Source organism: Canis lupus, chromosome 20, assembly GCF_048164855.1.
Source record: "Canis lupus baileyi chromosome 20, mCanLup2.hap1, whole genome shotgun sequence".
NCBI classification, from domain to species: Eukaryota; Metazoa; Chordata; class Mammalia; order Carnivora; family Canidae; genus Canis; species Canis lupus.
The window spans coordinates 20,599,530-20,671,618 of record NC_132857.1 but is presented as its reverse complement, the minus strand read 5'-3'; the positions used below and the strand labels follow the sequence as shown (position 1 = coordinate 20,671,618).

The 72,089-nt window shown below is 37.7% G+C and overlaps 1 protein-coding gene and 1 long non-coding RNA gene across 4 annotated transcripts in view; both read right to left on the bottom strand.

The window, feature by feature from the left end:
* LOC140611737 (uncharacterized) overlaps positions 1-4,217 on the bottom strand; it is a 20,414-nt gene extending 16,197 nt beyond the window's left edge. For both annotated transcript variants that reach the window (XR_012012877.1, XR_012012878.1), the window contains exon 1: positions 3,930-4,217. This is a non-coding gene — a long non-coding RNA (uncharacterized lncRNA). The remainder of the gene's footprint in view (positions 1-3,929) is intronic.
* A 12,000-nt stretch (positions 4,218-16,217) lies between these two features.
* QRFPR (pyroglutamylated RFamide peptide receptor) lies at positions 16,218-68,815 on the bottom strand. Of its 2 annotated transcripts, XM_072788551.1 has the most exons (7): positions 68,216-68,815; positions 47,065-47,178; positions 28,550-28,708; positions 25,536-25,597; positions 21,363-21,598; positions 20,076-20,173; positions 16,218-19,312 (listed from the first exon to the last, which is right to left on the bottom strand). In XM_072788551.1, the coding sequence occupies exons 1-7, from the start codon at positions 68,553-68,555 to the stop codon at positions 18,972-18,974; spliced, it is 1,350 nt and encodes a 449-aa protein (XP_072644652.1). In that variant the 5' UTR covers positions 68,556-68,815; the 3' UTR covers positions 16,218-18,971. The 2 variants fall into 2 exon arrangements, with proteins under 2 accessions (XP_072644652.1, XP_072644653.1); XM_072788552.1 differs by lacking the exon at positions 47,065-47,178.
* Positions 68,816-72,089: the final 3,274 nt, after the last annotated feature.

Here is a 72,089-nt window from a genome sequence, read left to right as displayed (position 1 = left end):
CAGAGACAGCACAAGCAGCAGAAGTGGGGCTTTTCCTAAGTTCCAATTATGATCTTAAATAATTATGAGTCACAATTACAAAGGTAGATACATAAGTGTAATAGGTGTGCCTCCTAGAACCCAGGCTGATGGTAGATCACAGGAAGCCTGGCCTCTAAAGGCATCTAAGAAATGTAGTCCTTATCTTCCAGACTGCAGCGTGCAGTAAGGTCCACTTCATGCAGGTGGGAATGGAGCCAGTGAGCCAGTCTTCAGTACCAGCCTCACAGGATTTGGCCTAAAATATTTTTTGTTGTTGTTGTTGTTTTGTGATTCAGCAAATTTTTCTTTGAGAAATTATAAGCTTGCTATAACCATTATATTTTTTGTAGGGCATATTAATATAAATATATGACATTTAAGTTTCAAAATATTCAACAGAATGTCACCAAAAATTCTTGTGTGCCACTGCTGAGTACCCTAGTACCTGAAAAAGTGCTCGCTTTAGATTTAGGTCTAATCCTGCTCTACCTGTATTAGGCTCAGAAAGCTTTAGCATCCACTTTCCCAGGAAGATTCAGTCATAATGCTTATAAACAATTGCCAGATCAATTACCCAGTAGCCCTAAAAATAATAAACTATTAGATAATTTCTAATTTTTCAAAGTTTCTAATATAGTAACTGATCTCTCTGGAAATCTTATATGTTTAAATATATGTCATTTGACAATTATTCAATGAGGTAAGCTGGGATTTCACTCAGTAAAAAAAACATGGAGCATAGTTTATAATAAAGCCAACATTGGTATCAATAGAAAAAAATGCCAAAATTGCTTTCATTTTTTTAGTTCTATGCTTATGATTTATGTACTTCTCTTTCTCTCTTTCTCTCTCTCTCTCTATATATATATATGTCTTATATATATATATATATATATATATATATATATACACACACATATATATGTGTGTATATTATACTCCAATAAAACATTTATAATAGAGATAAGTATCAAGAGATTTCATTCAAATCAACTTGGACATAGGTGGATGAAGATAAACAAGATAATTTCTATGGAAAAAATGTGCAATGAATGCAGATTAGCTATTCTGGCAGAATGAAAAGACAGCAAGAAAAAGATGCATACAACTGTGTTCTGGGAATCTCAATACAGAGTATTGTTTTTCATATCCAAGAGTCTCCTATTTTGCACATAATACAAATGGATTTGAGTCAAAAGAGAAAAATTATTGAAAATTACTCTTCATTCAGTGTTCTCACTTGGGTATTTTTCCCACTGATTTGAGTGAAGAGTGTATATATATATATATATTTTTTTTTTTTTTAATTATTCCATCCCCTCATGTCATATAATTTGTTTCTTCTCCTTATGGCTTCAAGTAAATGTTTGTTGCTGTAGCATTATAGTTTCAGACATTTTAAGTGTAGGTGTCCTTTCAAATACTTGGAAAATATAAGTACTTTTTATCTCAAAAATATGTCATGATGTTGTAGAGAGGAAATTGAAGTAAAACTTTAACTGAGAACGCAAAAATGCCAATACTAGAAGCTATGCAAACATGAGTTATGTGAAGGAGAGTACAATAGAAAGTTTCTAAAAAATATATAAAAGCTGAAAGGAGCAAATAGCATGTTAAAAAAGATACCACTGGAGACAGATATTGTATCTAAAGAGAAAATTACTCTTAAAATTTGTTTACATTTCTAACTGACTAAAGTTATAAATAAAGTATAACAAAAGCATTAGGAAATCTGTCTATGTCCCCACAGTATCACCTTGAAAATTGATAAAACCAGTGTGGGCAAAACTCTGGATCCTGCTGGTAAAGATAGTCACAGAAACATTTGGTTTTTCTGTGACAGCTAATACAGTGGTATCAGGGCTGAGTTCCTCATTTTCCAGTGTGAAACAGCAGGTCATAAGTTGTCCATTCTCATGGAATGGATAGTGGCAGAAATTGTGTGGTGTTGGAGCCAGCAACAAGCACTGGCTTCCCAGTTCCCCACCTGTCAATGTTGGGTAATTAAGAAAAAAAAGGGGGGGGGGGCTTGATTTATTTATATATGTGAGGCTAAAGTCTGTATATTCTGCTGTCAGTAATTGAATCCTAATAGATGTAGGATGACAGAACAATAAAAGATTAATCATAGAAAATATGAATGATTTTAAAGTTTTGAGGAAGAATTGTGGCCCGTTTTCAGAAAATTTAGGATAAAATCAACAACCATGTGTTTTCTCATTTTAGTGGGGTCTAATTCTGGGAAACTGAAGAAAATATTAATGTATTTAGCTCTATATGTCTATGTAGTAGAATGGAAGGTGGGATATTACTATGAATTTACAGAACTAGAAAGGATCGTAAGAGAATACTATAAAAATTATACACCAAAAAATTCAATAACTTAGATGAAACTTAAAAAATTCTAAGACTTGGAGCACTTGGATGGCTCAGTCAGTTAAGTGTCCAACTCTTGATTTCATCTCAGATATGATCTCAGTGTTGTGGGATTGAGCCCCACATTGGGCTCTGCACTGAGCTTGGAGCCTACTTAAAATTCCCTCTTTCCTTCTCCCTATGCCCCTCCTCCCCACTTGTGCTCTCTTTCTCTCAAAAAAAATTTTTTTTTGAAGAAAGACAAAAACTACTGAAACTGATCCAAGAAGAAATTTAATATCTGAATAAGCCAATAATAAATGAAGAGATTCGATTAGTAATTTTTTAAAAATCTCACAAAAAATAGCCCAGGCCCAGATGGCTTTTGTGGACGAGTCCTACTAAATGTTTAAAGAGAAATTAACATATTCACAAACTCTTCCAAAAACAAAACAAAACACAGAAAAATGGGAACAAGTCCCCAATGTATTATACAAGGCCAGTATGATCCTGACACCAAAACCAGATAAAATAATCACAAGAAAATAAAATCATACACCAATATCCATTATGAATATAGATGCAAAAACCTTCAACAAAATGCTAACAAACCAAATTTAGTGACATATAAGAATTATACCAAGTGGGATTTATCCCAGGTATGGAGTGTTCATTCAACATATGAAAATTAATAAATGCAGTCATGTTAATGGAATAAAGGACAAAAGCCACATGAACATCTTGATAGATATTACATGAATAGAAAGGAAATTATTCAATCTAATAAAGGACATTTATGAAAAACCCAAAACTAATATCATACTTTCTGGAGAAATACTAATAACTATCCCCCAAGTCAGGAATAATGCAGGATATCCATTCTCACTATTTCTATTCAACATTATTCTAGAGGTTCTGGTCAGGGCATGAGGAAAGAAAAAGAAATAAAAGGCGTTCACATTGGAAAGGAAAAAGTAAAACTACTTCTATTCACAGAAGACATTAGTTTTTATATAGAAAAGCTTAGGAATCCACAATAAAAACAATCAGAGCTAATAAATAAGTTAAACAAGATTGCTGGGTACGTGTTCAATATACAAAAATCTGTTGTATTTCCACACAGTAGCAATAAGCATCCAGGAAAGCATATTTTTAAAATTTTGTTTATAATTATGTCAAAAAGAATAAAACATTTAGGACTAAATTTAGTAAAAGTACAAGACTTGTACACCAAGATTATAAAACATTGTTGAAATAAATTAAGGAAGACAAATAAATAGAAAGACATAAATAGATGAAGACATCTATGTTCATGGACTGAAAGATTTAATATTGTTGAAGTTGCAATACTCCCCACATTGATGTACAGATTCAGTGCAATCTCCATCAAAATTTGAACTTTTTTTTTTTTTTTTTTGCAGAAATTTAAAAAAATCCTAAAATTCCTATGGAAATGCAGGGGAACCAGAATACCCAAAACAGTCTTGAAAAGAGAGCAAAGTAGGACTACTCATGCTTCCAGATATTAAATTTTACTATAAAGTTTCAGTTACCTGTGATCAACAGTGGTTTGGAAGCAGATGGTCCTCCTTCTGAAGGTCAATAGGAGTCTAACACTACATCATAATGTCTCTGCCATTCACCTCACCTTGTTTTATCACAGGGGCATTTCATCATCTCACATCATCACAAGAAGAAAGCTGAGAGTACAGTAAGTTATTTTGAGAGAGATACCAGATTCACATAACTTTTATCCCAGTATATTGTTATAATTGTTCTATTTTGTAATTTAAATGTACTTGCATTCTTACACCAAATATGAATGGCTTTATCTTTTTTTTTTTTTTATGATAGTCACAGAGAGAGAAAGAGAGAGAGGCAGAGACACAGGCAGAGGGAGAAGCAGGCTCCATGCCCCGGGAGCCCGACGTGGGACTCGATCCCGGGTCTCCAGGATCGCGCCCTGGGCCAAAGGCAGGCGCCAAACCGCTGCGCCACCCAGGGATCCCTGAATGGCTTTATCTACTTGCTATACTTTCCATTGTATTTTTTCCAAATGTGAGGCAATAAAGATATATAACATCAGAAAAATAGTACTTCAATTTTAGTGGGCAAAATAAGAATATCTCCTTTTGTTTTAGGTCTTGAGTTTTACATTCTCAATGATCTGTGAAAGTAAGGCAATCATTAGATAAAAAACCCAAAATAAGGATCCCTGGGTGGCGCAGCGGTTTGGCGCCTGCCTTTGGCCCAGGGCGCGATCCTGGAGACCCGGGATCGAATCCCACGTCGGGCTCCCCGTGCATGGAGCCTGCTTCTCCCTCTGCCTGTGTCTCTGCCTCTCTCTCTCTCTCTCTCTTTCTCTCTGTGACTATCATAAATAATAAATAAAAAAAATTAAAAAAAAAAAAACAAAATAGCCACTGGAGATAGAAATTTGCTTCAGTTATTCCAATGTAAGTTATTCATTTACCTAAATTCTTTTATTTTTATTATGAAGCCCAACTCTATTCTTTTTTAGCAAAAGAAAGCTTATAGTATACCTCTTCTATTTTCATTTAATTATGTGTGTATTTTGTTGTTGTTATTTGTTTGTTTTAGAAATCATGTTCCTGGAAAAACTCACCTCCAATTGACTAGGCACTTAAATCTATACAATAAGGTACACAGTTCTGTAAAATAAAATATAAATAAATTTAATATTTGCAGATGGAGTAACCAGTGACGCAATGTTTAAAGTAGCATCCTGTCAACCTGGTGAGATAGAGATTATGTACTTAGAGTTAATTTTATTAATGTTAACTTCATTTTATCTAAAGCAAATACATTAATATGATATTCTTTACATTTCTGAGTTTTAGGCTTTAAACTTTCAACTACCACAATCTCATTGAATCTTTATACCCTTATTCTATAATAAGAAAGGTAAGATTCGAAGACATCAGTGAGTTATCTAAGCCAATTCAGCAAACAAGTGGTAGAGGTGGGATTTGAACCCCAGGATATGACTTTAGCCCATGTTCTATCCACTATTCCACAGATGACTAAGTGGACAAGAGATGGAAATGGAGTACAGGGAAGGTATTCCAGGTTGTCATGAATGTCCCGCCTCCCAGATTAAAAGGCTCTTTGGTCTGTGGCACCTGAGTGGCTCAATGATTGAGCATCTGTCTTTGGCTCAGGATGTGATCCCAGGGTCCTGGGATCGAGTCCCATGTCAGGCTCCCTGCGGGGGAGCTCCTCCCTCTGCCTATGTCTCTGCCTCTCTCTCTGTGTCTCTCATGAATAAATAAATAGAATCTTTATTAAAAAAAAAAAAAGTTCTTTGGTCTTCTTAGAATGAGCAGAAATGTCCAGATGATTATCACCCCTTGATAAAGTCCGAGTGATAACTAGTGAATTAACCAGGACTCCTCCATCTTTCAGTTGTTCCCACACACCATCCTGAATGATAGTGTTTATACTCTGACTCAGACTTTTTGTTCATCCCTAATCCAGTTTCCTAAGCTAGCTAGAACATAAGTTTCATTAATGGAAGATCTGAGACCTCCCATCAAAATTTTAAGAGTTTCATGATCAAGAGACATAAAATGGTAAATTAAGAGAACTTATTATAAATTTCTGAGAAGCAACTATTCAATGTCACAGTCTCTGTACTCCCACACAACTTTCTTATCTTCAATAAGGCTTTAATAAGTATTACATGCACGCTAAAACTGCTGGGTTTCTGCTGTGCTGTGACTCAAGTTGTTTATAAATACAAAATAAGAATAAACTCATATGACCCTTGAGGATAAAATAAGGATACATGTCAATTCAAATCAACAATTAAATATTTTACCGCTGCGAAGTGCAAAGCTCTATGCTTTGTACACCATATGTATATGTATAAACTATGTGTACATGTATATGCCACAAAGGAGCCTACAAATTAATTGGCAAGATAAGACATGAATGCAACCCACACAATATTAAGAAATAATTAAATAGCAATTTATGTAAATGATACCGCCCCCTACCCTTACATTATGTGGGAACCTGAGATCCTTCCCTCTCCTCCCACTCCCCATAACCAATGCACTAGAGAATCCTGTCTATTCAACCTGCTAAGTATCTCTTCAATCTCTTTGGTTCTTCCCATCTTGATACTAATGTGTGTCTCTTAATAATGTCTAGCCTTCCCAGTAGGCATTACTACTCTCTGCTATCACAAACAGTATCTCGTTTGTTTTACCACTTTATTCTCAGAATCTAACAAAATTTCTGATATGGAATATGTCTCAATGAATGTGTTGAATAAAGGAATGAATAAACACTCAGAAAATATTAGGGTATTAGTAAACCAGGATCCTTTTACATTTTGAACTCCAAGTAGTCAGTAACACAATCATTCAATAGCTTTTGTAAATGAATTCCACACAAAACCCTGCACACGGATGTTTAAAGAAGCTTTATTCATTCAATGCCTTACATCTTTTCACGTACAAGTGACAAAAAAAAAGTTCCAAATGGCTTAATGAAAATTGAGTTTATTAACCTGTATTTCAGCATCTCAAAAGCGGATTTCCTTTAGTGAAGCTTGATCCAGGACCTGGTTTCTTTTTCCGTTTTGTGCCTCACCTCTCAGGGGAGGTCTTGTTCTTAAGTCACTGTTTGGCATTATTCACAAGATGGTTGCAACTGCACTTGTCCTGAATCCAGCAAGAAAGTGAAAGTGTTTCTACTTCAAAACTGACAAAAATGCCCTGGGCCTGACTCTCATTGGCCAGAATTGGATCATGTGCCCATCCTTAAACCAATCACTGTAGCCTACACTAATCATGGAACATTTCCAGAGTTGAGAGTGGAGACAATTCTGGTCAAACACAGTCTAATTTGAGAGAAGGGAATTCCCCAAAAGAAATTTTTCCCATAAAAAGGATGAATGTTTTCAGTATGGCAAAAACAACAAACAACAGATGCCCACTTCAGGCTTTTACATCCACAAAATTATTGTGGATTATTTGATTTTTGTTTATTTTGATTTTTTGCTTTTGATTATTGTTGCTACCAGGGCAGAAAAATACTGTTATATGTAGGAAGCTTGTAAGAGAGGAAGAAAGAACTATAGCAAACACCACATTCCCCCAATGGTGCAGATGAAAGGTTTATTTTAATATACGACTCAATACTTAGAACAAATAAGATCAAACAATGCCTCAAATCTACAAATATAAGCCCCAAAACAAGATTAGGAAGCCTTGGAAGATGAGACTGAGGCCAGAACAACCTGGTGTAGCACAGAATGTGTTTCTTTATCCACCCTGTATAGGGTTACTATTGTCTGACTGAGAATTTGATGATTTTCTGAAAAATGCTTCCACATATATTCATATATTTACAATTTTTCAGATTCTGGTAACCAGAGTGGGTAAAATCAGGTGAGCAGCCCACTCATCCCTCACTTTTATAGAAATCTGTGTGTATATTTTCATGTTACATAAGGACACAAAAGCAAACAAGATCTCAGACAACAATAAAAGGCTTGGAAGATAAATTGAATTAGGCCAAGCTCTTCAGGGAACCCTACAAAAATGTTTTGTCCTTCCTATAGGAAGATGATGCAGGAAACAAAAATATGTGGTTAGTTGCTTCTCCCCACCCCCCAGTAAGTAATAACTTCTTGGATGTGATTCAACCATGTATTCTTATCCTATCCCTCTTGTGATATAAGTGTGCACTGATGAAAGTCGAGCTAAGGATGAGGATGTCACCTATAGTCATGGAAACACAAAGCTTTGATCAGTTCTTGGGCATTTTTTTTTAAGATTTTATTTATTTATTCATGAGGGACACACAGAGAGAGGCAGAGACACAGGCAGAGGGAGAAGCAGGCTCCATGCAGGGAGCCTGATGTGGGACTCGATCCTGGAACTCCGGGATCACACCCTGAGCCAAATGCAGACGCTCAACTGCTGAGCCACCCGGGCTGCCCATTCTTGGGCAATCTTAAGAGCTAACATTCTTCCTACAGAACGTTGAGAACCTCAGTGAGATTCCAGTCTCAAGGAACCTTGTTTTGATCAGTGAGATCAGAGCCTCAAAAGAGAAAAACACCCTCTTCCTTTTCCAAGGAGATGATGAGGAAGAGATGGTGCCCAAAGGCTCAGCCACATCAAATTTCCAATGAGAAAAATGATATCAGACAACCCAAAATCTCATCTAGTCACGGAAATCTGCCCTCTCAAAGTTTTCTGGGCCACATTGCACACTTTCTACCCTCCTAACAATAGAGGAGGGTAGAAAGCCCTCCTACAAAGCCACCCCTATTATCTGGGTCTGATGACAGAATGAAAACCTTTCATGTCTACTCAAAGAAAATCAATTCTTTTCCCCTTTACTACCTATTTTCTTCTGCTTTCTCATCATTTTTTTTTCCTGTTATTAAAAAACAGAACAGCTGTTATATTTTCAAGAAAATACCTCATACTTTAGTGTTCCCCTTTTCTGCTGATCTGAATTTCCCAGACAACCTCATTTACTCTTTGGCATTATTAGAAAAATTTATAAGATCATGATATTTTGGGATCCCAGGGTGGCTCAGTGGTTTAGGGCCTGCCTTTGGCCCAGGGCATGATCCTGGAGACCTGGGATCGAGGCCCACGTCCGGCTCCCTGCGAGGAGCCTGCTTCTCCCTCTGCCTGTGTCTCTACCTCTCTCTCTCTCTCTCTCTGTCTCTCATGAATAATTAAAAAAAAAGACAATGATGTTTAATTTCAATTTGGCCCACCTGCTCACCCAGAAACTCTTTCCATCATCTCTTGTTGACACATTCCCCATAGTTGACTATTCTAGATCATTTCCATACAATTTAACCCTCTAAGCACTATGCCCTATTCATAGTAGATGTCTTTGTTTTATAACAAATCTTATTAGATTTTTTTAAAAGATTTTATTTATTTATTCATAAGAGACACACAGGGAGAGGCAGAGACACAGGCAGAGGGAGAAGCAGGCCCCATGCAGGGAGCCCGATGTGGGACTCGATCCCGAGTCTCCAGGACCACGCCCTGGGCGGAAGGCGGCACTAAACCTCTAAACCACCCGGGCTGCCTTTATATTTTTGATAGAATTCTCCCTCACCACCTCCAGGAATCTTTCTTTGCACTACTTCCCTTATCTAGAACATTCTTTAGTCCCCAAACCATTCTAACCCCACAACTTGTCTAAATATTTCAAATATCAGATCTTGTTGTCTTACTTCTCCTTAACTATTCTAGGACCTTCTCTAAATTATCATAGTGATATTTGGATCTCTTTTTTGATACAGTTTTTGCTGTCTAGTGTTGTCTTTACATGTGCATGTTCTGTCTTCTTGAGTAACTAAACATCAAGGCAGAAATCATATGATAACTCCTACCGTAGTGTTTCAGAGTTCACACATAATAAGTCTGCATTTTAAAGCATAAACAATCATTCTACAGGCATAAATATGTAAGTTTTGCAAATTTTATAAATTCTTACTTTATCATGTTCTCAAAAGTTCTGAAAATGGCTAATTAGTGAACTTATGTGTATGTACTTACTTTCAAGATGACCAGTTAGGGGATCCCTGGGTGGCTCAGTGGTTTAGCACCTGCCTGTGGCCCAGGGCGCGATCCTGGAGTCCCGGGATCGAGTCCCATTTTTTTTTTTTTTTTAATGATAGTCACACAGAGAGAGAGAGGCAGAGACATAGGCAGAGGGAGAAGCAGGCTCCATGTACCGGGAGCCTGATGTGGGATTCGATCCCGAGTCTCCGGGATCACGCTCTGGGCCAAAGGCAGGCGCCAAACCGCTGCGCCACCCAGGGATTCCCCCGGGATGGAGTCCCAAATCGGTTTCCCAGCATGGAGCCTGCTTCTCCCTCTGCCTATGTCTCTGTCTGTCTGTCTCTCTCTCTCTCTCTCTCTCTCTATGTCTATCATGAATAGATAAATAAAATCTTAAATAAAAAAAAAAAGATGACCAGTTAGTTTCACTCAAAGCCCACTCTATGGACTAATAACTAATAAGTAGAGCTAACTATCTTGTAAGTGCAGATTTGGCATATAGAAACCACTCAACAGGGATCCCTGGGTGGCGCAGCGGTTTAGCGCCTGCCTTTGGCCCAGGGCGTGATCCTGGAGACCCGGGATCGAATCCCACGTCGGGCTCTCGGTGCATGGAGCCTGCTTCTCCCTCTGCCTGTGTCTCTGCCTCTCTCTCTCTCTCTCACTGTGTGCCTATCATAAAAAAAAAAAAAAAAAAGAAACCACTCAACAAATATATTTTGGATGGATAGATAAATGGATAGAATAAAAATGTGATGACTTCATCCTCATCAGAAAAAGGAATTCAGTTGACATTGTGATAAAATGGCCAGGGTTACCTGAGGGGGAAAGGAGTAAACAAGGATGGTATAGTCTAAATTGGGGTGCTGGCAACTCTGCCCCTTGAGGGACATCCTCTCTTTCTATAAACTCATAAAGAGGGCAGCACCTGGATGCAGCCCCCTATTCAGGCCTCCTGAATAGCCAAGATCTTTAATGCTGTAAGAAGGAATATGAACATGCAGAGTAAATTAAGGAGATATCCGAAAAATATAGTTGCTATTAAAGGATGAAGATAGAATAAACAATCTATATAGTCATGCAACTTCAACAGAATGAGATCAAGAATTTAAAATAAGCATAATAGGGGCACCCAAGTGCCTTATTCAGTTGAATGTCTGACTCTTGATTTTAGCTCAGGTCATGATCTCAAGATCATGAGGTTAATCCCTGCATCAGGCTCTGTGCTCAGCGCTCAGCACTGTATCTGCTTGAGATTCTCTCACTCTCTCACTCCTTCTTCCCATCCCCTGCTCTCTCTCTCTATTAAATAAATAAATAAATAAATAAATAAATAAATAAATAAAATCTTAAAAAATAGAATAAACATATTAAATATCCTTCAAGAAATGTTACAGAGCTCACCTATACTTCTATTAAATTTTTTTAAATTTTTTTAATATTAAGGAGGATTCTGGTGATATGAAAAAGAAACTGACAGTTACAATGAAAAATCAAGTGGATATGCTCAGTATGAAAAATATGAAATTTGAACTAAAAATATTATAAGCCAGGATCAAAAGGCAGAGTAGATAGAGAAAAAGAACAAATTATTGAGCAACAATATCAAATTAGGAAACTCTCCCAGAAGACATCAAGGAGGTTTAAAGAGATGAATAAAATCATTAATGAAAAATTGATGGAAATAGAGAGTGGAAGTAGAAGTGTCAAATCCATAGAATAGAAATTCTAGAAGAAAAAACAAAAATAAAGACAGGGAAGGAAATATTTGAAGAAATAATAACTAGAGCTCTCCAAAAATAAATTGAGAAACCTCAGATCCCATAAAATTTTACCATCATGTATTTAGATGTGTACTTTTTTCTTTGTTACCCTTAGAGTACTTTCAGTCTAAGTCAAAGAGCAAATTTTAAAAGATGCCAAAGAGAAAGACGGTATCTCAGACATCCGAATTCTTAACAGCTACATTGATGTCAAACACAACATTACAGATTTAGATGTACTGAATGACATGAACTGAGAACTTAGACTTGTATATCTACCTAACCATCATTTAAGTATAAACATATGAGGAAAGATGTCCAGGCATACATGTACTGGATATTTTGTCTATCCACCCAGAATTATCCACTCTGCATCACTCTGCTCCACGCCTGATCAAGGGGGTTGCCTTGCCTCTCAACCGTGTTTGGGGAATGGAAACCACTTGCAGATCAGAGGGACTATGACTCAGGTTAGTGCATTTCTGCTCATGGCACCATCATGGCCTGGCTCATGCCTCCACCCACAGTCACAACTTCTATAGGTAGCTCCCCACACATAGATTTTTCACTGTCCCTCTAATTTTTTTTTCTCTTTCTATCCCTCCTTCTATTCATCCTCCTCCATCTTCTCGTTTGCTTTTCAGGCTTTGAGATAGAAACACTGCCTTGCTGTAGGTAGTAGCTGGTACTGTACCAACGCTTCTGTTTTTCTGTACCCTGCTCTCTTCTTTGTAAACCGTCCCTTTATTAATCTCCCCTCAAATTACTCAGTTTGAATGTGCCATCTGTCCCCAGGCACCACTAAATGATAAACAGCCTCAAGAGGTTTGCCACACAAACATACTTTAGGAAACACTTTTGAAGGAAACTTTTTTTTTTTTTTGGTTCCTCTTAAATATATGGAGGATAAAAATGAGTAAATTATCTATTTTTAATTTCAGCAATATATTTTTAATTTCTTAGAGTTTTATTCACCCAATTTTTCCCTTCTTGTAGCATGCTTTATTTATGGTTTTATCAAAACAGTATCTTTTTTTTAAATTTTTGTTTATGATAGTCACACACACACACACACACACACACACACACACATACACAGAGGCAGAGACACAGGCAGAGGGAGAAGCAGGCTCCATGCACCGGGAGCCCGACGTGGGATTTGATCCCGGATCTCCAGGATCGCCCCTGGGCCAAAGGCAGGTGCCAAATGGCTGCGCCACCCAGGGATCCCAAAACAGTATCTTTTTAAATCTGAGAATAGTACTAATTAAATTCATTTCTAAATTTTCTTTTGTTATCTTGAGTTATTTGATTACTCTAGGGTTAGTTTTCTATCACTATCATAGTCTTGTTCCCTCATTTTTCAGGGTTTTCTAAAATGTATAACAATCCTTCAAGAAGGCAGAAATGACAACTGATCAAGAACTTTGTAAACATGGGCTGATGGTGGCAAGCAGCTTTGATTAGGATGATTGAGTGTGGATTCATCACCCTTGGGCACTCTGTCATTCCAGAACCCTGTGGTTTCTGCCAATAGCCACACTAATTGCTGTAGTTCTCCAATTTAATTCCAAAGGAAACCTGTGTAGAGGGGTGGTGGGAGGAACTGTTAAGTACAGAGAAGTAAACGCCTTTATTGTGGCCATTTTGTATGTGGTGAGTAATGAGATGGACTAGGATGGCTACCTTTTCTCTAGACAAATCATCAAGGAATCATCTCCTTTTTACCCATCTTTTTCTCTCACTCTCCCACTCAGAGACCGCAAGTCTCTCTAGGATTCTGCTGAAGATGTGGTTTCCTCTTCTTAATCTGGTCTTCTCTGGGTGTATTCTAACCTATAACTTCCTCTGTTTTTCTTCGTGATTATGATGTTTATAATCAACACCTGAGTTCTGTTTTCAAGAAATTTATTGGAAAATTCTCATCCACTGTGACTACCCTTTGTTTTTCCTCAATGTTGTGGGTTTATACATTTTGTTACTCTTTGTTATCATTCTGGTATCATAAATATGCTTATACAGTCTGTTATCTTAAATAAGAAATTCTTTAATTATTTTTGAATTCATTCAAGCTGGTAGAATTTAGAGAAAACCTGTGACACTTGAAATGTCTACTCCCTACAAAGAAGCTCTATAATTATAGATTTCCCAGATGCTCCTTCTCACTGAAATCTCCTTGCTAAAAACTACCTTTGCCAGCTCATCAAAATATTTCTTTTAAAAATGGTTTCGGAACACCTGGGTAGCTCAGTTGGTTAAGCATCCAACTTTTTATTTTTAAGATTTTATTTATTTATTTGATAGAGAAAACCAGAGAGCACAACTGGTGGGAATGGCAGAGGGAGAGGGAGAAGCAGGCTTACTACTCAACAGGGAGGGAGGGCTTGATCCAGGGCTCAATTCCAGGCCTCTGGGATCATAACCTGAGCCAACGGCAGACACTTAACCAACCCAGACACCCCAAGCATCTGACTCTTGATTTCAACTCAGGTCATGATCTCAGGGAGATTTAGCCCCACACTGAGCTCCATGATGAGCATGGAGCCTGCTTGAGATTCTCTGTCTCCCTCTGCCCCTCCCCACAGCTCTAGGCATGTGTGTACTCTCTCTCTCTCTCAATAATAATAATAAAATAAAAATAACAAGGTTTCTTGATAGGTAGGTTTTCCTAAGTTAACACAGTTTTGTGTTAATATAGCAATAGCCAAGGAATCTGGCATGGTGACCAGAAACCAGTGTAGTCAGAACAATACTTCAGTTATTCCTATCTTCTCAGGATTCTAAATATACAAATTGAAATATTTTATGCCATTTTATCTCATTTCTTTCCGTCTTTTTTCTTTCATAGATGAATCATAATCTCATTTCTAGAAGACAAAAATTTGAGCATACAAGAGGATAGAGGGCCTGAGATATAAGTCAGTAAAGCTATACATGTTTTTAAAGTATATAGAGTCACCTAATTTTATGACTTTCTTCTCCCTATTCTCTCATTTGCCAGCCAACCCTCTTTAGCCTCATCTGGTTCAGAGTAGAAAGGATTTTCTTGATTTGAAATGGAAACAGGGTGTCTAGGTCTGACACATAGAGGAACTCCAAAAATATTGTTGAATAAGTGAATGAGAACAACATCTAAAAAAGGGTAGCCAGTCTACACTTTTTCATGAGTGTGTCTGTTTCAACATTTCATGGACTCCTGCACACTTATAGCTACTCCATTTGAAATGCAGCTGAACTGTTTAATCTCTGTTCATAGCAAAAACTTCTCAAGATTATATTTAAAGAGCCTGCTAGTCTGACATATAATGGAATTAAACAGCTGCAGGCTGATTTGGGGGCTATAAAGCAAAAAATCACGTTGAGGCTACTTTGATGAGCTGCGAATATCAAAACAACTCTTTGTGGAATGATGAAGAAAGGAATTGTGTTTTTATAGACCATATGCAGAATGGAGAGAGTCAGGCTGAGTATTAGAAGGAAATTTTTTGTTTAATTTTCACATATCACCATAACTCCACCTGCCACACATGGCAGTAAACATGGTAATAAATAAAACATACAAATATATAAAATCATGTAACCATGACCAGAATCAAGATATGGAATATTTCTGTCATTCAAAGATGTCTCTCATGCCCTCTGTGGATTTAACTGCCTAAATTTAGCCAGCCCCTAGCCCATTTGCTATTCCTAGAGTTTTGTCTTTTCTAGAATTCATGTAAATGGAATCATAGAGCATATAGTATTTTCTTCTTGGCTTCTTTATCTTTGTCTTTGCATGTATCAGTAGTTAATTCCTTTTATTGCAGAGTCATATTCAATTGGATAGAATTACCAAAATGTTTTTATTCATTCACTGGTTGCTAAACATTTGGGCTGTTAACAATTTTTGGTTATTTTGAATTAAGCTGCTATGAATATTCATGTATAGGTCTTTTTTTTTTATCAACGAAGTTCGTTTTATTAAATTCTTTCTTCTAGGCTTCCTACTTTCAGTGCCCTATGAAATCTTTGCCTTGCCTAATCCAAGCTACAAAGATTTTATTCTATGTTTTATTCTAGAAGCTTTATTAATTAAGCTTTTATATTTAAGTCTATGATGCATTTTGAGTGAATGTATGTAGTATAAGGATCAAGTTCCTATTTTTGGTACTTGGCTATTCAATTGTTTCAGAACCATTTGTTTCAAAGATTTTCCTTTACCCATTGAATTATGTTGCCACCTTTGTCAAAATAAGTTGACCATATATGCGTGCATCTCCTTCTGATATCTAGTCTTCTGCAATTGTTTATATTTCTATCCTTAGGCCAATGCCACATTCTGTTGATTATTGTAATTTATAATAGGTCTTTGAATCAGGTAGTATAAACCCTGCAACTTGGTTCTTTTTAAAACATATTTGGACTTAGAGATTAGTGTTTAGTCAAACTAGTATGCATAATGCTGATGTCCTGATCCATAACAAAGTAAACTATGATAAAAGAAGTGGGTTTGTCTTTCTTTCTCTTTCTCCTTTTTTTTTTTGTTTCTTTTTTTTTTTTTTTTTTTTTTGGTACAGTGGAAGAAAAGACATAGCTCTTTTTGACACAATGATCCATAATGAAATAAAAGGTTTAGAGGTCAGAGCAGTGATGCATATCTTTTCACTGATTTCATATACATTTTACCCAAATGCTAATGAATGGTTTTAATGACTAGCTTTCTCTACCCCTCCACAACCCTATCTCCTGGATCCAAAGGGACCTTTTCAATTTTCACTTCAAGCACAAATTAAGGGGAAATCAGATGGAATAAAATGAGTGACAGCCTAAGGCAAAGGAAAAAAGGTGGGGAGGAGAAAGCAGATGCCTGGGTGGAGGACAAAGGGCCTAAGAGACTTAGGGGAGTGCAAAGTCCGAGGAAAGTAAAAGAAAGACCCGTAACCAGGGCTCCTTTTGCAAATCCAAGGTGAACTCTCTCTAAGCTCATAAGCTGTGTTATAGTTTTGGCAGGACTCATTGCCCAGACCGGACTCAGAGCTGCTTTGGCTAATTGTAACAGTTTCTCAATAATGGATTGGACCAGTTTTCTCTTCTAAACCTGTATAATGGAGTAAGAAGATTGCATGTTTAAAGGACAAAAAAATAAGTGCTCTATTTTTGATTCTGAAATGGCATTAATTCAATGTGAAGGGGAAAAAAATCTTTCATAGGATGTCTGGACATTTTAGAGTAACTATTTATAATTTAATATCTAAATGTTTTTAGATCAAGCAATGTTTAGAAATTTAAAAATCTCTAACATTAAAAATTAAATGGTCAATAACAGTGTTGATTTGTCTGTTCTTCATCAAGCTCTATTTGGAGCATGTGTCCATAAAATTTAGGAAGAGTCAGGTGGATATTTTCTTTTTCTTTTTTTTTTTTTTATATTTTCTGATTAAATAAGGACAATCAAAAGCAGAGAATCTGATTCATTTTTAATGGCTTAATGATAATTATTGTTTTGCTCCAGGGTATCTAGCCATAATAGGATGCACACACACAACCCATAAATCCATTTCAACACAAACCAAATCATCAGTTTTCTTCTCTTGACTTTGTTAATTTTCTTGTCCTATTGCCATTTTTTCTTAATACCATGCAATGTTTCATTTTTGTACCATGATTCATGCTTATATTGACACACCTATAAAATTAAATGTCTATATTTTGAAAGATCCCAATGGCCTGAGTTCTCTGGGTTCCCAAACCTTGAAGCTTCCCAAGTGAAATACTCTGAGAATCCTTGAGCTTCTCTTCCTTTTTAGCCTTCCTGGCAGAAAGAGTAAGTGCTAGAAAACTGGAGGCAGAAGAAACATGTTAGCCAAGAGGCTGTGAATGGGCTTTGGGAATCTCAGATGTTAAAGGGGAAGTGACAGGGCACTGCGATGCAGTCACTGGTTCCATGACATTTGAGGGTAAGAAGAGAAGACTGGAAAGAAGACGGGTTAAGTTTAAGGGAGACTCAGGTAAGGAAAATGGGTAGGGAATTCTGTTGTTCATCCTGGCCTCACTCTCTTGGGGGTCAATCTTGGGCACAGTAAAATCTCATGGGCTTGGAACGCATTCTCTCTCTCATCTGCTAACTGTATCTAAAAATCCTTTTATATAACAGTCTTTCGTTCCCTTATTTCGTGAAATGAGGGATTGAAAAATATAAATATTTGAGATAGTTAGATTGGTGTATGTATATTACAGCCAACCTATAAATGAGGATCCCAGAAATATCCTTCTTTTGAATAGAGAAATGAGCTACAAACCAGATACATGAGGAAAGCTGCACAGGGTAGAGGACCACTCTCAGGAAACAAAAGGGAACAGAAAGGGGAGACCTGGAACAAGTTTCTGAATTTGAGAATGCTTTAGAATATAAAGTGCTGGCAGGAGCCCTGTGAAGCAGAGGAAGGACCACCCCAGTTCACAAAGGAAAATACAGAGATGAGAAGTGGTTCAGTGGCTTGCCAGTCATCAGGGCAGCGGTGGATGGTAGGGCTGTGAGAGGCTCAAACTGGGGCATATGCTTCTAAATCTCATTCATCTGTCATTTTGAGGACAGACCTTATTTACAAGAGACTATACCACCAAGCTTCAACAGTGCACTTAAAATTACATTACTGTATTCAACTATTAACTCATTCAAGAGAGAAGGTTTAATCTTTAAGTTATTTTCTCATCTCACTTAGCAATACATAGAACGTCACCTTACAGGGGCCCCTCGGTGGCCCAGTCAGTTAAGCATCCAACCTTTGGTTTTGCCTCAGGTCATGATCTCATGAGTCCTGAGATGGAGCTCACTGTTGGGCTCCTCACTCAACGGGGAGTCTCCTTGAAATTCTCTCCATCTCCCTTCCCCAGTCTTCTCTCTAAAAAAACAAATCTTTAAAATAAAAGAGTCACATTACATTGACTGAATTGGGGGAAAAACTACTACCCAAGAACATGTATTTCTGTACAAGTTTTTTCTTTAAGTTGATTTTTATAATCTAGAAGGATGGCTTACTAATTTTTCAAAACTGTGTTTTCATGTATATATATTTTTTCATGTATATTTTTAATGAAAAAATGGTTTGTTTCCTTCTTTTCATCACTGTGAGAATAAAAAAGTCTTCAACCTTTGCTCAAATAATTTTCTCTTCTGATTAAGCTATGAATGGTACTAATTATGAAAACAGTGTTATAATTAGTGCCCACTGCCTAAAGCAGAATTCTCAGAAAGTTCAGAACTGAACAGGGCAAGATGTCATTTGAGATATTTTTTCCCCTCTGGTTGTTCACATAATTTGACTTCAATGTTGCCATCACTGAATGCTTCTCCTTTGGTCTCCTCTACAGGATTCTCTCTTCGGGAAAATATTGCTTTCTTCTGCATCATTGTAATTCCTGAATTTCCATGTCTACGTGCTGGAGATAAGGTTTCTTTTACTATGCAATAACAAACTGCAGATAAAAAATTTTTTTTGAAGTTTTCATTCATAAATGCATAAACAATAGGATTACAGATGGAATTGGAAAATCCAATTATTTGCACTATAGCAAAAATCATCTTGATTGTTACATCATCATATTCCTTTTCAAAATTGCCTGAAATAAAAAGTAATAATATAGAATGCATTATGTTCTAATGAGCACGAAATAAAATTATCATCTATCTTTACAGAACACTTATACTTTAACAAGCGGTTAAAGGTGTGAAAAACTCTGAAGACAATTTTGGGAAGAGCCATCTGATGTCTGAAGAAAAATAAGCTCTGTGATGAGTCCTCATTCTTGGAGAGTCTTGGCTCACAAGCACAGCCTGGCACCCAGCACAGATTTAGGGAGCTTACTGCATTTCAATTTGATTCCAAGCTTCATATAAACTGGAAGCAGCAGTTACCATTCAAATGTTTGCTTGTGTTATAGAAACACAATCACCTGAGAATTATCTTAAGTCCCAGATTATCAAAGGTAATACACTGAGGATCTGGCTGAAATCATAGGTGTTATTAAATTCACGTGGTTCAAGTCAATATTCTAAATCTAAACAGAACATTCATAGGATTTGGAGAACAAAATGGAGAACATTTCCCCAGTTTGAATGGCTTTGGGAGAACAGGAAAGCATAGCATGAAAGAAGACTCTCCAAAATGTTTCTGTACCTTCTGTAATTATTAAATATTTGGTCAAAGTCATACATAATTACCTACCATGTAATGATCTGGTGGGCCTTGAAAACATGAAAGAAACCCATTAAATGTTTGCTATTTGATTACCCAAGTGAATAGCAACAAATTTCAATGATTCATTGTCCATCTAACAGGAAATGAACTAGAAGTCTTACCAAATGAGAATGAAAAGCACTTACTGTATTCCATCATCATGTGAACTACATGGAAAGGTGCCCAGCACACAGCAAAGAGAGCCACCACTGTCACCATCATAATGACAGCTCGCTTCTTCTTCCTGGACCCATAAAGATTATATTGCATTAGTTAACTTCTTGGCAAATTTGTCAAATTGATATCAAAATTATTAAATAAGGTTTGAGCCTAAATCTCTCAACCATAATTTTTCAAATATTAATATAGCTTATGATAGGATAATTGTGGGCTGTTTCTCATCTGTTCCCATTGCTATTACCTCATCCCTATATTTTTCATATTATAAACATCCTTATGATGTATGCTCATGATATGTCTAGCACTCTGCTAGATGCTTTCCAGGGATGATATCATTCATCTTCTCAGTAAGCCATTTGACAGATGCAGAAACTGAGGCACAGAAGGTTAAGTAACTTGCAAAGTCAGACGACCAGTCAGATATCCAAGGCATTTAAACTGTAGGGGTTAGTGTGGACTTAAAGTTAGGCAGCTTAACTCAGTGCTTAAGCCCTTATTCACTTTATGTTGAAGAGCACTCTTCTGAGGAAGTGGGAGAGCTCAAGCAGTTAAGTCCCAAAGTTCTCAACAGGCCAGCACTCTGCAGACAGGGAGGATTGCTTCATACAAACTGGGCACTAGAGGTCGCTGCACACTTGAAGAAATGAGAAAATACCGCCCCACAAAACATAAGGCTTTGGTTTTGGTTTTTGTGTTTAATAGCCATTCCATGTAGATTATAAAATAAGCCATATTGACTAGAAGTGCCATATCAGTAAATTAGGTTTAAAATTTGTATTAATGAATATGATCAGAAAAGAAAGGCATTATTATTATGTCAATAATAATAATTTAAAGTAAATAGAATACTCTGGTCACCAAAGAACTTTCATACATATCTCATGTATTTTAGCATCACTTTTGGGTAGGAGGAAGTGAGGATGGATATTTATTAAGCTCCCTGGTACCCATGAAGAAATCAGGAGCCCTAGGATTAAAGAGACTCATCCACACCAAGTGTCTGGTGTGGTGGGAAGAGCACCACAGTTCTTCCTGTCATGTCATACTGACATGTAGATGAAAATGTAAGAATTATCTAAATTCCTGCCATACCTAAAAGCTCCAAAGTTCAAAGTCAGCCCATGCCTAAACACAAATTACAAATGGCAGTTTGGCTAAATTTCCCAGGAATTCAGAGATCCCTGGCAACTGCTCCTTCAAGCCTGACTAATTATAAATATTTTAAACAGAAGTGAATATTTCATTAAACAGACCTGGTTATTTTTGACATTTCTTTTCCATGAATAGTTCGAAGCACTGAGCAATCCCCCACTCTTTTCTTTATCCAAAGTTCATAACCAATTTTACTGTATAGGATAAGCATCAGCATAAGAGGCAGGAGGAAGAGGATGACGAGGATGAAGGTGGTATAGATCTTCTGGTGTGCAGGGCTGGCCCACTCTTCCAAACAGCAGATGTGTTCTTTTTCATATAAGAAGTCATACTTAATCTTTAACATAAGAACAATTCAGTTAGAGGAGCCAGAGTCACCATCAAAAAAACAGAAAGCAGCCAAGTTGTATTGTAAGGCTGCATTTTTCAGATCCTATGTATTTACTGTGGGTACATATCAGGTGAGATACAATTTTGATTGTTCTTTTGTTGTGAAGGTCATTTTTCCATTTCATTCATTTCTTATATTCTTAATGGTTTTATACTTCCTTTTTTATTTTTTTATTTTTTTCCTTTTCTATTTTTAAGTGGAATTGAGATCAATAGCTTGTTTATTTTTTAAATCTTTCTCAACTTTTTACCTTAGAGCCATAATTTTCCAATTCAGGGAAAGAGCTATATACTCTTTGACCAAAATGTGTATGTATACAGTCCAGATAAAGAACATTATTTCCAGATAAATAATATACTACAACAACCAAAGTATGTATGAAAACAATGTTTTGTACTTGCATGTCACCTACTTTAATGTTACATTATTTTGCTTCCTCAATTGTTGAAGAGTCAAATTTTGACAAGGCATCAGATGTCTTTGAATTGATGGGTACTGAACGCCTATATTCTGTTACTGCTATTTCAGATTGGAACAATCACATTGCTTATAAAGATTTTAGAACGGTAACTGATAGCTTTAACATTCTGAGATGAAAAATAAAGATTCTGAGATGAATAAGAAATTGGGATTCAAACTATTGTCAGTCTACAAATATTCAGACTCAGCTATAAGCCTTTGAGGTAGATATTTTACAGAAAGGCAATGTCTCTTTATTAACACTATTTCTGACAGACTCATGAGTTCAAAATATTATTAATAATAATATCAGTAATAATAGAAAATGCTAATAAGGGACAAACTAAGCAAAGCATATTCAAGAGTCATTTATCTAGATAATAAGAACAAAAGAGAATTTAGCAAAACTATTGCCATTTTAGTCATGTTAGAGCTTTCCAGATGAAGAAAACCTAGGTCTTAGACTTATTTCTTCCTTCATTCCTGCAAATTTTATCACCAATCTTTAGTCAATTGAATTGGGGAAAAAGCTTTCTGGTATACTCATCAAAGGTAAGAGAATTCAAGCTCTGATCTAGGTGTTTTTTACAAATACAACAAGAGATGAAAACACTTATTGAATAATAATTTGAAGATCCAAACTCGCTGGGAACAGGATATAAAGTGAAATTCATTCTGACTCCATGTTGGCAAAGGCCGCAAAGGGCAACAACCATGGGGGCAACATATTGGCACATCTTAAAGCATAAGCTATACTAGCAGTCTCCAAATAGGTGCATGCTGCTCTGGGGACAAGCAAAACACCATGGGCAGATGGTTTTAAGGGAGCCAGTTTCAGATCTTCTATTCACAACCATACAGTTCACTAAAATTCTACTACCTCAGGATGCCTGGGTGGCTCGGTCGGGTAAGCATCTGACTCTTGATTTTGGCTCAGGTCATGATCTCAGGGTCCTGGGATCTGACCCTGAGTCAAGCTCTGTGCTCAGTAGGGAGTCGGCTTGGGATTCCTTCTCCCTCAGCCCCTCCCCCTGCTCATGCTCTCTAACGCTCTCTAAAATTAATTAATTAATTAATTTTTAAAAATCTCGAAAAATCCTACTACCTAGGAGAAGTCTGAGACTGAGCATTGTGCTGGCTCTCCATTCCCAGTTTCTTGTTTCTAATTCCTCTTCTCCCTATCTATATGTCAGGTCTCTTACAATGAGACAATGAAAAAGGAGGTGGTTTGAATTACTGATGTCAATGAAGCCACCTTGATCAAGAAACCATAAATACATGATAGGGCTTTGTGCTTTTCCCTATCTTAAACATATTTCTATTCAGGGTAAAGCTTGGCATTAGAAAAAAAGGTGCTTTGACAGGTATTGAATGTTGTGAATTCACATGTTTCATACAGTGAAAGGACAGAAATGATGACAATTTTAAGTTAACAACTTTGTTACTTCCATCCCCCGAACATTGTCAAATACATCTCTCCTGAGAAAGAGCCCAGTGACAGCAAAGCAAAGAGAACTTCATTAGGTGGAAATGGTGAACTCGGGGGTGCTTTGTTTCATCCAGGTGAGAAATTCAGGCTTTGTGCATGCTCACACACTCTCTCTAGTAGAAATTTAGAAGTGAGAAGCTGGCTGTGGGGATGCATATTAATACATTTATCTGGTATGAAAAATGAAATCACACTTCTTCCTGACAGAAATTTGATTTGGCTGATTTGGCTGATAGTGAGGAGCAGCTTTGCCAGTTACATATGCATTTTCTACAAAGTAAATAACTTACATATTTAAACTATATTTAGAGCATATGATAAAATAATTTTATTTAAAAAATAGACAAATCCCGTTGTGTCTATGAGCCAGGAAGGGACCCCACAAATGAGTACTGGGTTGGGTCACTTATGAGAGGACTCCATTGGTACAGGATTCCTAATGGGATAAGGACAGCTTTGGAGAAAAGAACAGACCACATACAACTATGTGTGGAAGCTCAAAGGTCTTGATGAGCAGCCTGCTGGAGAAAGGAATAACAGTCAGAAGCCTCAGTGTTGTTATCTTTGGAAAACCCCACAAGTAAAGAATTGATCATGGGCAACAGTCACCTGCAGAGAGCACAATACCCAAGGACACCAGCCCCTTCCTCTCCCCACCCTTCTCACCAGTGCACAAGGAGCCAGAGGCAGTCAATTGAATGGAAAAAGAGAAATGCACAATAAGGAAGCAGAGAGGAAGGGGATCATGCCCCCTTTCCTAAAACAGCACAAGCTGAGGAGAGGGAGACATTTTGCATCAATTGAGAGTGTAGATTTATGTGATTATGACACTGGGCATTTTAATAACAGAACTAACACTGTTGTGGCTGCAAGTCACCAGAGGAATGTTGCTCTCTGAATGGCTGGAAGAGTAACAGGGCCTGCTTGGGGCTGCATCCACAACATTGGGTCAGAGTACTAGGAAGTCCTCAGATCACATTTTTAAAGGTAGCAAGGGACAGAATAAAATTACCTCCTGCTCTCACCCAAGTCCAGATCATTCAGTATACGGGTTACATAAAAAAATCAAGTCGTATTTTAAATGTGCCCTTGCCTGAGGGCTCATTTACTATCCTTGCCAGTGGACATCGCATATCCAGTAAAATTTCACATTTATCAATTTAAAAAGGTATAAAGAAAAAAAATAAAAATAAATAAAAAGGTATAAAGAGGATAGACAGTTCAAAAAATTATCTTAGTGGGGTGTGAACAACTCTCTACTGCCTTTGAAGGCTACTGTCTGGGCTAGATCACTTAGGCAGGAAATACTGAAGTATGCATGCCCTATCCGAGAGACTGGGTCGCTAAAAACAGCACGGTGCTCCCTCTACTGTGAATCCACATGCAATGCTGGGCCCATCTGATAAAGGTGGGAGGGAAGGAGAGAGTTCAGATGAAATGATCCTGTGTCACGTTCCAATTCAAATTTCAATGTGTTAATATATGGGAGGCAGATAAGAAAGAACTTATGAAATAGAATCAATTCATAAGCAGATAATTACTAATAATAATTAATAATAATTAATGACAAATTCTTAATGTGATTTCAAAATTTTAAAAAAAATCTAGAGCAACCATTGAATTCTTAAAATGTAGTAAGATTCTGGGGGTCACTAGGACAGGCATGCTCAGCTGGCAGGAAAATGTACAAAGTGATCCTGGTGAATTTTCTTGTAAGCCTGAAAGTCTTAACAATATAAGATCAAGGGAGAGCTAGATACACAGAGGGGGGAAAAAGTCTCAAAACAAATCATTGCACTTGAAAAGTTTCCAGTGAAACTTTTCCAGTAGCTGGGGTCATACAGATTTGCAGGAAGAAAGTGGATTATCATTGAGAGGGCTGGGAAACATCTCAATAATATGACTCTCAATAATCAACCCCAGCCCTGAATCTACCTCAAGGCGTTGCACGTGCCACATGGGCGATCCGACGATGACCGCCACCAGCCAGACCACACCTGCCAAGACATTAAAATCATGAGAATATGGTTCAGTCAGCAAAGCAAAACACATGCATGCTTATGCCATAAAGCAGATGGTCTAAGCATAAAGACTCCTTATATGTGATCATCTCTGCCCTGGAACAGTGCGGTGGCCTCCATGTTCTCACAGCCACTCTTTCACTATCCTCAAAACTGCTGCTGGAATAGTCTTCCTGAACCATTTTAAAATGCTTAATTAAAACTCCTTAAACATTAAAAAAAAAATCCTGACTAGTATTTCAGTGCCTATAAGATAAAACTCAAACCCTTAACACAGTCCCTGAGGTTCTCTTACTTGCTTCTCTCTCCTCTTACATTTCTGTCCATGTTCTTCAAACCAGGGTCCTCTACTGAAGAACTTACAGAATGCATTGTGCTGCTCTGTGCCCTACAGTGTCACTCTGGATTAGTACCCTTTTCCCAACATCTATCTGTGAACTTATATTCCAGGACTTGACTCAAAAGTCACTTTCTTTAGGAAATCTTTGAAGTCCACCATCATTTCCAGATAGAACTGACTGCTAATTGGCCGTTGTCTCCATGTGCCGTCTAGAGTGACATCCTGTTGCTCTTGGTTGTTTCTTCTCAACTTCCTCTAAGATCATTGAGGGCAAAGACAATGCAATTTGGTTTGTTTGTTTCCCCAAATACGAGTCCAAGGAAAATTACTGGCCCTTAGTAGGTGTCGATCAAGCACCTGCTGTTTGGTTGTCAGACATGATATAGATCACCATCTACCATCTCTTCTTAAAATTGAGTAAAATTTGTCTTAAGCATCACAACATGAGTATTATTTCCTTATTTACAAAAACACTTAAAACATCAGAAACCAGAGTGCTCTTTCCAAATTCCTTGGCCTCCACGTTTTGTTGGGGGAATTGCTTTAATGATGTGCCCTCAGCCACACACAAAAGAGAATCTGAATAGTTTAGGATGAAGCTAGAACCAAGAGACCCAACATCAATTCTGAGAGCAATTTCTTAGCTCAAATTCTTCTTGTTTTTTTCTGTATTGGGTAACACCAGTGAGAAAACAGTGTATTGCCTTGGGTTTCAAGAAACTGAGACTCACTTAAACTGTAACTGGTGTTTCTCATAAGGAAACACATGAACTGACACTGCCTATAAAAAATCATTATTAGGGGCGCCTGGGTGGCTCAGTGGTTGAGCATCTGCCTTTGGCTCAGGTCATGATCCCAGAGTCCTGGGATCGAGTCCCACATTAGGCTTCCCATGGGGAGCCTGTTCTTCCCTCTGCCTGTGTCTCTGCTTCTCTCTCTGTGTCTCTCATGGATAAATAAATAAAATGTTTTTTAAAGTCATTATTATTCAAAGATTTAAGATAGTTCTAAGACTCATAAATCAATCTCTCTTTACATCATCACACACATCTATTCCGTTTTGGTCCAATCAGTATCTCATTATGCTATCTTCTGTCCAATTACTTTTCCGGTCTTTAGTAGAAATGAGTCTAATTTGCTTAGCTCATCGCCAATCCTTCTGGCTCTACTGCCCATTCAGGGAGAGAAGGGCCAGGGTTAGATTCATATTACTGGTATAATCTGTGAACCCATCGGTAAGTGAGTCTAGCAGGTCGCTGCTGATGGGGGCAAGGCAGTTTCAGCTAGGAGGTACTGGGCGTGAAGACAAGACTGGTTCCTAGTGTAACAGAGCTAGAGAGACATCAGGCAACACTGCACAAAAGCCCTACAGGGAGACGAGCCTTCTTGGTTTAAAATCTTTTCTGTCTCTCATGACTTTTTTGAGTCGAAAGTTCCATGACTGCCTGTTACTGACTTTGCCTTCAGATATTGGAACTCTCCCTCTCTTTCCTTTTTTAATAACTTCTCTCCTCCATGTATGCCTTTTCTCACCTGCTTTCCACATCCACACATGCTTTTCAGATATTGTGAAGCCGAAAGATGTCAATTATTAAAAGGGAGATGAGGCCTTTGAATTCTTTGTAGGTAGGATGTGCCAAACATTTGAAACTAACTAAAACTAAGGAATATTTTCCCTGTTTTCTCACTATTTGGCATTTCAAAGCCTTCAGGAATTCTTTCCCACACTGGCTAAATTCCAACAGCAGAAACAAATATTTACTCATTCCTCTCAAGATATTAGTAAAAATTGCTCTTTTTGGTTATTGCATTTGTCACTCTCTTAACCTTTCATTGGTTAGCTATCAGACATTCAAACCACTGGGAAGTGCATTAAGATTTTAAATGGCTTGATTATAACTATCAAATGGAATGTTTCCATCTTACTGTGCTAGGCTTTAGGATGTTGTTTCGAGGTCACCACCTGTCAAGAAGTACCTGCTCATCATGACTTGCTGACTCAAGACCAGTGACAGCAAGCCAAGGATTCAGAAATGCCTGGAACAAAATTACAAAGTGGATGGAATTTGTCTTCACCAGGTGCCTCCAGCACTCAGCACCCAGGGTTCTCATGACCCTGGTGGCTTTCTGCTGTTGTGACCATTGGGGCCACCTCTGAGCAGCACCCTTGTTGTCTACCTTTCTAAAAAGCACCTTTCCTTCTCCTATCAAAAGCTATCTGCTCTAAGAAGGGCATTTTAGCTCAGATGCCTTTTACCTCAGGATGACAGTTTCCTAATCTAATAAATGTTAATGTGGTAATGCCACTAAAAGGTTATCTTAAATTAGCTGAAAGTAGTGTTAAAAAGTTAAGACTTAAACTGAAAAAGTAAGGCTGAAATGAGAGATTTTAAGTGTGGGAATAGGCCTAAAGGTGAAAAGGAGTGGGGGTCAAGGTAAATGGGGAGAGGTCTAAAATCCCAGTTGTACCGCATGCCTACAAGCTCAACAAGAAGCTACTAGTCTGGTTCCTCAATATGATTCATCTTGAAGAAATTCTCTGTGTTCTGTAATAAAGACTGGCAGTACTGCCACTGGTGCCTCCTCACCTAACATGGTGAAAGCTCTCCTGTTGGTGTACTGTCCCTTCATTTTAAAAGGATGCACAAGTCCCTGGTGCCTTTCTGCAGCAATGCAGGTCATGGTGAGAATTTCTGTCACGACAGCAGTAGACTGGACAAATGGCAGCATCTTGCAAATGAAGGCACCTGCAGCAAGGAAACAGGACAAGGTAAAATCATGAATAGAAGTTTTCTCTGTGTTTTTGTAATTGTTGCCATTAATTCTGAGCCTCTGTTAAAAATTTTTAGGACTACATAATCGCATTATAGACTCAAAATAACCGAGAAAGGTTGAACTGGCTGATATTTTCTCGAAGTTCCTAAATTATAGGTGATTACATGTAAGAGGACAATGAAAAGGCAAGTAAGTATCTGATCATTGATAATAGGCAGAAAAAAAAATCAACATGAGTCTTGTTCAAGAAAGAGCAAAGTCAGTGTGAATTGGTCTCCTGGAGTGTCAACTACACAGTAATCGTGGATTATTTCTTCCTTTTTGGTTCTCTGCCAAATTATAACAAAAGAAGAATTCTCATCAGATTCATATTTCTTTTTTTATTTTTTGTTCTCCTTTGACTTTCTGCCCATGACCTTACATGTGGATTACATCATTACACCCTTTAACTGATTTAGCTTTCTCTAATGCAAAGGTCTTAAACTGATGGCCCCTGGGCAAGATTTGGTCTGCAAACATGCTTTGTGTGATTTACAGAATCTTCTTAAAATATGTGAACACATTGCCAGTATTTTGAAATGTTCACACTATCTGTCTTGCCCCTTCATCATTTATTTGCAACCCTAGTCTGGTATCTCTGCTCTTGAACCTATCTGCCTCATCACTATCAAATTAATTACTCTGAATTATCAGAAAATCAGAAGATCAGAGAATATGAAAAGTTGGAAGAGACCTCAGAAGTCATGGAGTGAGTGCAAGCTCTCCCCAAAACCAGAAGCTGTCTTTTCAGCTTCTCTCACAGACGCTCTGCCAAGCTCTGCTTGAGCACCTGCAGAGAAGGCTTCCTTGCCAGCGTACTCCCATCTCAGACCAATATTTGGCTCTTCTTTTCTGCCTAGAATGATCTTCCCCCAGAGAACTCTCTCACACCATTCATCAAAGTATTTGCTCAGATGCCTCCTTCTCAATGAGGCTGACCTGCTCTGACAGCGTATCTGTGACCTCAGTCCTATTCTCCTTCCACCTCCTCTCATCCCTTGTCTCTTATTCTACTCTTTTTCCAAAACCCTTTCACCTTCCAACAGATTACATAATTTACTGATTGGTTTCATTATTTATTAAAAGTTACCCCATGCCTTCCAAAACGTAAACACTCCAACAGCAAGGATTCTTGTCTGTTTTCCTCACTGATACATTTCAAGCATTTGGCATGGCACAAGAGGGCTCTCAACCAACATTCACTGAATTGAAGATAATGAGTAACCCAGGAGGCTTTTAAACCTCTAGAAGTGCCTCCATTCAACTTTAGGAAGACTCTCACTGGAGAAACTGTTTTTTTTAATAATTCCACCCACTTCTTCCAGTTTCATTTTCTATTTCTTAGTTTTAGAACTAACCAACCATCTTTTCCAGACATCAGCTCTTCATATATTTGAAATAAGCTTTTCATGTCACTCTTAAGTCTTTTCTGGTTGGCCCAGCTGTTTCCCATTTGACGCACTAATCAGACCTTTCAATTTCTTGCACATCTTCCATGACTTTCTCTGGTTAGTAACTATATGGTCCTAAAGGAAGGAAACCCACTGTCCTCAAGATGAGGTCTGGCTAAAGCAGAAACTGCAGGAGTATATTGCCTCTTTGGGTCTGAACACCTTTTTCTATGACTGTAACTAAAATTTACATCAGCCTTTGGTGCTAGAATTTTCAATGGTTGGTTTCTTTTATACTTGAAATCAATCTGAAGTAAACTGTTTAACAGAAAATTATTGTTTTCTTATAGAAAATTATTGTTAATCTAAGATTTTTGTGACTGAGAAAGAAATGTATTCAGATATCACTGTAGATACGACCTTTCCAGTCCTTTTTGGAAGTTCCAAGTTTTAATCCAAGAGCCAATCACCCTCATTCTCAGCCTCTGTTCCAGTTTCCCAAATCCTAACCCTGTTCAAAGTTTCTTTGTCTAGCAAGATAGTTTATATGCTAAATGAACAAATTTATTTTCAATACTAATGTATTTCACTGTTTGAATACTGATCATTACCTTAAAACCTGTTTCAGATGTGATATTTGAATAGAGGTATATGTGAATAAATTATTCATCTGAATATTTCTCCTTTGTCATTTTTTAAAAATCTGATGAGTTTCTTCTATTCTTTCAACCAAGTTGTTTATTTTTAAAAAATAGTTAGATAGGCTGAGGTTAAAAAAAAACACCAGAAGAACCTTTCCATGAAAAAAACATAGACTTTGGGATCCCTGGGTGGCTCAGCAGTTTAGCACCTGCCTTCCGTACAGGGCGTGATCCTGAGATCCTGGGATCTGGTCCCACATGGGGCTCCCCACAGGGAGCCTGCTTCTCCCTCTGCCCGTATCTCTGCCTCTCTCTCTCTCTCTCTCTCTCTCTCTCTGTGTGGTCTCTCATGAATAAATAAATAAAATCTTTTTAAAAAGAAAAAAACATGGACTCATTATCAACACAATTTAGGTGTAAGTATCCAAACAAGTAAGAATTATTATGGTAATGTCCACTGTAGTGTTGCCTCATGGTAGTGTTATCCATCCTGAATATATTCATCTTGTCTAACATAATAGCAATGGGAAATTGGTCAACTGATTCCCTGCTATCAAAACAAACTCTGATCCTGATTCACCTTATCTATTAGTTAGCACTCTGAGCCTCAATTTCATTATTTGTTAAAAGGGATTAATAACACCCATTTGTCATAGGACTGATGTGTGTGCTTTATAAAATCACATAATACCCAGCACAGGATGTGTTCTTTAATAAATGGAAGCTCTTTATCATCCAAAAACCTAGTTAAAAGAATCGAGGTAAATTTGGTACATGCAGAGCTAACAGATTCTTTGTGGATGGATTCTAAACTACCCACTAGAGGACATCTAGTTTTATAACATTTCCCAGAAAGAAATAATGCGGCTCAAAAAACTCAAGTGATTTGCTCATGTCCACAGAGCTGTTTATTGACAGATGAGTGTTTGTGCCTACGTCATCTGACTCCAGTTCTTTTCACTGTGTCACCTTCACTTATCTTAACACACCTATGCTATCTGGGAGTTTTCTTGTCTCATAAATGTCTAATAATCTTGTTTAAAAATCCACTTGAGAACTTTGCACCAAGTTGTAGTGACTCTATAATCCATTATCTTACCCTTCTAATGCATCCAGACAGCATTTGCCCAACTTATTACTTCTGACATTTCTTCAACCAATACTCTAAGAAATTATCTTCGGGGTTTTTTTTTAAAGATTTTATTTATTTATTTATTTAGAATGCAAATAGGGGGAGGGGCAGAAGAAGACAGAGAAAGAGAATCTCAGGCAGAGTTTGTACTGAGGCAGGAGTCCCACACAGGCTTGATCCCAGGACCCTGAGATCATGACCTGAGCTGAAACCAAGAGTCAGATGCTTAACGGACTGAGCCACCCAGGACATCATTTTCCAAGGTCTAGAAGACTAAAGCAACATAGGTATTGAAGAGTTTGTATTTTTTTTCCTCTGCCCTTCATTAAATTTCCAACCCTCCCTTCCTTTTCCAACTCCTTGCACTGGTAATCTCTCTGATGACTCTTTAGTCAGCTCTTCTACATTTTAGTCTTCCCAATGTAAATTCCCAGGTCTGAGCTACTTTGCAAGAATGTGTCATTTGTGACACTTCTTCCTATAAAGGGCAATTTTAAACTGAGGTAATCCTAGAATTCCCTATATAGACCACTGTTTTCTTGGAATGTCCTTCCCTTTTTCCCTTATGGGATTATCTGATCTTAATATCAGCTTGCGTTTCTTAAAGTCTGCTTGGAATGGCTGTTTCTCATAATTCGATTATCCAGGGTCCACCTGTATTTTCTAGCAGCAACACAATCTCCTCTGGTACATAAACTCTCTCCTATGTGGGCAGATAAGGTAAGCAGCCCTCCTAGGGAAGACAAAGAATTCTCACAAAGAATCTATCAGCTTCCAATGTTCCAAATTTACCTCAATTCTTTGAATCTGTTGAAAGAATGCAACAAAAGTGGAAGGGGGGATTGAGGTGCTACAGTGCTATGTTCACTGGATCTTGAGTGTTAACAGACCACAGCTTAGTTACTGCTGCTGACTTCTGAGGAACCTTGGTTCCTCAGTAACGGACCCATTCCTCCAGCTTTACACTGATTCTATGAGCCTCCCACATCCTTCTGGTACCTTCCTATCTCTTAAGCCACTTAGCTATCAATAGTTGCTTATGACAAAGTAAACTTCTTTGATATACTCTATTTTTATTATCTTTCCTCTAGAAGATGGATTTCCTAAAATGTAGAAATCTCTGGATAGTGTTCCTTCTGTGTATATTGCTAATTCTAAGATAACACAGTCCAAATCCTACTATTACAATTTACCTCCATTGCTGCTTCCATCTCTACTATGTATGGCTCTTGCATTAGACGCTGCAAGTTTCCTTTGACTACTCGATGAGGAACAAATGCTTTGGTTTTACTATTTATTGCCTTCTACTTCCAATCTTACCTTATTTATACAACCTTATTTTCTAGAACATGAGTTCTGTTCTGGACATGAATGGTGTTCACTGTATCTACTCAATTCTGCCCTCACTTCCTACGTACATAGTGTGGGTCTTGTGACTCAAATAGAAACAAGACCTCATTATTTCTAAAAATGATGCTTAGAAATTGGGAACAATTTGACTTGCAGTTGTTTTCACCCTAGTGTAATGGTGATTTTAAAACTGACCCAATGGGAAAGACAGAGTAAAGAGAACAGAATATTCACATGTAGAAAAATGAAAAGATTCTTTTAATATAGGAAACGGCATCATGAACTATAATTGCATAAAAGTATCTAATGATAGCCATTCTCTGAAGAATTTGTTCCCAGGTTGGTAAAAAAAAAATGTAAATAGACATTTGCAGTTTCTATTATTTAAAAAAGACTACTTTATATAACCATTATTTGAAACAATGCTTTAAAATATTATAAAATAATCTAGCATTATAAGTCCTTAATTTCCTGTGCCAAAAACAAAACAAGCCATATTCAAACAATCGATGCCCACTGGCCCAAATACAGCCTGTAAGTTTCTAGTTTTATTCAACATGTTTCTTAAGCAGATATCAATGAGCAAATTTACCAAATTCTGAATCCTTCCTCATCTCCTTCAACCACACCTTATAGTAGGAGAGTGGGGAACAAATTAAATATAGTCAAAATCAGAATTCTTATACAAGCTGTGGCTGAGAACCACAGAAGAGTAAACTATGGAAGGCCCTCCAGAGAAGAGCCAGGTTAAGGCCTTTCCATCAGTGTTCCTTATAGCTCTGTGTTTCTAGGGGTACTCTAGAAGCTTCCAAGAAGGAGGAAGAGGCAGGCTCAAGGCAAGAAGGGAGAAGAGGTTTTATGCTCTGACCCTGCTTCAACTGAAGCACTTCCAACTGCATCTAGTTTCATTGTTGAAGTTCCAGGATAGAAGCCACCCATAATTCTAGAGAAGTTATAAACCCTAAAGAGGTCTTATTCAAAATACACTATAACATTGTGTCTATTTGAGCCACACAACCCAAAGAAAATAGTTGCTAAATATTTTAAAAGAGATGTGTGAGAGATAAGATGACAGAGGAGTAGGGGACCCTAATTTCACCTGGTCCCTGGAATTCAACTAGATAGTTATCAAATCATTCTGAACACCTGGGAAATCAATGGGAACTCAGAGAAAAGAATTGCTACAATCTTACAAATAGAAAAGTGGCCACTTTTTAGAAGGTAAGAGGTTCAGAGATGTGAATCTGGGACAATATATAGGAAGATATGGAGGAGGTTAGGGAACTTGCTTAAGGAGGCCGCTGCAAAGTACTATAAGCAGCAGAGTGCAAAACTAGAACTTTTAGAAGTCTGCTACAGTGGGATACATCCTGGTTTAAAGGTGCTCAAGTGGCAAAAGAGGGTGGAGTCCCAGGTGCTACAATATTCTCAGGATCCCCAGGGTCACAAGAAGAATGGGAGTGCCTCAGTGTGGCAGAGTTCCCAGGCATCAGATCAGGAAGCCAACTGAAAATAGTTGAGTCTAGGTTCTGGCTTTCTGCACAGTGTTGCCATAAACTGCAAATTGCTGCACTGTCATGGGACCACTCTCTGATCAGGATACCAGCAAAAGGCAGAAATCCAGGGAGACCCCACCCCGCCCCTGCCCTGGGAGGAATGGACAGGCATTGTTCCATGAAGCACAGGTCCCGAAAGTTCGGAGACTCCAACGGGGTCACGTGCCTGAGATAACAGTGCTTGGTCAAAGGCTGGGTGAATACAGAGTTTGGTTGGAAACAAGGGAGACAAGAATGAGGACTGCATTTCCTTGGGGGTGCGCTGAAGAGTAGGAGGATAAAGACAGGGGTGCTGTTATATTCATTCTGCCTGTCCGTGCTGAAAGTCTTCAGGAGCAAAACATAGTGCCCAGGTACCACATAGTGCAATCTGGGGCCACTCACACTGAGCCCAGTCCCCTAGCAAGGGGAGTGCAGTTCCACCAGGGCAAGGACACCTGAGAACCAATACAACAGCACAAGAGAACTCCCCTCCAGAGGACCAGCAGGAACAGCCAGTTAGCACCAAGTTTACTGATCCTAGAAACTGCAAAATTTCAGCTCTGGGGGAAAATAGTGGTTCTTTTATTATATTTTAGCCTTTCAATTTTATTTTTTCCAGCTCTTTTCTTATTTTTTCCATTCTTTTAAAAAATTCTTTTCTAGGGCAGCCCGGGTGGCTCAGCGGTTTAGCGCCTCCTTGAGTCCAGGGTGTGATCCTGGAGACTGGGATTGAGTCCCACATCGGGTTCCCTGCATGGAGCCTGCTTCTCCCTTTGCCCGTGTTTCTGCCTCTGTGTGTGTGTGTCTCTCATGAATAAATAAATAAAATCTTTTTAAAAAAATTATTTTCTAATTTTTATTTATATATGTACATATACAAATATATATATGTATGTTTCCTTTCATTGTATTTTATTTATTTTATATATATATATATATATATATATATATATATATATATATATATATATAAGTTTTTCTTTCTTTCCTATCTTGGGATCTAGTTTCATTTAACAAACAGACCCAAAATACACCAGGATCTAGTTTATGGTTTTGTTCTGTTTTACTTCTTGTTTGATTTTATCTAGTTTTGTTTCTGTTTTCTTCTGGTTTGTTTTGTTATTTTTCTGGTGTTGTTGTTATTTTTGTCTTTTCTCTCTCTTTTATTCTTTTCTGGACATAATTACAAGATGGGAAAACACACCTCAAAAGAAAGAAGAGGAGACATTCCTCACTGCCAAGGATTTCATCAATATGGACATAAGATGTCAGATTAGAATTCAAAACATGGATTATAAAGATACTAGTCAGGCTTGAAAAAAATAGAAGACAGTAGGGAATCCCTTACCATAGAAATAAAATTAACTACAATCTAATCAGGCCTAAATTTAAAATGCTATTACTGAGATGCAGTCAAAAATAGAGACTCTAGGGATCCCTGGGTGGTGCAGCGGTTTGGCGTCTGCCTTTGGCCCAGGGCGCGATCCTGGAGACCCAGGATCGAATCCCATATCAGGCTCCCGGTGCATGGAGCCTGCTTCTCCCTCTGCCTGTGTCTCTGCCTCTCTCTCTCTCTGTGACTATCATAAGTAAATAAATAAAAATTAAAAAAAAAATAGAGACTCTAAAAGCGGGATAAACAAGGCAGAAGAGAGAGTCAGTGATATAGAAGACAAAATGATGGAAAGTAAAGAAGCCAAGAAAAAGAAAAAAAAAACTACTGGATCACCAAGGAAGATTTAAAGAAATCACTGATATTATATGATAAAATAATATTTGAATAATAGGGGTCACAGAAGATCAAGAGAGAGAAAGAGTGGTAAAAGGTTTATTTGAATACATTGTAGCTGAGAACTACAAGGTTAGAAACATATGGCTGGCAGCAGACCTGTCCACAGAGATCTGGCAGGCCAGAAAGGACTGGCATGATATATTTACTGTGTTAAATGTGAAAAATATGCATCCAAGAATACTTTATCCAGCAAGGCTCTCATTCAGAATAGAAGAGGAGACCAGGAGTTTCTAGAACAAACAAAAACTAAAGGAATTCATGAACACTAATCTAGCTCTGCAAGAATATTAAACAGGATCTTTTTAGTGAAGACAGATCCCAAAAGCAACAAAGACCAGAAAGGAATAGAGAAAATCTACAGAAACAGTAACACTAAATCCATATCTTTCGATGATTACTCTGAATATAAATGAACTAAATGCTCCAATTAAAAGACATAGGGTATCAGAATGGATTAAAAAAATCAATATGCTGTCTACAAGAGACTCATTTTAGACCCAAAGACACCTCCAGATTGAAAGCAAGGGGGTGAAGTACCATTTATCATGCTAATGGACATCAAAAGAAAGCTAGGGTAGTGATCTTTACATCAGACAAACTAGATTTTAAACCAAAGACTCTAATAAGAGATGAGAAAGGACACTACATCATGATAGAAGGGTCTATCCAAAAAGAAGATCTAACAATTGTAAGCATTTATGTCTCTAACTTGGGAGCAGTCAGTTATATAAATCAATTAATAACAAAATTAAAGAAACATACTGATGATAATACAATAATACTAGGGGACTTCAACACCCCACTCATAGCAATAGACAGATTCTCTAAGCAGGAGATGAACAAGGAAAGAAGGATTTTGCATAACACACTGGACTAAATGGACTTCACAGATATATTCAGAGCACTTCATTCTAAAGCAACAGAATACACATTCTACTCAAGTGTACATGGAACATTCTCCAGAATAGATCACATATTGGGTCACATATCAGGTCTCAACTGGTACAAAAAGATTACAATTATGCCACGCATATTTTCAAACCACAATGCTTTAAAACTTGAACTCAATCACAAGAGAAAATTTAGAAGGAACACAAATACATGGAGATTAAAATGCGGGCAGCCCGGGTGGCTCAGCGGTTTAGGGCCTCCTTCAGCCCAGGGTGTGATCCTGAAGACCCGGGACTGAGTCCCACATCAGGCTCCCTGCATGGAGCCTGCTTCTCCCTCTGCCTGTGTCTGTTCCTCTCTCTCTCTCTCTCTCTCATGAATAAATAAATAAAATCTTTAAAAAAAATGCATCCTACTAACAAATGAAGGGGACAACCAGGAAATTAAAGGAAAAAAAATTTTTTTAAGATTTTACTCATTTATTCACAAGACACAGAGAGAGAGAGAGGGAGAGAGAGAGAGAGAGAGAGGCAGAGACACAGGCAGAGGGAGAAGCAGGCTCCATGCAGGAAGCCCGATATGGGACTTGACCCCGGGACTCCAGGATCATGCCTTGGGCCAAAGGCAGGTTCTAAACTGCTGAGCCACCCAGGGATCCCCTAAAGGAAAATTTTAAAAAATACATTGAAACAAATGAAAATGAAAACATGACAGTTCAGAACCTTTGAGATGAGGTAGAGGTAGTCCTAAGAGGGAAGTATACAGTGATATAGGCCTTTCTCAAGAAACAAGAAAAGTCTCAAATACATAAACTAACTTTATACCTAAAGCAACTGTCAAAAGAACAGCAAATAAAGCCTGAATACATCAGGAGGAGAGAAATATAAAGATTAGAGTAGAAATCAATGATATAGAAATAATACTAAAAAAACAAAACAGCAGAACAGCTCAATGAAACTAGGAGCTGGTTCTTTGAAAGAATTAATACAATCGATAACCCCCTAGCCAGACTTATCAAAAAGAAATGAGAAAGGATTGAAATTAATAAAATCATTAAAGAAAGAGAAGAGATCACAGCCAACACTGAAGAAATAAAAACAATTATAAGATAATATAATGAGCAATTATATGCCAACAAATTAGGCAATATGGAAGAAAAGGATGCATTCCTAGAAACAGATGAACTACCAAAACTGAAACAGGAAGAAATAGAAAACCTGCACAGACTATAACTGGCAAAGAAATTGAAGTAGTAATAAAAAAATCTCCCAGCAAACAAGAGTTCAGGGCCAGATAGCCTCCCAGTGGAATTCTATCAAATATTTAGAGAAGAATGAATGTATATTCTTCTGAAGCTATTTCAAAAAATAGAAATGGTGGGAAAACTTCCAAACTCATTCTATAAGGCTGGCATTACCTTGATCCTAAAACCAGACCAAAAAGGAGAATTATAGACCAATATCCCTGATGAACATGGATACAAAAATTCTATCTTGTATCTTGGATCTATTCTATCTTGATGCAGTACATACAAAACATTGATCTTATCTTGATACAGTACATATAAAACATGATACAGTACATATAAAACAACAGTACATATAAAATATTATTCACCATGACCAAGTAGGATTTATTCGTGGGCTGCAAGGGTGGTTCAGTATTCCCAAATCAATCAGTGTGATACACCACATTAATAAAAGAAAGGACAGAAACCATATGATCCTCTCACTAGAAGCAAAAAAAAAAAAAAAAAAAAAAAAAAAAGAAAGCATTTGACAAAGTATAGCATTCTTTCTTGATAAAAACTCACTGAAGTGTAGGGATCAAGGGAACATACCTGAATATCATAAAAGCCATATATGAAAGACCACAGTGAATATCATCCTCAACAGGGAAAAACTGAGAGCTTTTCCCTAAAGTCAGGAACATGACAAGAGTGTCCACTCTCATCACTGTTGTTCAACATAGTACTGCCATAGTCCTAGCTTCAGCAATCAGACAACAAAAAGAAATAAAAGGCATCCCAATCAGCAAAGAAGTCAAACTCTCACTCTTCATAGATGACATGATACTCTATGTAGAAAACCCAAGACTCTAAAATTGCTAAGACTCATATAGCAATTCAGCAAAGTGGTAGGTTATAAAATCAATGCACAGAAGCCATTTGCATTTTTGTACACTAAAAATGAGGCAGAAGAAAGAGAAATCAAGGAATTGATCCCATTTATAACTGTACCAAAAACCGTAAAATATCTAGGAATAAACCTAGCCAAAGAGGTAAAGGATCTGTACTCTGAAAATCATAGAAGAATTATCAAAGAAATTGAAGAAGACACAAAGAAATGGAAAACATTCCATGTTTGTGGATTAGAAGAACAAATACTGTTAAAAGTATATGCCACCCACTGTAATCTATACATTCAAAGCAATCTCTATCAAAATAGCATCAAAATTTCTCACAAAGCTGGAACAAACAATCCTAAAATTTGTATAGAACCAGAAAAGACCCTGAATAGCCAAAGGAATATTGGTAAAGAAAACTAAAGCTGGTGGCATCACAGTTCTGGGCTTTAAGCTGTATTACAAAGCTGTAATCATCAAGACAGTATGGTCCTGGCACACACAAAATAAATAAAAAATAAAATAATAAATAAAATTTAAAATAAATAAATAAATAAATAAATAAATAAATAAATAAATAAATAAAATAAAATAAAATAAAATAAAATAAAAAAGACATATATCCATGGAACAGAATAGAGACCCAGAATTAGACCCTCAAATCTATAGTCAACTAATCCTTGACAAAGCAGGAAAGAATATCCAATTAAAAAAAGACAGTCTCTTCAACAAATGGTGCTGGGAAAATTGGACAGCCACATGCAGAAGAATGAAACTGGAGCACTTTCTTACACCATACCCAAAAATAAATTCAAATGGATGAAAGACCTAAGTGTGAGACAGAAAACCATAAAAATCCTAGAGGCGAACACAGTAACCTTTTTGACATCAGCCATAGCAACTTCTTTTTAGATATGTCTCCTGAGGCAAGGGAAACAAAAGCAAGAATGAACTATTGGGACTTCATCATGACAAAAAGCTTTTTGCATAGCAAAGGAAATAGTAAAAAAATAAAATAAAATAAAAGGGAACCTGTGGAATGGGAGAAGATATTTGCAAATGACATAACAAATAGGGGCTAGTGTCCAAAATCTATAAAGAACTTATCAAACTCAACACCCAAAAAACAAAAAAATCCAGTCAAGAAATGGGCGGAAGATATGAACAGATATTTCTCCAAAGAAGACATACATACATATGGCCAACAGACACATGAATAAATGCTCAACATCACTCAGCATCAATGATATACAAATCAATACCACAATGAAATATTAAGTCACACCTGTCAGAATGGTTAACAACTCAGGAAGCAACAGATGTTGGTAAGGATGTGGAGAAAGGGGAACCCTCCTGCACTGCAGGTAGGAATGCAAACTGGTGTAGCCACTCTGTAAAACAGTATGAAGTTTCCTCAAGAAGTTAAAAATAGAACTACCTTACAACCCAGCAATTACACTACTGGGTATTTATCCAAAGGATACAAAAATAAAGATTCAAGGGGGCACCTGTGCCCCAATGTTTATAGCAGCAATATTCACGATAGGCAAAATATGGAAAGAGCCCAGATGTCCACCAACAGATGAATTGATAAACAAGAGGTAGTATATACATACATACACACACACACACACACACTATGGAATATTACTCAGCCATCTTGCCATTTGCAATGACATGGATGGAACTAGAGGGTATTATGCTAAGCAAAATAAGTCAGCCAGAGAAAGACAAATATCAGATTCTCTCACTCGTGGAATTTAAGAAACAAAACTGATGAACACAGAGGAAGGAAAGGAAAAATGAAAAAAGATGAAACAGGGAGGGAGACAAACTGTAAGAGATTTTTAACTATAGGAAACAAACTGAGGGTTGTGGAGGCAAGGTGGGTGAGGGATAGGGGTGGACATTAAGGAGGGTACATGATGTAATGAGCACTCAGTGTTATACGCAACTGATGAATCACTAAATTCTATATCTAAACTAATAATACACTACATGTTAACTAAATTAAATTGAAATAAAAAATCTTTTAAAAGATGATATTTAGCTCCTCTAGGCCCTGTGCTTACTGATGTATATTTTAAAATTATCTTGTCTATGTTTTCAAAAAATCTTTCTGGGATTTTAATAGAAATTACATTAAACCTATTGATTGATTTGGGGAGAACTGTTATCTTTAATATCTTGAGTCTTTCAATCCACGAACACAGTATAACTCTCCATTCTTCTATTCACTGACTTCCTTCATCAGCATTTTCTAATTTTCAGCATGTACTACCTGTATGTTTTTGGTTCATAGTATACTTAAGTATATTTCTTTTCTTTTTTCTTTTTTCTAAGATTTTATTTGTTTATTCATGCTCTCACAGAGAGAGAGGCAGAGACACAGGCAGAGGGAGAAGCAGGCTCCTTGCAGGAGCCCGATGCGGGACTCGATCCCGGACCCCAGGATCATGCCCTGAGTCAAAGGCAGATGTTCAATCACTGAGCCACGCAGGCATCCCAAGTATTTCATTTTCTTTGGAGTAATTATAAGTAGTATTGTATTTTTCATTTAAGTTTCTGAATGTTACTTGGTAATATATAGAAATAACATTAAGTTCTGTGCACTGATCTCGTATACTGTGATCTTGCTGAATTTACTTATCATAGGAATTTTTTGTAGATTCCTTGGAATTTTCTATGCAGAAAATAATGTCATCTGCAAATAAAGGCATTATTTCTTCCTTTCCAAACTACATGTCTTTTATTTCCTTTCTTTGCCTCCCTGCAGTGACTTGAATTTTGAGTGCTATATTATGTAAGAGTGGTGAGAACAAATATTCTTGTCCTGTTTCCAAACTTAGAACAAAAGTACTGTTTTTTTACCATTAAGCATAGTGTTAGCTGTAGGTTTTTACATTTTACATTTTCTTCAGCAAGTTGAGGAAGTTTCTATTTCTAATTTGCTGAGAATTTTATCATGAATGGTGCTGGATTTTGTAAAATGTTATTTCCTGAGCAATTGCTGTGATTATATGATTTTTCTTTTTTAGCTAATTACATTGATTGGCTATGGTGGATTATATTGATTATTTTAATCAATTTGAGTCAGCCTTATACCTACAATAAATCTCACTTGATCGTCCTTTTTTTTTTTTTTAAGATTTTATTTATTTATTCATGAGAGAGAGAGAGAGAGAGACAGGCAGAGACACAGGCAGAGGGAGAAGCAGGCTCCATGCAGGGAGCCTGATGTGGGACTTGATCCTGGGTCTCCAGGATCACGCCCCAGGCCGAAGGCCACGCTAATCCGCTAAACCGCTAGGCCACAAGGGCTGCCCTTGATTGTCCTTTTTATATGTTGTTGGATTCTATCTGCTAATATATTAAGGATTTTTGTATCTAAGTTCATGAAAGATAGTTGTCCACCATTTTTCTTTTTATTGTACTCTCTTTCTGGTTTATTTATCACAGTAACAAACACCTCATAAAATGAATTAGTAATTATTCCCTCTGCTTAAGTTTTCTGAAAGAGTTTGTGTAAAAGTAACATTAATTCTTTAAATGTTTCATATAATTTTCTAGTATAATTATCTGGACACGGAGATTTCTTCTTGGCAGATTTTCAGATGCAAAGTAAATTTGTCTCTTTCTTTTAAAAAATGTATTTTATATCACAGAATTATGAGCAATAATAATTGCTTCTCCCCAGAGCTTTTAATTTTCTTATAACACTCTCTTCAATAACTTCTTTGGAAAGGTTTTGGAGGTTATTTCCTAAATTCATGAATGTAGTTTCCTCTATCTTAGACTCATAAAGTAATATTTTTAAACCCCTATTCATTGGCTTCTCAACTTCCAACAGTTTATCTCGTTCCTCACTTTGCAAGATGATACCCCACCTGCTTCCTCCTTTTCTTTCTCTCTTCTTCCTTTAAACTTCTATCAGTTTAGCTTTACCTTTACTTTAAGGACAGGGATAGCTTTCCATTCTGTCTCATAGGCATATTAATTATTCTGTGCTTGACCTACATTTTAGTTATAACAGATTAATACTATAAACAGCATTTTCATTATCATAACTAGTTCAATATTATAATGACAAAGCCAACTTGTATGCTCTAAATACATTTCTTTTTCTGATTTTTATAATTGTGATCCTTGTTAACTTACTTATAGCTCTAAAGTATGTCATATTTTAATCTAGGCCATAACTTTCTTGTATAATATTTTTGTTTATTTAATTCTTCCCAGAGTTTTTGATTTCATTTGTTTTTTTTCTAGTTGGAAGAAGAAACACGTACCTTCATCAACACAATCTAGTGGTTTAGAGTATGAGCTCTGGAATTATTGCCTAAGTTTGGATCCTGTGTCTACCACTAGTTAACTGTGTGACCTAAAGCAAATTGTCTTACTTCCTTATTTCTTGTTTTCCTATGTTTAAATGTTAATGATGATAATACTACTTATCCCATAAGTTGGAAGATTAAATGAAATAATAAGTATAATGTGCTTAAGACAGTGCCTGGCACTATGTTAAAGTATATTCATGAATGTTAGCTACATTTATTGCTGTTATCATCCCCATCATCACCACCATCTTCATCATTTTTACTATTATATCTCATCATTTTACTATTATATCTCAACATAACATTTACTGCTTAGAATCAATTACAAATGGCATTAGGAAAACAGGGCAGCAACATGCAAAAGAATGCAACTGGACCACTTTCTTATGCCATACACAAAAATAAATTCAAAATGGATGAAAGACCTAAATGTGAGATAAGAAACCATCAAGATCCTAGAGAACACAGTCCATAACCTTTTTGACATTAGCCATAGCAAAGGCTTACTAGATATGTCTCCTGAGGAAAGGGAAACAAAAGCAAAAAATAAACTATCAGGACTTCATCAATATTTGTTCTATGAAGATCCTTCTAGAAGACTACTTACTTCCAATTTTTTAAAAGATTTATTTATCTATTTTAGAGAGAGAGAGAGAGAGAGCACGAATGGGAGGGACAGAGGGAAAGGGAGAGATAATCTAAAACAGACTCTGCCCTGGACTCCACACTGGACTCTCCGACATGGGGTTCATTCTCATGAACCTGAAATCACTACCTGAGCCAAAACCAAGAGTCAGATGCTTAATCAACTATGCCACTCAGGTATCTCTACGGACTTCCAATTTTGATTATTACAGTTTTATAGGGGTTTGGGTTTTTTTTTTTCTTTTTTAAGACTGTTGTAGAGCTGTTACCTTAACACCCATTTTCACTGGATTCCTTCGTCATTTCTTTCATTTCATGGCTTCTTATTCCTTGTGTTTCACATGAACCTTTTCAAGTAATTTCTTCAAAATAATGATTTTAAAGTAAGCTCATTAAGCTCTTGGATATCTGAAAATGGCTATAATACAACTTTAAATTCAATATCACCTTCCTTTGAAGACCTTGCTTTATTGACTTTTAGCATCTACTTTTGATGTTAATGCATCTTTATTATTCACCTGATTTTTGCTCCCTTCCAAGTATCCTGCTTTACTATGTGGAAACTTTTATTGCTCTCTTTATAATTGGAATTCTGAAATAGTGTGGAGAAATGTTGAATGATGTGTTATTTTTAGTCTTCCTCTTTGGCTCTATGTGCACCTTTTGAATTTAGAGACTTCTAACTCATCTATTTCTGTGTTTTTCTTTGAGCATCTTTTTGTGTATGTGTGTGTAACTCCTGTTAATCAGATGTTGGAATTCCTAGGTTGCTCTTCATATGTTTGACACTTTTGTTTAAATATATTTTTTGCTTTATAAATTCTCTTTGTCTGTTTGTTCCAACATCATGGAGATTTTCTTGTCTTTGTCTTCTAGCTGTTATAATTTATGTATAAGTTCAGCAATCATGTTTTCACTCTTGAGAGCATTTTCTTATTCTCAAAGTGTTTCTTTTTCAGAGAAACTTACTAATGATTTATGAATTCAGTATCTCCTTAAATCCAGATATCTCCCACTCAACATCAGTAACCCATTCATGAAAAGAAGACATTCTGTGTGGGATCCCTGGGTGGCTCAGCAGTTTAGCACCTGCCTTTGGCCCAGGGCACGATCCTGGAGACCCGGGATCGAATCCCACGTCGGGCTCCCGGTGCATAGAGCCTGCTTCTCCCTCTGCCTATGTCTCTGCCTCTCTCTCTCTCTCTATCATAAATAAATAAACATTTATTTTTAAAAAGAAGACATTCTGTGTGAAATATGCACTGGTAACCTATTTTCCATCATTTAAAAAGACAAATTAAAGTCCTAGCAGATTTCCTTAACTGTAACTTGTGACTGAAACACAGTGAAACCCTCCTTCACTATATAAAATGTTGAAAATAATGCTCTTGACTGGAAAACAGAATGGTTGTTATAAAATGGTTTATATGCATGTTTCTCTGTATGCAGCATTCTCATGATGCATCATGAGTATTTTTTTCCCAACAAGGCAGGGCAAACAGCACACATAAATTAATATTAATAAATTAATAAACATGTTAGAAGAGGGTAAGGGTAAAATTTGCAACAAAAATAGGGCAAATACCTTGGATGTCCTGTAGTTCACGAAGAAAGGAACACAGAGGAAACATGAAAAAGGAGGAGAGCTGAAGTATAATCATGGTCACTGGTACTGGAAAGTGATATCATGGGTAAGCAGAATTGCAAAGGAACAATTTCAGGCAAACTATGAAACTCAGAAGCTTACAGATTCTTTATCGCTCCTGTACTGAAGCAGGGGTACTAAATGGATCTTCAGGGAGGCAGATGACATTTGAGCATGAAAAACTACAGAATGGAGCTTTATTTACTGTCCTCTAGTTATGTTTATAGAATTCTTTGTATAGTGCTATAAGGAGGATCAAGCAATAATATCTCCACCAACTTCATTATCATTGTGTCTGTATAGCCCACAGATTATTTTCAGCAAGCCATGTCTCATGGTTTAATTGAATGCTTTCCAAGTTACCATTAACTCTTCCAACTGATATTCTAACCAAGTTCAGTACTCGCTAATTTATCAGTATGATATTTAAAGAATTCTTCAATATCTTCTTCATTGACCTTTTCTCAAAGCCAGTTTTCTTTGCAAGAGTTAATGAAGAATTGCAAAGAATGGCTCAATTGCAAAGAATGTATATAATGATGTGAAGCTTCTCTCAGTGTCAGCAACATTTGGCACACACATTTGTGGACACTAGGCATGCTTTTCAAAACATCTATTGGTAATTTTGATGTCTTCCAACTATATTTGGAATATAGCTAAATAATTTTTCTCTGTATCATTTTTAAATGTTTTATTAATTTTGGGGACATAAGTTTTTCTTATGTAGGTATCAGCTTAAAAATTGTGGTGCTGAATGATACATTTATTGTAGAAGTTTGAGACTTAAAAACAAATAGGGGCACCTGGGTAACTCAGTCCTTTAAGCATCCATCCAACTCTTGACTTCAGCTCAGGTCTGGATCTCAGGGTCATTATTTCAAGTCCTGCATTAGGCTCCACAACCAGCATGAAGCCTCCTTAAAAACGAAACAAAATCAAACAAATAATAATTCCACCGAGGAAATATCAAATGAAAAGACATTTTTTAGGATATACCTGTAAATATAAACACACTACCTTAGAGTTTTATTTCTAAATTAATTTATAAATAATCCGTATCTTCTGGTTTCATTTATCTGTCTTGTACCCTTTTATTCTGCAAACGTTACTCAAATTATCTGACAATTCTTAGTTGTCTTTACATATTCAAGAATGTGGCAATATGAAAAATAACTGACATTCTGTGTGTACATAGGCTGGAGTGGTACCCAGAAAGACTTTGATTTAGGATGAGTAGGCCTTACAGATTGCAAAATCTTCAGGTTTTTAATTGTGAAGCCAAAGCTATACCAGTTAGGTAGTTCTGCTCAGAGTGCTTCCTTCAATTACTTTATAAGACTCTTCTGGGTGTATATTTGTACCAGACAACAAGTTCAATAGAGTAAAATTGTGTGTCTCCTGTTATTTTTCTTCTAATTTTCATTATTCTAATGGCTACAAGTACTATTTTAGAAAAATAACTGAATTGTTTTTTTTCCTCTCCACTAGTGGCAGTAATTAGACTTTCAAATAACAGAATTAAACGAGCCCAAGTTAAACATTAGAGGAATACAACAAAAAGCAGAATTACTGTGGTTTCATTACATTAAAAATGTTAAATAACTCATTGTCAAGTAATGTAGGAGGAATTTTTTTGTATGTATATTATAAAAGATATGAAAAAGGTCAGATTAGGCATTAGAAAAAATTCTTTGAAAATAAAGCCAACAAAATGTATTCTGAAGCATCCTTCCCAAGAATTGCTAAATTAAATTTTAGAAATATTTATGCAGTTTATTTACTCAGTTTCTCCAAACATACAATAATCTCAGATTAGTATAAACTAATCTCAAATAGTGAAAATGCTAAACAAATTATATGTCAATAAGATGTAAATTATTAAATTTATGAATACTTTAAAAGGAAGTGGAGAACTAACTGAAATCAAGCAGTCAACAAATAATATATACATGTGCACACACATACACCCAAACATTAAAAGGTTTCTATTTTTCTGAAAATATATGCAGGACAAAACTAAAATATAATACACTAAAATGGTCATTATAATTCTTTCTAGATGTCGGAATATATAATTTTTATTTAGATTTGTTTTATGTGTGAGGATGTTTTGGACTGCAAATAAAAGAAAATTCAACTCAAGTAGATGAAAAAATAAGGAAAAGCTATTATTTCACATAGAAGGCACTCCAGAGGTTGGAAAGTAACAGTATGGTAAATTCCACAGCAGAATGATTTCATCACAGATTGAGTTCTCTCCATTGGGTTATTTTGTGCTCCTCAGCATGGTTTTGCTTTTGTTCTTGGGATTGTTCCTTTGTACAATTAAGATGACTTCAGTATCTCTAAGCACTGCACCTCAAACAATATTCAAAAAACAAAAGGGTAAAGGGAAGTATATATTTTTCGCAAGCCCTTCACAAAAATGAGGAAAACCTCAGACCCTGTGAACAAAATGGATTGCATGTCCATTTTTAAACTCATTATTGACAAGGAGAATGAAATTAAAAATATTGGCTTAAATTAATCAAATTCAACTCCTAGAGCTGGGAAGGGGTCCTAACCTTCCCTAAAGAACATGCCCACCCAATACCTGAACATATCAGGTTTGGGCTAGCAAGGAATAACATCAAACAAGACCTAATAAATGGAGAGTTATTATATATGTATAGGGTGATTGTGTTATTTTCCTAATGCTGCTAGAACAAATTACCACAATCTTAGTGGCTTAAAAGACACAAATTTATATCTTACAATTCTGTGAGTCAGTTGTTTAAAATGGGTCTGTGGGGCTACATTCCTTCTAAAGACTGTAGGAGGGAATCTGTTTCCTTGCCTTTTCCAGTGTCTAGAGATTGCCCACATTCCTTGGCTCATGGCCTTGTATCATTCTGATCTCTGATATAGTTGCCACATTTCTTCTCTACCTCTGACATTCCAGACTCCCTTTTATTAAATACTCTGTGAATGATTGGGCCAATCCAAATAATCCAGGATAATTTCCCCATCTCCAGATCCTTTTGCCATGTAAGGATATAAGGTAATAGAGTATAAGGTAATATAGTAGTAGGTTGTGGGGATTATAGTGTGGAAATCTTTGAAGGACTATTCTGTTTTCACACCAAATGTTAATATGACAAATTATACAGTGACTTGACATTATAAAGATGTCAGTTTATCTCCAAAACTATAAACAAATTGAACACAATACCTATCAAAATTCCAGGGTGATTTTTTTTTTAGGAAATTGACAAACTTATTAGTTTTAAATGTATATGGAATAATAAAAGTCCATATATAGCTAACTCATCTCTGTAAAAGATAGTCAAGGAGTAGGGGACTTTCCTTATGCAATATTTAGATATGCTAATGACCTTTGCAATAAACGCTGCAGCATACAGGCAACTAGACAATGTTTCAAAATTGAAACTTAAGAAGAAGGTAGGAAATCGATTTATAATTAAAATGGCACCACAGATCAGTGAATAAATTATAAGCTGTTTGTTTATTAAGTGCTGTAAAGAAGACTAGCTCTCTACATGGAGAAAAATAAACCCGGATGCCTACCTTATATCATATACAAAAATATACAAAAATGAACTTTAAATAGATAAATTATCTGCTGTAAACAAAAGTATTAGGTAAACATAGCAACCTGGGTAGAAGTCAGATGAGCCCATTTCTGAAGATAGAAACAGTCACCATCACTTAGTTACATTTTCAGCAGGTACCTCTAGGGAGATATTCAGATCCCCCTTCCCAAAAACAGGGAATACGTGTCTGTTCCAAGAGCTAGCCCCAGGTTTTAGGCCCTCGAAAGCACTTGTGGAGGCTGAGAATATTAAGGCCATTCCACTTTAAGTTCAGCGTTAGCACAGGTACAGCCACCCCAGGCCCCTGTGAATAAGAGCTGAAATTTACATTATTTCAGTTATAAGGGAAAAAAAAAAAAAAACACAGCTTACAGCTTAAAGTCCTAGAAAACCCCATATTAGGATGAGAACAGAGCCCAAGCCAAGGGCATGAAGCCCCATATTAGAATAAGAACAGAGCTCAATGCCCATGGCAGAAAGTCCCATATCAGAATGAGAATGGAGCTCAATGCCCTTGAAAGCCCCATATCAGAATGTAAACAGAACTTGAGAAATTCCTCCCCCCTTCTGGAGTTCCCCTAGACCAGCCCTTAAAACTCAGCTGAAACCCACCTTGGGGTCCAAGTCCCTGCTCCGCTGTGTCGGGTATACTTGGACCCAAGCTCGAGCTTGTAAATAAACCCTCGTGTGTTTGCATCAGTGTCGGCTCCTTGGTGGTTTCTCGGATACGTAATCTTGGGCACAACACACTGGCTCTCAAACTTGGCTACGTGTTGGAATAACCTGGAAATCTCTAAAAGAAATTGATGCCTAAATCTCACTCTGAAAGATTCTAATTTATGGAATATGAGTGACACCTCAGCGTTTTAAAAATTCCCTTCCCAAGTGGTTTTAATATGTAGTGAAGTTTGAGAACCACGAGGGTGGAAATGGATTTGAAAGCGAACCTTCATTTCAAGGTCTATCCTTCTAACATTACTTCCAATTGTGGGGGGCTGGGGAGGTCTTGGAAGGATATTCTTAGTCCATCATATTGATTTTTCATTCTATATTTTGTTTTCTCATTCATTCATGCATTTGTTCATTCATCACTTAAGGCTTTTTAAATACAGACCAAGACAAAACATAAACACCTCCAGCTGTTCTTCATGGAAATGATACAGGAAAGTTTGGTTCTTGTTTCACAAAGAATGAATCTCACGGACAAAGGAGAGTGAGTAAAGGGATAGACGTTTATTAAGTGAGGATACAGAGAAAGCTCTCAGAAGTGAGAGGTGTCCCAATGGGTTGCCACTGGGGGATTGTAGGGTCGGTCTTTTATTGAGAGCCTAATCAGGGAACCTAAATTTTTTTTTAACATATCCATTAATATCATCATTGAGTGAGGACTAGTGATAACATCTTTAATGACTTACTTCCTTTTTAGGGTCCGATAATTCTTTGTTGATCACAAGTAGCTGATATAACAAGACATCTTCCCCACCCACACCTAGAGCAGGGTGGTCTGGCTTGTTCCATTATCTCTGGTTTCCTTACACCTCAGCGTTTTTGGGATTTTTGTGGGCCTGCTTCTGTGGCCCCCTACCTAGCCCTGCTTAGCCCCATTTGTCCCTAACTCAGAAAGAGAGCAGACATTAAACAGTATTCTACAAATAAACATTTAGTTACAAGGTAGTATTCCAAACGATTCAGTTTGAATAGACACAAGGATAAAGGAATCAAAATATTTAAAAACCAAAAGCAAGATGTTAAAGTTGAGAAATGATAAAAGAAAAATATGCATTTAGGCAATAGTGACAAGTAATACCAAGAATGCTGTCTATTATTTATCATCCACATTACAAGGGATACAAGTGAAGATGTGCTGGTAAATGTTAACAACCAGCTCTCCAAATTAAAAAGAGGAAAAGATCCTGATTTGTAGTGTTTGTTAATTTCCTTGACGTAAATAATTTCACCATGGCCATTTCCAAACTACCAATACGGTATGAACGGATGTGGAGCTGCAAAGAGACACACACAGTTGGTTCTCATGAACTGATGCAATCTAGCTCTAGTATACCATTAGACACCTGATAGTGTTCAAATAAATTATAACTAAAAATAATGCCAACTTATATATGTTTTATGGCCTCTTTTTTGGTTTCATTTTCTTTTTTGTTCTTTCTCTGTCGTATCTGAATCACTATTCTCAAAAAGACTAATTAGAGGAGGTTTACATTTTATAGATGAATTCTTGTGATAGTTAATTTGATGTCAACCTGACTGGATCATGGGATGCCCACATGTCGAATTAAGCAATATCTCTGGGTGTGTCCGTGAGGGTGTTTCCAAAAGAGAGCATTTGAATTGATGAACTGAGTAAAGCAGATGGCCCTCCTCACTGGAGTGGGTATCATCTAATCTTGTTGAGAGCCTAAATAGAACAAAAAGACAGAGGAAGTTTGAATTTGCTCTCTGCCTGACTGCTTGAGCTGAGAAATTGATCTTCTCCTATCCTAGCATTCCCTGGTTCTCAGCCCTTCAGACTCAGACTGGAATCCACACACAGGATCTCTGGCTCTCAGGCCTTTGAACTACCTACCACCATTGGTGGCTTTCTTGGACTTCTGACTTGCAGACAACAGATTGTACAACTAACTATGGGAACCAGTTCTTATAATAAAATATAATTTTTTAATATACATAAAATTGGTTCTGTTTTCCTGGAGAAGTCTAATATGTTATCTTTCATCTATTTCTCTGTACTGCTCTCATTAACTTCTGGAGTTTTGCAACAGCATGAAATTCCATCTCTGTTCTCTCCTGCTCTCTCTTCTTTTGTCCCTGTTTAGTACCTTATACCTGTGAGAAGTGTCCTTGGCTGAGCCACTGATGATGGTGTTCAAAGTTAAAAGACTAACTTCCTCTCTATTAACAGTTATTCACCACTTACCATGTGCTGGGTACTGTTCTAGCAAGCATGAATTCCAGCCGTAACCATCATAAAATCCTTGTAGCAACACTATAAGGTAGTTACTATCTCCAGCTGAGAAAGAAATGAGGACTAAAGCAAATTCCCCTCAGGTCACTCCTATATTCCATAGTGATGGAGCCAGCAGTCTGGCTCCACAGTCTATTCTCTTTGACACCATAGAAGACAGCCCCTAAATCACAGGTTTTCAATACTAGTGCAGGCTTTACAAAAAAGTGAGTGTTCAGTGTGTCTCAATGATTTGGAAGCAACAATGCTATTTCTTTTAAATTACTTCACTACCTGCCAAATTAATACAACTCTATTCTCTACTTGTATGTATATTTAGACTGGAAGATGTTGATTATCGCCATTCCTTCTCTGCATCTCATCCCTATGTTCTTCACATTTCCTATTGCTCTCCCCCTCTGTTTTTCTAACTGCTAGTTTTGGGTAACATTTTTTCTAAAATTTATTTGAGTGGAGGGGCTCCTATGATATAATTTACTAATCTCTAACTTCACACAGTTCAAAAAATAAAATATAGTATCCAGAAAGAGTACATACTTCTCTTTTTTTTTTTTTTTTTCAGTAAAAGCTCTGTTTTTATTGCAGTAATAAAAAATAGAGCTAGGAGGCCCTCGGTAAAAATCATATGTAAGACAGCCATTCTTCCACTCAGCCACCACTTATGTCTTCTGGCATAATCTAATCTAAGCAGTTTGCCTTTGTCACAGTCTCATTTATATCCACACATTCCAAGATGGATAAAGAACTTACTACTTTATTAGCAACTAATCACAGGTAAATCAATTTTTCAATTATCTGTGTCCCTTTAAACTGTATCATAAATTCCTCCAGTTTAGTAACCCAATTGTGAGAGTTGGCTGGAAGGAAATATAGTCACTGTGTAGCAATAGGCCCAAATCATGGCCCTGCTGAGCCCTGCTGGGTTTAACCTGTTTATGGTCAACTGTACTTGCTCTATCTAACCCAACTCCCTTGCCATCAGTGGTTTGGGGGGTTTTCTTTGTTTTGTCTTGTTGTTTTTTTTTAAGATTATTTATTTATTTATTCATAGAGACACAGAGAGAGAGAGAGAGAGGCAGAGACACAGGTAGAGGGAGAAGCAGGCTCCATGATCACACCCTGGGCTGCAGGTGGCGCTAAATTGCTGCACTATCAGGGCTGCCCCCAACAGTGATTTTGACCACAACGCGCAGTAAGAAATACTTTAACATTATACACACACAACTAAAGGTATTTCTTACTATGTGTGTATATATATATTTATATATGTGCATACACACAACTAAAAGTTGTATCATGTAAATGTTCTTTGATATTCTCTATTCTAATATATTTGGTTTTTTTCTCAATTGATAATCCTGACTCACCAAAAGACTTCATGACTTAAGACATCGCAACTCCTATTTCGAAATTCACTGCCCTAGACAGTGATGCCTCTGCTCCAAAATGAAGTTCACACTCCTTAACATAGCACCAGAAGGCTCTTCATGATCCGTCTTCCTTTCTCTTCAGTTTCATCTCTCACCACTTCCCCTTTGAATGCTAAACTCCAGGCCTACAGAATTACTTATAACTTTCAGGAAGCCTGATGTCTCTCAAAATCTTTACAATATCTACACCATGTACTATTCACCCTTGTGTCTCAGTTCAACATAGTGGTTGGTATCTACTAGGCATTCAATAAATAATAGGTGGATTAGTAAATACATGAATGAATGAACAAATGGAAAAGTTCTATCAACATCTATTTAAAGAATATACTTTGACTATAAAATACCATCAATTTCACTCTGAAAATCCAGACTTTGGCTACAGAAAGGAGAAAAAATATTCAATAACCTAGAGGTTTATTAAGAAAAATCGTAATTTCTGAAATCCAGAGTCAACGGTTTCATAAAAGCTTATTTACTTAGGAAATTTTCACCCATTTAATTTGGGTCATCTTGATTTGTTTTGTCATCAATAAATCAAGCTCACAAGTAAAGTTGATTGCATACTAAATTTTGTGCCCTTCTTGGGATAATGATGACTTAGAAAAATAAGTTGCAATGGCATAAGTCCTGGTTACTGTAGTAACGGCTTTTATGGTATAATAGATAATTAAGGAGAAGTATTTAGCCAATCTATTTGCTAATGGGAAGTGCTCAATAGGTAGCCTTTCATAGTTGGTCAAAATAATCTATCCTGTGTTCATCAGAAGCAAAAGTGGAACACAGCCAACAGTATATTATAAACTAGCCTTGAACTTCCTTGTGCATATGGACCACATGGTTAATTTTATTAAAATACAGATTCTGATTCAGTAGGTCTGGAATGGAGTCTGAGACCGTTTCTAACAAGGTTCCAGGTGATGCTGATGCTGTTGGTTCATGGAACAGATTCTAAGTGACAAGAAAAGTACACAGTATACTGAAGACTATTTTGCTCCTAGGGAATATTATTTCCTGACACAAGCATTTTTGTTACCTAGGTAACTGGGCCACAAGTGGGTCCTATGACTACTTGACCTAATGACTTACTGTGTCTTCAGAACTGTTTTAGCAAAGGAGAAGCCTTCCCTTGGACTCCTTCTCGGACAATGAGTTTCTTTCCCCTTTTCGAATTAAAGGAATCAGTACAGTGTGTATCTTCTAGTTACCAGTGAAGCAGCCAATTTTTATTTATCTCTTTTTGTCAGAAACTTAAAAGAAATTAATAACTTTGTTAACTACTCTATAGTGCTGAAAACATGGGGAAAAGATATAGAAGAGCCATGCAGAACCCAAATAGCTCAATATAGAATTTTGACTTGTATGATTCTCACTTAATAATTTTCTGTTAGGGATTTCCTTAAGGTTTTTAATGGAAGATAATCAAATTCCATTCTTATATAATCAGTTTTACATCTGTCAGTAACATTTGTAAGTCAAGATTTTCTGACAATATTAGAAAAGTGTGGGTGTTTTTTTCCCCAGTTCTCTTCCTTCTTAAAAGGTCTTTTTCTTTTTTTTTTCCTTTTTGCTATACACTTTTCTCCAGGAAGAGAAAAAAAAGGCATAGGTGTACAGAGTTACTTTAAATACAGAGAAAATCTTTCTTTGACATGTTTACTACAAGAAAGACCATTGAAAATGAAGTCTGAGAAGGATATAAAGCAAAGCCAATTTAGAAAATAACCAAGGTTCATACTTGGCTGACTTAAAATTCTCATCATTGTTATTGAAATATTGTTGCAAATATATTACAGACAACTGTTCTAAAACTTTGAGAATTTCACAGATAATTTAAAAGAAATGAATCAATTAACCTCTCTGGAATCCATATAAGCCTAGTACATTTTGCAGCCTCTTGCGATTTCCTAAAGAAGGAACCCAAACTACATCTTAACTCAGGTCCATCCTGCCAGGCTAAGGCAATGACCTTCTCTCCAACTCTGTTGAAAGATAGGCCCAATATGGGGCACATGAACTACTTGTCCCTCCTAGCCCTTTGTTGACTGAACTATAATTGGATCCAAAGTCTAAGTCAGTCAAATTCCTTCTCTTTGGGCTTAAGACATAAGAAATAGAACAAAAGATAAAGCCAATGGGTATACAGAAAAGCCTGTATTGTATGGATGGAGATTTCTGTGATTTGTCTTGCATAATTGACCACTGTGACCTACACATATGCAGGCAGGCTAAAGAATGTTGTTCAATGAGGCTTGTGCTGCATGAGTGACCTCGGGAGCCTGGTTAGTTGACATTAGCTGGCCTCCAGATCAGAATTGGCCCTTCTGGTCTGGATGCTAAGAGCTATAAATCTTGCATTACATCCCCTCCAGCTCCAGGCTGGGCTGGCCCCCAAGAATGGGATCTGGGAAGGGAGGCAAGCACACCCTTCAAAATGTAATGACATGTTAACATAGGAATGCAGCTCCCTCTAAATTGCATATAGGAGAACAAATGTTTAACTTCAGACCCTGGCATGTGTCTTATAAATATGGCCCTCATAGGGATGGTCAGTTGGAAGTCTCACCTGAGGGGAGGATGCTCTGCCCAGGCCTCTGAATTGGAACTCCATCCTGGCTGTATCCACTGAGCTTCCCCAGCTAATGAGGTTGGACATTATAAGTACCCAATCTGATATAACTCTGTCTTATTCTCCTCTACTGGTTACTATTTCCCTCATCTATCTGTAGATTTCCCTTTTCTTCTGCTTCTGTTAGATTTTTATAATATCAATAAAGTGTTTTTTTTTCCCCCTTCAAAGCTGAGAGGAGGGCCACTGTGAATCTTTTCTTCAGAACAGAGCCATGAGTAAGAGTGGGAGCCATAAGGGTTATGAGAAGGTGTTTAGAAAATCTAAACACAAACAAATATAGCAGGGGCAAAATTAGTCTATGAGTTTTCCTAGGTTCTTCCTCTCCTCCACTCTTTTCTCCCTAACTAAAAGACATATCAACTGGATAGTTCCCTCCATGGGCCATTTTATTAACCAGTTTGTGTGAAATAATTTGGGTCAGAAATCAGGATGGGATATTTGCATAAATAAGAGTGAGATTTAAGGAGAGAGAGGGAAAGGGTAGGAGGTGGGAGAGATTGAGAGAGAGAAAACAGGGAGGGGGTAGGGGAGAGGAATAGAAATATGAACAGTGAAGAAGGAGAAAGGCTCATGAGGATGGAGGGAAGGAAGTAGGCAGTAAGAATGTCCACAAGGAATTGGAGCATATGTTCATAATCAAGGGAGGTTTCCTTGGGTTGGGATGGGGAAGTTGAGAGACCTTGAGGTCCTGCATTACAAGATGATGGTGGGAGTTAGTGACAGCTTTATATTAATACTAGTGTGGCAACATTGTGTCTACGTGTGCTGAAGGCTTGAAAAGACATGATCTTTGCAAGGTGAAACAAGTTCTGTGGCACACTACTTAGTGTAATAGTAAAGACCTGAATGAAATGAAAGAAGGGGGTTTTAGGCAATAATTTTGTGAGTTAATGAATTAAAATCTTTTAAAATTTCTTTGAGACATGTAAGTAAAGAATAAAATTATTTTATATTAGTGTTGGTCACTGGACTAGGGCTCTTTGAATTCGACACTTGGTGCACTAGGATTTATTCAGCTTTCCAAGAGTACAAAGCAGAAGGTGGAAGATACAGGATAAAAAAAATATTGAATAAACTGAAAGACTGACTACTATGGTAGTAAAAAGCAACCAGATTTAATAAGCAAGGCTTTGTCTACTAGTGGAGTGAGGTAAAGTCACATTTATGGCCGAGCCCTGGAAATTCATGAATTCTTCATGCTGAGCTCCACACAGCTGCTATTTTAGGTCCCTCTTCAGTTTCCATGAGACCTACCTGTTACTGTCCTTAAATTCAAAACATCCCTCTCTTCTTTACTGCTACAAAATAGGCTTGCTATAACTCCAATTATTTGAGGTAAATTGAATCTTCATTTCTTACAACCAAGAAAGGAAAGATATACAAAAGATAAATATAATCTCATTCTTCTTTATATCACAAAAATAAATACAACTGACTCCTTAAAAGCATCAAATATTAGTATAATGACAGATAAGGTGATATACATTAATACATTCAAAAAATATTTATTGAGAAGTACTAAGTAGTATTGAGAGCTTTCTATTACTGGGCAATTAAATGCTGGATAAACAAGAGTTGAAGTCTTTGACATTCTAGGAGGACACAAAAAAAAGGCAAATTGATTTTATCTTCAAAGTCATAAAGTTCACATGTATTATTTCCTCATCACTGAAAATTTAATTGAATAACGTGCTCACTGAATTAACCAGCTGTTTTTGCATCTTGAAAACACAGTGTGAAGATCTGTATTGTATACCTAATGATTCTATTTATAAGTAATGTAAAATTTTAACAGGATCTACATCTTGCTCAGAGTGAAGTTTTACTTCGTTAAGTCTTCATTTGTTTTAAGCATTAGACCAGTGCTAATTCCCAAGGCTTCATCACCTTGCTTTTTTTTAAAAAAAGTAAAACTGTCCTTTTAAAATACATTTCCACTCTTCCTTCCTCAGACCCACTGAGGAAATCACTGCTTGTATTAGGTTTATATTTACACTTAGATTGGATTTTGACCCAAAAAAGTCCTCCTCATAAAAATTAATCCTTTATTGTTTATAGTAATGCAGTAAAGGAAAAGTTCTAAAAGGCCAAGCATGTTGCTCTATCTGTGGAATAGCTTGACAGTACTCCTAAACCAAAGTCAATATGGACTTCTACAAATATGTATGTGTTAAGGTTCCAAGCATCAGTAGACAGGTGAGCAGAGCCAGAGCATCAATGTGCAGGAGTCCATTCTCAGGAAGGTTTCTGGGGAGAAGACCAGGATAACTCTTCATTTCAGAAATTTGTCCTCCAGGTCCCAGAAACCATATCTGAGGCCTAACTTGTAGGCAGCACTGTGCACAAACAGGGCAGAAGCAGGTGATGAAACACACAATGCACTGCAGAAAGAGAAATCATGCCTCATTCCAGTAGAGCTAATGTGGCAAAAACCCCAACATGGAAGCAGAGTTCTTACTCTTAAATCCTGGCAGCAGCACTTCCTATTTATATGAACTTGGGCAATGTCCTTAATGTGATAGATTAAAAAAAAAAAGTCTCTAATTTCTCCTGTCACTGTCTGCAAGCTCCACCACAAGCCACCCCACTGACCCCCAGCAATGTGGTTTTGTCAGGTCACATGTATTATCAGGTGGAGGGACCTACTTCCGTACTCTTTGAATCTGGGCTGTGACGTGATTTGTTTTATACAGAAGTGACATTGGTGCAACTTCCAATCCTGGGCCTTGAGAGGTTTTGAAGCTTCTGTTCTCACCATCTTGGAATGCGGTGCCTCCACATAAAGAAATGTGGACAATCCTGCTAAAGAAGGAAACTACATGGGACAGAGATAACCTGTCACTGCTGAGGTCTGGCCACCAGATGGTCTGGCCTCTGTCGGGCCACCAGATGAACATAGTCTCATGAGTGATGTCAGGTGAGACTAGCAAAAGAACTGCCCAGCAGAGACAAGCTGAATTGCTGGGCCACTGAATCATGAGAAAATAAAACAATAGTCTCTTTAATCCACTAAGGTTTGAGTAGTTGGCAATGCCAAAAAGATAATTGATATACTAACCCCATCTTTTTGTGCCTCCATTTGCTCCTCTGTAATATGGGGATGATAATATACTTGTCGCATAGTGACCTCTAGGAGTTTGGTATTCATTTCATTATTATTCCCATTTCTCTAAGGTACAGAGTGAGGCTCTAGTACCCAGAATTGCCCAGATCCTAGCAATCTGAGCAAGTACTATGGAACAGTCAAAGGACAGCAGTCATGGAACTGATGTCACTGCTTCACCCTGATTCTGGTGGGCATATTGTGGTGTTCTCATATGCCTTTTTCAGGCTATGAGCTAAGCAGCAAGTATGGCAGAAGGAGTTGAGGGACTCAGAAGTCCTACATTACAAGACTGGGGCACAAGTCAGTGAGACAGCTCTGTATTAATGTTAGTGTGGCAACATTGTGCCTACAGTCTGCAGTGTCCTGGGAAGACACATGAGCCTGGCAAGGAACTACAACATCTACATCATCAGCCCCAACAAAGCTTTTACTACTTCAGCCTCTTTTCAGGGTGTATAATTGCTTCTGAAATAAATGAAAGCAAACACTATTTTATGTTTTCTGAGTACAAACGATTAATTTGGATTTTCATTGTTTGAGTATAGAAGTAAATATTTTCATGGTAATTATTCAAGACTTTAGTAACAAGAATAAGTTATACATGAACAGGATTGTTAATAATTGTTTTATATAAATGTATATCATATGTCTTTGGGAAATTAATATTACAATTATAATTTTTTGACTCTATCATCCTTATTAACTATAAATCTATTGCACACACAAACATGCCTAACATTTTAAATAGAAATACTTTGCAAATGTAAACAACAATCAGCTTCCTTCCATTAGGTACCTACCACTAAGTGCCAAGTTCCTTTACACATAGGTCATTCTTTCTCACAGCAGCCCTATAAGTTAGGCATAGCTTTTCCCAAATTTATAGGTGGGGAAACTACAGCAAAGAGAAATAAAATAATTGTTCCAGTGTGAAACACTGTGTTTGCACTCTGCAAATAATGCTGCAGATATTAAATGCATCTCAATTTCACAAAGAGGTTTTTAAAAAAAATTTTTTTTTTACACATGCATTGAAAGGGACCTTAAAGTTCGTTTCAGGTTTTATAGGTGAAAGTTTGCATAGGTGGAAGTGTATAAATGTTGCATACTTCACACTGAAATACAATTGGAGATCTTAAGAACTGGATATGCATTACAATTTTTGATAACATACAACATGATGTAAAATTTGCAACTTTGTTGTAGTTTCTGCCACTGCATCGACCACTGGAGGGCAACATCATACATAATTTTATAACTTCTCCGCTTGGTCTCCTAATAGGGGTGGACAGAATGCAAAGAAATGTAGTTAATAGTTAATTCAATAATTTATGAGTCATAAATGGTGCAACAGGATGAGAACCCAGTATTGTCCACTCTAGAGTACATACTCATTTTCACTACACCAAACTGTCTCTCTCTTTTACTTCTCCCAGGTTATGAGAACACATTATATTTTAAGGAGAATTCCACTAGTCCTTAATAATCTGCAATCCTTCTGGTACTACAGGTGACATATTTCTCAGAAACACAGCCACAGGAAGAACAAATTTAGTGTTGCCTACACAGATAAAAGCAATAAACACTTGAGTATTTCAGAATCAATCATTAGAAATCAATCCTTAATTTTAAAATAGGAAATAAAACAACAAAATAATCTGTGAATACACATTTGAGTTGAAATAGGGAGGTTTTTTTTTTTTTAGATTTGTTTATTTTAGAGGGATGGGGTGGGGAAGAGCAGGGGAAAGGACAGAGGGAGAAGGAGAGAAAATCTCAAGCAGACTCCATGCTGAGTGTGGAGCCAGACTCCGGGCTTGATTCCAGGACCCTGAGTTCATGACTGGAGCAAAAACCAAGAGTTGGATGCTTGACCAACTGAGCCACCCAAATGACCCCGAAATGGGTAGTTTTAAAGAAAAAATGAGCTAATAGCTCTTTCTTACTACCTGACAAAGACAATCCAAAAATGAAACTGCAATACAAAAGATGTGAGACAATATTATCCTCCTTTTCTTAAGTTATTTAAGATAGGCTTCTCTACTTGCAAACAAGAATCCTAATAAACCAACCACTCGTCAAAGAACATGCTAAGCTATGCTCTAGAAAAGCAAATGAAAAAGGGAATTCTTTTTATTCCTTCTAAATGCACAACGAAATTTTCAAATTTTCTCTTTGCCAAATTCATTTGTGTCCTGATTTTAAGTAAAATGCTGTTGTCCTATGTAGAGAGACTCATACAAATCCCATTGCTGTTACTACCACCCTCCAGCTTTCTGAGAAAACTTAGTGAGTTTCCTGACTACAGCATCTTTTCTCTTTAAAGAGTGCACATAATTGATTCTAGAGAAGATTACCCAGAGACTAGCCCCAGGGCACAATTTTTTGACTTCCAAACTACTGTTGCTGTTGGGCCTTCTCTTTGATTTACTTCTTTTATTTTTTTACTACTCCTCTACTTAAGTGAGTCTATTCTTTGTCAATAGCTTTCATCATTACCGTTAAAAGGTTTTTTAAAAGCCCCATAATAATTAAAAAAAAGCCTCATAATACTGTTGATTCTACATCAGTTTTACCATATTTAAATTTCCCTGGGGATGCTGACATTTCTAAAATGTTAGAGAAAAGGGAAAATTATTATTGTTATGTTTTCTAACCACTAAGCAAATAATAAAATAGACCTGAAGAAGTTCCAGTCTAATTCCTTTGCTCTGAGCTGGCCCCCTAAATTAAGATCTTTTCACCACATAATAATTCAATAACTTCCTTTAAAAAAAAAGATTTTTATTTCTTTATATGAGATAGAGAGGCAGAGAGAGTGCACAGGCAGGAGGGAGAGGCAGAGGGAGCAGGAGAAGCAGGTTCCCTGCTGAGCAGGGAGCTAATGCCGGTGGGTGCGAGGCTTGATCCTGTAATCCTGGGATCCCAGGATCATGACCAGAGCCAAAGGCAGAACCTTAACCAACTGAGTCACCCAGGTGCCCCAACAACTTCTTTTAATAACCCATTTCACAATTTATCAGGCTGAAATCTCTAAAAACTCACCTAGATTTTTTTTAAAGTTTTTATTTCTTTAGAGAAAGAGAGAATGAGAGTGGATTGAGCGGGAGAGGGAGAGAGAATCTCAAGCAGACTCTGTGCTCCATGGGCCTCCATCTCCTGACCCCTGAGATCATGACCTGAGCTGAAATCAAGAGTTGGACACTCAACCAGCTAAGTCACTCAGGTGCCTCTCACCTAAATTTTTTGTGCAGTATACAGTGAGTGTTCTTTACTTTCCTACTTTCTTTCCCTCTTACTGGGAGGTTCTTCCTCCCAGTAAAATCCTTTTTTTACAAATATGAAATCTTATGCAAAACCCAATTTATTATAAAGAGAGAAGGGAGCTGTTTTGTTGAAGCCTGCGAGCCTGCCTGCCTGTTCCACATTCACCCACACCAGCCACCAAGGCTCTGGGTAACATGGACTGAAAATCTTGCTGTGGGGTGTGCTCATTTAAAATTAGAGTTTTATTCTCCAGGCGAGAAAATAATTATTTTAGTCTTTCGTCATATGTAAGGGATCCCAACATTATAATCATTTTTGACTTCTTTGTAAATCTACCTTGAAAGACTCCAAAAAGTTTAGGGCTTTAGTGAAGATGTGGTTGGCTGAGTAAAATGGGAGAATTGCCTCCGAGTTCCACGTCAGGCTCCATTTTATACAACTTACTTGTAGATCTTCCAAGCATTGTAACTCCGATTGCCATTTTTTTCTGTATAATATAGAGCAAACTTACACTGGTGTAATTGGCAGGCACTGTGCCTCTTAAACACCTTACATCCAATATTTCATTTCACCTCCACAGCAGCCCAAACCTTGATGCTGTCAGCATTTGCACTACTTCAGTGGTTCTTGACCTTGGCTACAAATTATATTATTGGCGGATTTTTGAAAATCCAATACCTAGGTATCACACGCAGATCAATTAAATCAGAATTTCTAAAGGTAGAAGCCAGGCATCATTTTAAAGACTCTCCGGGTGATTCTGTATGTTCGCAAGACTGAACTACCACTCTAAAAGGAATTTCCTATCAGCTGCTGAGAAAATTAATTTTGACATTTTCTTACCCAAGCAAGTAGTCTTCAAAAGTAGTAAATATACATGAAAGTGCACTTCTCCCGGGGAGGCTGCCATTACTTAGGCTATGTTTGGAACTCCTTTTTTGTAATTGCTTTTAGTCAATTTACCAGTCCTCCTTAGAAAATTCTTTTCAGTGCCCACAGCAGGATTGCATGGAGGTGCAGAGAGCTCTGGGTGCACCTGAGGATACCATCCCTTCCCCTGGCTGTGAGCTTACCCAGGATAAAAACTAGGAGAATCCTGTGGCTCCTGGCAAGGCCATCAGCACCTCCCCCTCTCAATTCATTAATGCTGAGAGCCATAAAGGAGGCTAGAATGAGTATTGGTTTTCTACCTCCTTCTGGGAATTCTTCAGACTTAATCCCTCCATGTTTTAAGATCACATTTAACTTCAGTCACCATGAGTCCCATTCTCCTAGACTAGCCCTTGTCTCTGGACCCAGTCCAGGCTCTAAACATCCCCATTCTGACTCAAGCCTCCCTGTTCCTCAACACCTGCCCTGTGCTTTCTCCACAGTGTACTCTGGAACTCTGACATCAACAAAATCCCCTGCCTTCTCCATTTTTTCTTTGAATGCCACCTTCCCCTTCTTGCTCTAACTGAAACCTAGCAATTATGGATATAACTTTTCTACACCTATAATATCCTGGTACACATAGCAGATACCCAGAAAAAGCTGAATACAAAAATGACTCAGAGTACTATTGATAATAGTTTAGACCCTGGGCAGAGAGACAAGGTAGGGTGAAAGAATGTTGGATGCTAACAAAATATCTATGTGTAAATACCTAGTCTGAGATCAGAGGAATTACAGCTGAAGATAATTAGATCCTGATTACAGAATCATCAGCAAAGGAAGGAGGGTCCTGATTGGAGCCTCTAGGCAGAAATGGATGATGAAAGAAAAGACCATGTGCTAGGCTTCAGCGGACACACACTCAAAAACTAAGAGGAAGTGTGCGAGCCTTCAAAGAGCAGAATATAAAGAAAGAGATAGACATAAAGAAAACTAAGAAGGAAAAGGCAAGCTTACGGAAACCTAGAGAAGAGACAATAATGTTCTGGGGCATTGTTCACAAGCAAAATCTACTATATGGAATTTAGTTGAAAAGAAAAAGGAACATAGTGAATTTGGAGGAACATGTAGATATTTCCAAGAAAGACATTAAAGGAGAAGTAAAAAAGAGACAAAATGAGGAAGAACAGGCTGGAGATAAGGAAACATAAATTCCCTGGCCCCAAGAGTACAATGAGCGAGTTCACTGCTGGATTGGCGAGCAGAATGCACACAGGACTTCCAAGACCTCACTCCTAATTTCTATGACAACACAACGCACTTTACTTTTTAAATCTGAACTAAATGCAAAAAAAAAAAAAAAAAAAAAATTTGAACTAAATGCCAAGATCATAAAATTCAATATTCTCAGCTTCTCTGGAGAAGAAAAGGAAGAAGAAAGAAAGAAAGAAAGCAAGAAAGACAATAACAGCAACAACAAAAGATCTGACAATTCAGGGCATACACCCCTACCTGCAGGGCCGCCTTTAGGGGAGGTACTGAGGCTTTCCTCTGCCACTGTTGCCTCCTAGAGGTCCCTACTGTTTTATTTATAGTTCCTTCTATACCCCTGAAGGAATTTGAAGGGTATTCATATTTTAGGTTTAGCATAACTGATACTTTTTCCTCCCCAAGTTGCACTAACTTACCTTTCTGTCTCATTTCCCACCATTGCTCACATATAAATTATATATTCTTGAAATGACTTACATGGTGTTCTTAGGACTTCATCACCTTCTTTCTTTCCTCCAAACTTTGAATTGACCCCTGTTCCTAGAGTACACTCCATCCTTCTTTCTCTGTTAGAATCAATCTGAATCATTCTTCAATATGTAACTCGAAAGCCTCCTATTTGGGGACAACTTCCTGACTTCTGTGCTCCTACAGCAGAGTGGATCCTTTTCTATTAAATCCTATATTTGCTCATTTGGGGATATTTTCTATTTTCTGAGACCCAAAAAGGGATCAGATAAGCTTTATTCAGCTTTTGTATTACCAAGGTAGAATGCTTTGCCATCAGGATCCTCAATAGCTTTATAAAATAATGAATCGTGATTACCTTTGAACTATTACTCTATCCTCACTCCAACCTGTAAAATACATGCACAATACAGTGTCCTATTTCAGCAGTTAGAAGCTATAGTGCAATGTCTTCCATGAAGTAGGAAGCAAGGAAAACAGAAAGTTTAAGAAAACTTTGCACTGCCCACTTAAGTCCTGGAGATGAAAGATCCACCCTAGAGTATTCCTCAGGCATAATCTCCCAGTATGGCTAAGGTCTAAACATCTGCCCCATTCCATTTCCAAGCTTCCAAAATTCCTAATACTGTGTTGAAAAGCTGAGGCCCAGATGTGTTGAATTAACATGTATCAGAGCCAAAGTAGTAATCCAGTCTCTGGATTCCCAGTATAACATCCCACATTTCTTATGTTCACCTTTACAAACAGAGCTATAATCCTCCAGCAATACATACGTGCTTCACAAATCTGTCTTCACAAATCTGTAAAAATGAAAACTCCTCTCAAAAAAATAAGTTATATATGATGATAAAAGTTTACCCATTAATTTTATGGGGTGAGTTGCACCAGGCAACTTTAAAATGCCCAAGTACGAGGATTTCATCAGAGTGCATAAGAAAGGCTGTAACCCATAAGTCAGTGTAACTTCCTGCATTATGTGTCACTCTCACATCAACACTACGTTCTCTAACGTTTAGTGCATTTCTGAAAATATTTACATTATAGATGAGATGGGAATCAAATATTTTAGCCTCTTCATCCACTAACAAAAAACCCAGTGCAAATTAATGAAAAACAAAAAGCAATGCAAGCGAAAGAAATTGGAGATCTCAAATTGTTAATGGTAGGATGAAAGAAACTCTCTGTGAGATTAAAAGGAAGCAGCAAAGGAGTGGAAATGGCAGGGCTTGAAGAGATAATGATCCATTTCTCTCAAATCCTCTCTGTATTTGCAACCATTTTCTAAGAATTTTGATGTGGTCTCAAGAATGCACCCTTCCATGGCAATGGGGTTACAAGCAGTGCTTCCTCCCCAAGGCACACCATTAAACACTCATGACTGGGACACCTGGGTGGCTCAGCGGTTGAGTGTCTGACTTTGGCTCAGGAGTGATCCTGGAGTCCTGGGATCCAGTCCCACATCAGGCTCCCTGCATGGAGCCTGCTTCTCCCTCTGCCTATGTCTCTGCCTTCTCTGTGTCTCTCATGAATAAATAAATAAAATCTAAAAACAAACAAACAAACCACTCATGACAATAGAGGACACTACTGCTTATGGACTAGAAGATGCTCTATAGCCGTGTGTCTGTAAAGACTGGATCATTTGGGGGAAGTGCCTTATTTTTTCTCAACCTCCAGGTACTGCTCCCAGCTCAAAGACTCTGAATGGCTTCTCTGCCCTTTCCACTCCCCTTTTAAGGAAAGGGGAGAAATCAATGTCTCCTTTATCAATCAGGAGGGGGTTATGTCTTCACTGTTCCCTCTCCCTGCCTGACTCTGTGAATCCAATCTTGAAAGAAAAGGACTAATTCTAGATTGCAACCCCCTTCCGCCCCCCGAATACATACATGTAAGTTGGTTTCACCGGTTTGGATGCCACAGAAGCAACTGTGGGGTGAGCCTGGAGGCTCACTTAAGAGAAAAACGTGGATATGGGTATTTTTATTATTTGAAATACTTTAATCTTACTTTTATAAGAAAATAGAAAACAAAATCTAGTACGATTATGGGACAAGGAGCTCAAACAACTGATCAGCGGTGCGCACCCCCCTCCCCTGCCTTGTACCTTTCCTAACATTTTCCTGTGTCTTTAAGCGACAAGTTGGAGAGACGTTAGACCGAATCGACTGGCCCAAAAAACTTCTCTCCGAGGGGGCGCAGGTGAGTTGGTCCTAAGAAAGAGCCCCGGATTCGTTTGGTAGAGAGAGAAATGTTAGGGAAGGAGGGGCAGGAGAGCCCCATGGGAGGCTGCGGGGGGGGGGGGTAAGAGGGTGCGGGCGCGGCGGGCTCACCTCCCAGCCAGGTGTCGGAGATGTTCTGGAGCATGGTGACCGGGATGCAGAAGAAGGCGATGAGCAGGTCGCTGAGCGCCAGGGAGCAGATGAAGATGTTGGTGACGGTGCGCATGGCCCTGCGGCGGGTCACCACGTAGACCACCAGCGCGTTGCCGAAGAGCGCCAGGGCAAAGAGGAGCACGCCCGTGAGGACCAGGGCCAGCTTGGCGCGCCCCGGCAGCTCGGGCGTGTAGACCAGCGGCCGCAGCCCGTAGCGCGCGATGAACTGCTCGCGGCTCAGGTTGTGGCCCCGCAGCAGCCGGGACAGCTGCTCGGGGGTGACGTTCAGGGACTGCATGCCGCGCTCCCCGGGGCCGGGCACCCCCACCCCGCCGCCCCCCGGACGCGCCGACAGCCCGGGCTCGGTCTCCAGGAGGTTCGGGGGACCCCGGGCGGCCGGGATGGGAGACGCGAGGCCGAGGCGCGGGACGCCGTCCCGGTACCACCAGGGTTCGTCCGCGAAGAAAGTTCCCTCGCTGGTCCCTAACGCGAGTTGCTGGGGCGGTCGGGAAGGCGGGTCCCTACGCCTCCCAGTCCCCAGCCTTTGGGTGCACGCGCGGCCCGGGCTCCAGAAGCCGCGGAGGGGGTGGGGCTGCAGCTCTGCCCCCCCTTCCCCCCGGCCCGCCCCCGCCCGCCCCCGCCCGCCCCCGCCGGCTCCCGCGGCGCCCACCCCCGCAGGGCCCCGCTACACCTCCAGGGCGCCCTACGGCCCAGGCCCGGGGATGCTCCTGTGCCAACCAGTATCAGGGCTTCTACTGTCTCACGGTTTCTTTTCTTTTCTTTCTTTTTTTTTTTTATAAATTTATTTTTTATTGGTGTTCAATTTGCCGACATACAGAATAACACCCAGTGCTCATCCCATCAATGCCCCCCTCAGTGCCTGTCACCCAGTCACCCCCACCCCCCACCCTCCTCTGCTTCCACCACCCCTGGTTCGTTTCCCAGAGTTAGGAGTCTCTCATGTTCTGTCTCCCTTTCTGATATTTCCCACTCATTTTTTTCTCCTTTCCCCTTTATTCCCTTTCACTATTTATATATATATATATAGAAACGACAAATACCCAGCATTTGCTTCGACGTGGATGGAACTGGAGGGGATTATGCTGAGTGAAGTAAGTCAATCGGAGAAGGACAAACATTATATGGTCTCATTCATTTGTCTCACGGTTTCTCCTCTGACGAAGTAATGTGGGCCACAGCTACCCAAGGCAACATGAGATCTATTTTTAGTTTTTCCTGGATTTTCAGAGAATAATTACAGCACGCAGAAAATTGCAGGCATAAGAGCACCTGGGTGGCTGGCTCAGTGGTCCAGCGTCTGCTCTCGGCTCAGGTCATGATCCCAGAGTCTTTTTTTTTTTTTTTTTTTAAGATTTTATTTATTTATTTATTCATGATAGACTTGAGAGAGAGAGAGAGAGAGAGGCAGAGACACAGGCAGAGGGAGAAGCAGGCTCCATGCAGGGAGCCCGACCCGGGACTCGATGGATCCCGGAGTCTTGAGATCGAGTCCCGCATTAGGCTCCCATCAAGGAGCCTAATTGTCCCTCTGCCTGTGTCTCTCGTGAGTAAATAAATAAAATCGAAAGAAGAGAAAGGAAGAAAGAAAGAAAGAAAGAAAGAAAGAAAGAAAGAAAGAAAGAAAGAAAGAAAGAAAGAAAGAAAGAAAGAAAGAAGAAAGAAAGAGAAAGAAAGAAAGAAAGAAAGAAAAGAAAAGAAGAAAAGAAAAGAAAAAAAGAAAAGAAAAGAAAAGAAAAGAAAAGAAAAAAGGAAAGAAAAGAAAAAAAAGAAAGAAGAAAGAAAATTGCAGGGATAGTAGAGAGAGGTCCCATGTATCCTTTATCTATTTATAGATATTTATCCTTTATCCCATTGATTATATCTTACTTGATTATGATACAATACAAAACCAGGATTTGACATAGGTAGGATGTGTGTGTAAGGTCTGTATCTTTGTATCCCAAGTGTAAATTCCTGTAACCATTCCCAAAATCAAGATAGAAAACTATTCTTTCAGGACAATGATCTCCCTCCTGCTATCTCTCTGTGGCCATACCAAGTCGTCCCCCCCTCCCCTCCCCAAGTCAGTCCATAGGCCTGGTAATCACCAATCTGTTCTCCATTTCTATACTTTTGACAAAGGGTAATATAAACAGAGTCACACGTTATAGTAGCTTGTTACATTCATTTTTTCCTACTCTGCATAATGCCATTCAGATCTACCCAAGTTGTTAAGAATATCAATACTTTTTCCTTTTTTATTGCTGAGGATGTACCACACAGTTTGTTTAACCATTCATGTTTAGTAGGCATTTTGGTTGTTTCCAGTTTGGGGCTATTACAAATAAAGCTGCTATGAAAATCATGTACAGGTTTTTGGGTGAACATACTATTTCTTTCTCTAGGAAATGCCAAGAAGTTTGATTGTTGAGTCTGTAGTTTATATTTAGGTTCTGAAGAAATTGCCAAATTACTTTCCAGAGTGGCTTACATTTTACATTTTCTGTAGCAGCATATGAGAAATTCAGTTTCTCCACATCCTTACCAGCATTTGGCATTGTCACTAGTTTTTTTTTGTTTGTTTGTTTTTGTTTTAGCTGTTCCAAGAAGTGTATAGTGATATTTCCCTCAGCTTTAATTTGCATTGCTCCAATGGTTAATGATGAACATCTTCTCGTGTGCGTATTTGCTATCCCAGTATTTTCTTCAGTGAATGTCTTTTCATGTATTTTGCCCATTTTCTAATTGAATTGTTTGGTTTATTTGCTATTAGTTTTGAGGGTTCTTTTTATATTCTAGATACCCATCTTGTGTCAAAGTGGTTTGCAAATATTCTTCTAGTCTGTTTCTTGTTATTTATCAATTTAGCAGGGCTCTCACAGATCAAAGTTTTTAATTTTTAATCAGTCCTATTTATCAATTTTTATTTTTTTGATGTCCAATCTAATAACTCTTTAGCAAATCCAGTGTCCCCCAAATTTTCTTCTGTATCTTTTTCTAAAAATTTGATAATTTTACATTTTTCATCTTAGGCTTTCTGTTCTGTTCCATGCATTGATCTTTGTATCCAACTACTGCCATGCCACACAGTCTTGAAAATTGTACTTATGTAAGTATTGAAATCAGGCAGAGTGATTTTTCCCACTATATTCTTCTTTTTCAAAATTATTTTAGATACTGCAGGGCTTGTGGCTTTTTGTATAAATTTTGCAATAAATTTGTCTGTGTCCACAAGAAAAGCCTTGCTGAGACTTTGATAAAAATCAGTATCTTTACTCTGTTGTGTCTTCCAATCTGGGAATAGAATGTGTCTCACCGTATTTTTAGGTCTTCTGTGATTTCTCTCGTCAGCACTTTTCAGTGTTCAGCGTGTAAGTCCTATATATGTTTGTTAGATTTGCACTTAAGTATATCTTTAAGCATTGATGCACAATATTGTATTTCTAATTTTCAGTTCCATGTATTCATTACTATAGAAATATGGTTTATTTTGTATGCAAATCTCAAAACCTATCATGTTACTGAATTCACTTAATAGTTTTAGGAGATTTTGTTGTTGTTTTAAATTTCTTGGGATTGTCTACTTAGGCAATCATTGCATTTGAGTAGAAGGGCAGTTTTATGTCTTCTTTTCTGATTTGTATGTCTTATATTTCCCTTTCTTACCTTATTGCAATGGCGGCTAAATCTTCCAGTGCTATGTTAAGTGGTTGTGATAAGAATGGGCATCTTTGCCTTATCCTCAGTCTCAGAGGGGAAAACATTCAGTCTTTCGCTAGTTAGGGTGAGGTTAGCTACAAATGTTCTTTATCAATTTGAGTATATTCCCCCT

Coding starts and splice junctions, on each gene's coding strand:
- QRFPR (XM_072788551.1), bottom strand. CDS start 68,555: ATGCAGTCCCTGAACGTCACCCCCGAGCAGCTGTCCCGGCTGCTGCGG. Junction 47,179..68,215: donor CTCCGACACCTGGCTGGGAG/GTGAGCCCGCCG, acceptor TTCGTTTTTAAG/GAGGCTTCATGCTGGTTGTG. Junction 28,709..47,064: donor TAAAGGACTGAGTTACCCAG/GTGCCCCTATTT, acceptor TCCTTGCTGCAG/GTGCCTTCATTTGCAAGATG.